The sequence below is a fragment of the Nicotiana tomentosiformis genome, chromosome 1 (assembly GCF_000390325.3).
Source record: "Nicotiana tomentosiformis chromosome 1, ASM39032v3, whole genome shotgun sequence".
In the NCBI taxonomy this organism is placed as follows: Eukaryota; Viridiplantae; Streptophyta; class Magnoliopsida; order Solanales; family Solanaceae; genus Nicotiana; species Nicotiana tomentosiformis.
Window position 1 is genome coordinate 123,566,601 of NC_090812.1, and position 63,419 is coordinate 123,630,019.

The 63,419-nt window shown below is 38.8% G+C and overlaps 1 protein-coding gene and 1 non-coding gene across 2 annotated transcripts; one reads left to right on the forward strand and one right to left on the reverse strand.

Moving 5' to 3' along the window:
* Positions 1–16,574: 16,574 nt before the first annotated feature.
* Positions 16,575–17,261, reverse strand: LOC138909128 (uncharacterized). The gene is made up of 2 exons (XM_070200284.1): positions 17,049–17,261; positions 16,575–16,835 (listed from the first exon to the last, which is right to left on the reverse strand). Exons 1-2 carry the CDS (start codon positions 17,259–17,261, stop codon positions 16,575–16,577), a joined length of 474 nt encoding a protein of 157 aa, XP_070056385.1.
* Positions 17,262–29,780: 12,519 nt separating this feature from the next.
* On the forward strand, positions 29,781–29,887 carry LOC117273261 (small nucleolar RNA R71). The gene has a single exon (XR_004503262.1). It is a non-coding gene; the product is annotated as a small nucleolar RNA R71 (small nucleolar RNA).
* The last annotated feature ends 33,532 nt before the right edge of the window (positions 29,888–63,419 follow it).

Here is a 63,419-nt window from a genome sequence, read left to right on the forward strand (position 1 = left end):
TAACCTCGAAAAAGTAGTGACGAGGGGTCGACATCGACACTTACTAGTGGTCTAATAAATTAAAGTACAATAAGATAGACATGCATGAAGTATGGCAAGTAAAAGCAGTGAAAAATAGACATATGTGCATAACACGATCCTCAATAGGAGAGTTATTATGAAGTCCTCGAATATCGGATACTACCTCTAATGGAATATATAATGATCAACACTAAATAAAATATCAAATCTTAAGTCAGGAAGACTAATAGGTACGCTGACTCCCGATCGAATATAATGCACGAGTCAGCCGAGGCGAATGACCCGGTCCCATAAGAGTATTTCATAGAACTTCTGAGGCGAATGACCCAATCTCATAAGAGTGTGTTACATAATAATACCGAGGCGAATGACCCGATCCCATAAGAGTGTGCTACACAATAATCCCGAGGCGAATGACCCTATCCCATAAGAGTGTGTTACATAATACTGCCGAAATAAATAAACCGATCCCATATGAGTGGTGAAACTTTGACGGGTCACTGGCCCCACTCACGCATATATGTGTGAGTCATGAAATTCAAGAAACTTCCGGACAATTTCGTACAATGCTGGAGAAATTCGTAAAAGGAAGTATAATTTTCCCGACTAATCAGGCATATCGTCAAGTATCTAAAATAGCAAGTTAGATGTTTTACACAAGTCTATTCTCATGCTAAAATATAACTTAAAGCTTCTAAATAAGAAAGAATAACTCAAATAATACAATTAAAATATGGTGTGAGTCTAAGTCTACCGAGACATGATCAAGAATCTAGCATACGCACGGACACTCGTCACCTCATACACGCGTAGCTCCCATAACACATAGCACGTAATAAATATGGCACCTGCAGGTAAATTCTCTCTTATATGGTTAGACAGGAGACTTACCTTGCTCCGAAATTTGATAATCGGCTCCATTACCTCTCTAGAACCTCAAATTAATTCCAAACGATCTGAAACTAGTCAAAGAACGTACAAACCAATCATATACACAAAGACTCATAATTTAATCAATTAGAAATAATTCCCAACTCCGCACGAAAAGTCAACAAAGTCATCCCCTGGGCCTATGCGCCCGAATTTCGAATATAAATATTACCCATAGTATCACAAACTTAAATATATAATTTATTCCCAATTTCATGATCAAAATCCAAAAACCATTATAGGGTTTTTCAAAAATTCCACTATTTCTACAAATTTTCATATTTAAATCCATATATAATCCATGTATTTAACTCACAATGAGTAGGAATCACTTACCTAGTGATAGATGATGAAACGTCCTCTCTGAAATCGCCCCAAAATCGGCTCCAATGAGAAAAATGAGATAAAAATGAGCTAAGCCCCGATTTGCGAATCTTATACACTGCCCGGTCCTTCTTCTTCGCGACCGTGAAAGCTCCCACGCGATCGCGAAGGCCAAACCAATCTCATCCAAAATTCCTTCTTCACGAATGCGAGGTCTACTTGCGATAGTGTTACATAACATGCCAATCTTACGCGAATGCGAGCCGAGCTCCGCGAATTATACACTGCCCGGTCCTTCTTCTTCGCGACCGTGAAAGCTCCCACGCGATCGCGAAGGCCAAACCAACCTCATCCAAAATTCCTTCTTCACGAATGCGAGGTCTACTTGCGATAGTGTTACATAACATGCCAAGCTTACGCGAATGCGAGCCGAGCTCCGCGAATGCGAAGGCCAATCTTCCAGCCTCAGCAAATTTCCTTCCGTGATCGTGAACTCCCCCATGCGATCGCGATGAGCAACCCTCCAAACCAGGTCAACCCCACTAACATATTGTGTTTGCCACCCTCACAATGCGAATGATCGCGTCCAAATGCACACCTCAATAGAGATGTGTAACGGTCATTTGTAATAATAAAATCCAACTAAGAGTCGGGATCGAATCCACAGGGAGCTAAGATGGGAGTTAGGGGTATATATTTCAATGTGCGTGATTGAATTATCTAGATTGTACTTTCATAAAAAGATTGGTTTTCTATTTCTAATTTTACTTTATTGATTGCAAAATAAAGAAAGAAGACTAGAGATAATGAATTTTGAGGTTTTTCCAAATTGATAAAAAGCCTAGGGCTATGGCCATTACCTAGGTATTCTCCTAATGGGATAAAGATTTTAATGCTTGTTCTATTGGCTGGGGTGTATTATAGCTATCAACTCTAAATTACCCACTCAATGCCTCTCGGTCGGAGAGTGGTTTTGCCCAATTTGGCTTTTTAAGACCAAATGGGCATCACACAAAACAGTTGATAAAATCTCAAGTCGGGTTATTACTATCTCTAGGTTGAACCTTTTAATTGGGTTAATCAATCTCCTTGTTAGCTAATTTATCCTAGACTAGGTCTCTCTTTCTCAAGAAAAGACTAAGTCAAATAGGCATGAACTAATGTTTGCAACCATTAATTCCATAATTAAAGTATTAACTAAGCAAAATAATAAACAAATACTAAATTAGATACTCATAAGGTTTACATACTAGGGTTGGGTCACAACCTTAGTGAAAATCTAGCTACTCATACTTGGGTTTGAAGAAAATAGAGAAGAAAGGCTAATTAAACTCATAATGAAAGCTTAAAATAATTAAATCTATTGTAAAATACACCAAAGCAAAGTAAACATCCGAAAATGGCAAAGAAAAATGGCTACAGTAATTGCAGATGTTCAAACATGACCTAATTTTGTGAAACTCGTCTATTTATACAAGGATGAAAATCTCGGACAAAAATACCTCTCGGGAGGATTTGTGGCCGCACAATTCCATGTGCGGTCCGCAGATTTCTTCATCTGGCAGGAACTGGGGTTCTGCGGCCACATATTTCTGAACTGTGGCCACAAGGCAACTGTTCTGCGGTCTGCAGATTAAGAACTGCGGCCGCAAGGCACTCTTCTGCGGTCCACAATATTAGGATTGCGGCTGCATAAATATTGTACGGTCCGCAATTCACTGAGGTCTTGGACTTGGTCCTTTTGCACACTCTCTGATTTTGACCCTTAGCCCATCTTTTGCAGCTGCACAATTCATGTGCAGTCCGCAATTTGCACAAATGTATGCAATTTTTTCCTGCTTTGTTTGCAGTCGCAAATGGAATTCTACGGTCCGCAATTTCTTCTGCGGCCGCATAATTTCTTTTGCGGACCGCACATTGTGCGCTTCTGTGTCCTTTATTGCCTTGTGCTTAGACTGCTCCTTTTTTAGCCGGATTTCATCTCGGCAGCCCAACTTCCATCATTCATGCAATTTTGCACAATTTCATTAGTTTTGAGAATATAATTTAGTGCTTTTAGATTAAAACAAAAGCTAAAAGGCGCTAATAAGTAGTCAAAATCCCCACTTATCTGCGAATGTGAAGCACAACTAGATCACGAAATGCGATTGTGAATCCCCCAACCCCAATCGCGAAGAATAAATTCTTCTCAGCTCTACACAAGACTCTCCGATCATGATTCCTTCTTCGCGATCGCGATGCACACCACTGACACCAAAAACTAGCAACTTCAAATCAAAGAGAATTGGTCCAAAATCATACTAAAACACACCCGAGGCCCCCGGGACCCCATCCAATTATACCAACAAGTCTCCATACCTTATTCAAACTTATCCAAAGGATCAAAACGCTACAGATAATATCAAAACCAAGAATCGATGATCAAAATCCTTTTCTTAATTTTCAAACCTTCAAACTTAACCGAACGCGCCCAAATCATACTTAGACATTCTGGATCACGACCAAACTTCACACACAAGTTCTAATCAACTAAATGAACCTATCAAAAGTGTAGGGACACCGTCCGGAGTCTGATAACACCAAAGTTCACTCTAAGTCAAACATAGCTAATTCATAACCTTCAAAATGCAAACTTCTGATAATAAGCGCCGAATCACTCCCGGACCACCCGATACTCAACTCGAACATACGCCCAAGTCTGAAATTACCTTACGAATCTATAGAAGTATCAAATACTGATTTCGAGGTCGTTTACTCGAAAGTCAAACCTTGGTCAACTCTTCCAACTTAAATCTTACAAATTGAGAATTATTCTTCCAAATCACCTACAAACTTCTTGAAAATCAAAACTGACTATACATGCAAGTCATACTACATATAGTGAAGCTACTTAAGGTGTCAAACCACCAAACGATATGCTAGAGTTCAAGACGACTGGTCGGGTCATTACATTCTCCCCTACTTAAACATATGTTCATCCTCAAACGTGCCATAAGTCTTCCCGAAGATGTTGAATCATCGTATAACTCCTCGTTCATATACCTGTGCCACCTTAATCCATATGAGCATGCTAGCTCAATCCTGACTGAAGATCCTTCCTACTGCCTTAGCCCACAAGCCTTAGAGCCAAATTCCAACTCCGAATTTTCCTATAAGGTTCGATTCTTGTATACATACACTGTATAGACTCAACAAGATATACCAAGGCATAATCATACACCCAAGTTGTAACCGGACAATGTACCGCATAACTCATCTGGCCATAGCAATATCTTCCAACCGCAATAGCTGTAATTTTTGAACCCGGTACCGGTGATATATCTCTTGGCACAAAAAAGCCATGTTCTAACCCCTGTAATACTGCAATGATGAAAGAGATATGCAGAAACTCATAACCACCCGACAAATCAATAAGTCACAGAGTTTTCTCGCTAGACAAGAATCATTACAAAATTCTGAGCTGATTAGTAACATTCTTCCCCCCCCCCCCAAAACATACATTATACCAATCAATTGCACCAATTCCAGTTCCAACAACCGCGTTTCACCCAGTAAAGGCTGCTTAACCGACTTGCCACATCAAATACCATCAAAATCTCATACGACGTGATCCATGCACCAAAACATCCACTACTCGAATATGACTAATAAGGAAAAAAAACTCAACTACAGAACATTCCAACACGCGTAATAGATATAACAACCAAACAAAAATACTATGAATCTATCCCACAGAGGAGAAGCAAAACACATAAAATAAATATAAGAAATCATGCACAATATCTCACCATTGTGGCACACAATTCGTTCTACATATAGTACCGTTGCGGCGTGCAATCTGATCTGAACATCATACCCGTGGCGGCGTGCCACCTGATCCTCATATAGTAATCTGCATGGGAAATTCCCATCGAGCCAAAATGTTCATACTTACTAGAAAAATGTATATCAACAACAATCATACCGAATGCATAAACATAACCCTGGTAGGTAGATAGCATAATGCGCTATGAAAAAGGCCAAGCACTACTAAAGTGCAATAAACAACACATCATCTCGAGAGCCATCTCACTAGTATAATACCACAAAGCCTATACAGGACCACACCATACATGTGAATAATCAAGCCGCCTCACAACTCACATAGCATAAAAGCATAACACATGAAATAGATAATGACAGGAATAACATCCACCACGCCCGAAGACTCATCCATAGACAAATGCCTTACTGAATAAACATATCCAAACTGGTGTAGAATATATATTCATATTAGGCCCGCCAATGGACCTCTAAACCAATTTCGAACATCGCAAAATAGGTAAGTATCCTTTCAAGATCCAAAAATGACCTTATCCATGATACATACTATCAACCGTCAAATCCTGAACAAACTTCCAAAGCTCGCAACCAAATGAATAATGCGTCTCTCAGTCATAAACTCTCCAATCTGCGACACTACCAGAATCTCCATACCTAATCGCAATCTTTACTACTTAAATAACTGACTCGTCACACCTACACAATTATCCCATGGAAGGTACTCCCACAACCTTCTGCAGCAAGTAACAAAATCAGCCAAACTGAACCGCAACCCTAACCCTTCAATCCCAATTTTCACTCAGCTCACTGCATCAATCATGCTGTTACACGAGAGTACTATAACCCCGTTATAAATTATGAACCACTAGTAGAATAAGCACTTCATTGGTTAAACCCTTCCACTTAACACATTTAGGAGAAAAATCGTAACACGCAACTAACTTCCCATAACCGCAGAAAACAAAAACCTCAAGTCTTGGCCGAAACCGTCATAACTCTTCGGGACCTGTTTGCACATAACTAAACCATTAATTTGAGTCTTCTAAATCAACTGAGTCATGCAGACTGCCAACCCACTAGAATAGCCACAAAACACCTATATAGCCTCATCACATGAAGGAACCGATCATTTTCCTTACCATGTTGATCCAAGCTACTACTAAACTGACCCAACTTCTTTAAATTTCCACTTGACTTACTTTCAAAATAACACTTTTCTTCTAAGCATGCAATGTATTTCAATCAACACTCATCCCGAGTAACCCCAAATCACAAGACCACGTCGTCTCGATACTAAAGGTGTCAAACGGGTCGGGTTAACCCGGTTCCGGACTGGCCTAGACCAATTTTAGACCGGACCGAACCGGTAGGTAGAGGGCCGAGTAGGGCTAGGTTGAGACGGGGAACGGATTGTGCCGGGTAGGATAGAGGTACTGGTTAACTAGACTGGTCAGAACCGGTACTGTCACGTCAAGTTTGAACCGGTTAACCAGACCGATTCAACGGCTATTTTAGTTTTTTTAGGGTATAGTTGACCGTTGGCAACGGTCAGCTGCCATTTTGACTGTTGCCCAACGGCTATTTTGCAAGAAAAACCCTTTTTTGGGCATTATTTTTCAAAAATAACACTTTTAGTATTTACTAATTTAGCCATTTAAAAAACTATAAATATACCCCCCCTCTTCTTCATTTCTTCACTCATCTCTCAATTCTCAAACCCAAATTCTCAATTGTCATTCTTGCATTCTTCAACTAAATTGCAATCAACTATTTGGCTCTTATTTCTTTTTGAAATTTTATTTATGGTATTATTTAAAGTTTGAAGTTTGAACTTTGAACAATTGACGTTTCTTCGTTGTAACATCAGAGTTGCTAAATTCAATTTCAAGACTTCAAAAATTATCAAGTGTTCAATTTATTGTGAAATTCGGTGCACTCGTTCCAACTCTTTCTCTTATTTAATATTTTATTTGTATATTTAATTTTTATTAGTAGTTAAATATTCACAATATGTTTAATGCTGCAAAAAGAGTTTGTAATAAGGTTGCTAATCGAGGTAATCGGGGAAATAGAAAACGAGGTACTACTTCAACTTCTAGTAGTAATTTAAATGACTTTACACATATTTCTGAAACATCACCTGATAATAATATAGATTATGAATAATTACAGAAAAATTTCGGTATAGAAGATAATGAATTAGAAATTAAAAATGAGACACCACTTACACCTAGTAGTGTTGGAGTTGGTAGCAGGGGTGGTGGTCGTGGCACTAGTAGTAGATCATCTGTGGCCCCGACTAGTAATCAGAGAAGGAGAAGTAAAGTTTGAAAATATTTTGAGGAAATAGAGAATTCTGATAGAGTTGGATGAAAAATTTGTAAAGATGATTTTAAACATAAGACTGGAGGAAGTTTAGGGGGAACTAGGATACTTAATAGACATATGAGAATTAATCATCCTATAGAATGGGGCTCTGATTTAGATGAAAATCAAGAAACTCTAAACCCTAGTACCAGAGGACTTATGAAATATGATAAAAGAAAGGATCGTGAGGTTAGCAAAAATGATTGCTTTGGATTGTCTACGTTTTTCTTTTGCTTCTTCATCATATCTTATTATATTTATTCAAAAGATTTATAATCCTTTATTTAAAGGTATCCCTAGAAGTACTTGTAGATCTGATATCTTTAGACTTCATGGACAATATCAGATATAAATACGTTATTTGTTTGACCACCTTCCTTGTAGAGTTTCTCTAACTTCTGATATTGCCCATGCTGTTAAAGGAAATGATTATTTGACAATTAATGTCATTGGATAGATGATAATTATTGTATGCAAAAACGTATTATCGCTTTTAAATATGATGAAGATCAAAGTCATACTGGTATTTTTATAAGTACTACTATTTGCAAAGTTGTTGCATTTTACAATCTTAATAAAATAGTATTGTGTATGTCTTTTGATAATGCTTCAAACAATAATGCCGCTATTTCAATATTAAGACTGTATTTGAAATCACTACTTGAGGAAATGTTTCATGTTAGGTGTGCATGTCATTTTTATAATTTATTTGTTAAAAGTGACCTTGATTTATTTCGACTGAGATTACTCATGTTAGAAGAGCAATCTAGAATTAGGAAATTTAAGACTAAGTGTACCGAACATAACCTTAACCCCAGATTCATGCCAGATGAAATTGTTACTAGATGGAATTATACATACTTATTTTTAAAATGTTGCTACAAATATAGATTGCCGATAACTGAAGTTGCTAATGCGCATTGTACTAATCCAAACTGTATGTTAACAACTAATACTTGGGAGGCCATTAATGATGTTAAATTTTTACATAAATTTTATACAACTACTGTTGAGTTTTCTGGAGCATATTACCCTATTGTTACTATGGCTTTAGTACATATAGTTGGAATTTCTTTTCCACTCTCTGAATTTAAGAAGAAAGAAAAATATAAGGATGTTGTTGAAAAAATGCAACAAAATTCAAAAAATATTTCTTTCCAATTACTCCTATTTACTTAATTAGTGCTGTTTAAATCCTTCTATTAAGATGTCTAATTGTCACCAATTAATCAATCCTTTATATACTTATATGGAGATTGGACCAATTGAAACCTCGGATATATATTGTTGTATGAACAAGCTAAATAATTATTTACAATAATTTTATAATTATTATGCAAATATAATTAATGCTGCTGCTATTAATGTAGGCAATTTTAATCCCAATATGCATTGTACTACTTCTACTGCATCTGCTACTATGGATGAAGATGAAGGCCTTGATGGTTATAATATTTGGTCTACATTTCCTTCTACTCAAACCAGTAGCAGGAACATTGATGAACTTCAATCCTACTTGCAAAAGCAAACAGAGCCTCGCACAAAGAAATTTTCACCATTGGGATGGTGGCATGAGAATGAAAAGCAATTTCCTGTTCTTTTCGCTATGGCTCGGGACGTGCTAAATGTGCCAATTTCAACTGTTGCATCAGAGAGTGCATTTAGTTAAGCAAGGCAACAACTAGGAGACACCCTTCACTCATTGGAAGGCAATGCTTTGGAAGTTTTAGTATATTTCAGAGATTTGATTAGATCGGAACGAAGAAATCAGGGATGTGAAGATGTTGATAAACCAGAAGATAAGGAACTTGGAGATATATTAACACATGGTAACCCATCTGAATTTAACACTACAGAAGATGGACAAGAAGTTCATATTGATTACGAAGGACTTAGGCAATGCAAAACCTTGGAAGTTCTTGATTTATTTTAATAATTCAAATTTGAATTTACTATTTTTTCTTTAATTTAGATGTTGTAAAATGTAAACTTTTATTTTCAAGTTTGAATTAAAAAATGAACTTGCAAATTATAAGTTAACTTTTTTCCATCTTCATTGTATTATCTTAAATTCTTAATGAAATATTCCAATATAAGGCTTTTAAAGCCTTTGAAATTTATTCAAACACACTTTTTATAAGATTGTTTTTATGTTTTACATTTTTACTTTATCTTAATATAAATTATGATAGTTATACAAAACACACAATAAATAATTAATAAAACTGGCCCAGCCCGACCCCTTAGGCCCGGAACCGTTCCGGTTCAAATTTTCACCGGCGAGGCACGGAACCGGTAAAACCGGTATTTTAAAATCGGTAATTGGCCCGGTACGAAGACTTGCCGGTCTCCTTTTCCAATAGCCCAGCCCAGCCCCTTGACACCCATACTCGATACCCATAAGCCTTTTCATACTCTCTCATGCAGTCAATATCACCTCCAAATGACACACTCGCTCTGGAGATACCTTTTGCGAATCGAAACTATTTTTTCCATATCTCTAACACCTCACCGCAAACCTGGTGATAACATAGAAATACCTCAAGTATCTTTTACACTCCGCCGCCAAACTCAATCCTTAGTCACACAACAATCCTTAGTCACCACACTTTAAGTCTTGAACCCATTAGAATCTTTGTCGAGTGCCGCCCACTCTAAGCTAGCCAGGAGTATATAGCCGAACAACTAGCACCTCTCTAGCACACGAATACTCTAAAAGAAACAACCAAATGAATCCTTTCTATTGCACATCACATTTACAAGGAGATATCAATTCTGAGTCTTTCCATAACCTTCACATATCGATAAGGTGGTATGTAGCACATATCCCTCGAATTTCTTGCTCGAATTACCCTTGATGTCCTCTTCCTCAGTCATAACTAATCAACCATTGTATTAAAATCTAGAAATTAGAAAGGCACATGATTACATGACCCAATCATCGATGGTAGGCTCCCCCCATTTGGCTTTAATCCACAATCAAATAATCCAAGGACCCACAATAACTTTTCCTCCTTTGTTACCCCGACCTCGCTCTGTTACTAAGATAAATTCCTCATAGGCTCATGTTTCTCTAAGCATAACACATCCCCAGTTATCAGGCCCAAACGCACACTCGACCTCATGACAGCCACGCCATCTTCCTCAAGCGATACGGACCCATATTGTAGTACATGCTCCCCTTAGATAGAAGGTAAAACTCTTCATAAGAACTTCATCCGAAACCACGCTACCTCTAACCTTCTCACGGAGATAGCCCACATGTGTCACCTCATATCGACATCCTCCAATGACATTGACATAGTTACATACACTATGAAATCAGTTAATTATCCTGAGTCCACATTCGTTCACCAGTTGTAGGAGTCTGTTCATTCCATTAACTTCAACTACAAGTCCAACAATACATTTAAAACTCGAAGCCATATTGCATCCCAAAACGATAATCAAGCATTCACATTCCTTTGCATCCTGAACAACTCCTTTTTTCACGATCCCTCAAACTATCAACATTAGAAATACCGATTCGACCTTGAAGTCGCAATATACCGTCATCTCCGGTAATCACTTCTTAAGCACCACTTCGCAACACTGTATCCCCGGGGACATACAAATGAATACCACCATGCTGACGAGCCTTAGTGCACTCAAATAAGGACGATGACATAACAACGCAAACTAGAATTTCACCAAGTTCGAAAGTATCTAATCTCGCAACTCCGTTAGCCAAAGCCTGAACATCTATAGTCCAATTGCCTCTCCTACACTGGAATTAAACACCAAATATTCCAACCACAAACCGAATGACCGTCCTCCTGAAGCATTCAATTCTGCAACATATAAGTAAACACCCTATCGTTCACACCAACACTGCGCGTTAATAATGTGAGAAACATCACAACACACCGTGCATAGTCCTGAACCCGTGGGCAACACCAACACTAGACTGAAATGACTGAGCACCCCTCCATAAGGTGATTATGGTAGTTCGCCCGCATACGCAGAGAAAAGCATTCCGCCCCACATCAGTAGCATATCCACAACTCGTCGATGTCCAACTGATATCAAGTGCCCCACATTGTGTTCGAATGAGTAGGAAGGAACTGAAGACATAAGATTCAACTGAAATCCAGTCGCACGATAAGGAATCAAGAAAAGGGAAGTTCTCCTAACAGTTCTGTAGCCTCTCAAAGATAAGTACATGCGTCTCCGTTCCGATCTGCAAGACTCTGCTAGACTTGCTCATGACTCGTGAGATCTAACTGAATCTAGTGTTCTAATACCAAGGTGTCACGACCCAAATTCCACCATAGGCCATGATGGTGCCCAAAACTACCGTTAGGTAAGCCAGCAATTTTAAATCCATACACCGATAGATTATTCAAAGCACATCTCGAAACAAATAATGAAATATGTAACCGGAATCGTTCATTTCATAATAAAATACTGATATTAATTTAAAGGTTCGAACATGGTCAAATATAAATCCAGATGCATAGCAAAATAGCACCAAGAACAAGAATCTAAATTCCCAAAACCCGGTGTTATAAGTGCATGAGCATCTACTAGAGTGTACAATACTACTACAACAATTGTATAGAATAGAAAATAGACAGAATATAGTAAATGACTAAGAGGGGGACTCCGTGTGCTGCGGATCATAACATGGAATGCAGCTCACAACAAAGTCTCCTTAGCAGCTTCGAATATGCGTCTAGATGACCATCGAATGTAACTGTCTCAGTACCTGCACAATTAGTGCAGAAGTGTAGTAAGAGTACGTAAATCAATGCGTACCCAGTATCTAGTCTAACCTCGAAGAAGTAGGGACGGGGGTCGATATCAATACTTACTAGTGGTCCAATAAATCAAGGTACAATAAAGGTATACATGTATGAATTATGGCAACAAAAGCAGTGAAAAATAGATATATGTGCATAACACAATTCTCAACAGGAGAGTAATTACGAAGTTCTCGAATACTGGATACTACCTCGAATGGAATATATAATGACACCAAATAAAATGTCAAAACTCAAGTCAGGAAGACTCATAGGTACGCTGACTGCCGGTCGAATATAATGCACTAGTCTGCCGAGGCGGACGACCTGATCCTATAAGAGTGGTGAAACTTTTACGGGTCATTTTCCCCCCTCATGAATTTATGTGAGTCATGCAATTCAAGAAACTTTCGGGTAATTATGTACAACACGGGAGAAATCCGTAAAAGGATGTATAATTTCCACAACTAATCAGGCAGTGTGTCAAGTATCTAAAATAGCAAATTCGATGTTCTACACAAGTCTAGACTCAGTCTAAAATATAACTTAAAGCTTTTAAACAAGCAAGAATAACTCAAATAATACGATTAAAACATTATGTGAGTCTAAGTCTACCTGGACATGATCAAGAATCTAGCATACGCATGGATACTTGTCACCTCATACGTGCGTAGTTCCCATAACATGTAGCATGTAACAAAAATAGCACCTATAGGTAAATTCCCTCTTACAAGGTTATACATGACACTTACCTCGCTCCACAATCTAATAATCGGCTCCAACGCCTCTCTAGCACCTCAAATCAATGCCAAACGATCCGAAAACTAGTCAAAGAACATGCAAACCAATCAAAATATACTCAAAGACCCGTAATTTAATCAATTAGAAATAATTCCCAACTCCACACGAAGTGTCAACAAAGTCAACCCCCGGGCTCATGCGCCCGGGTTCCAAAACTTTTCGAAGATAAATATTACTCATAGCTTCAAGAACTTAAATATATAATTTTTTTCCAATTTCATGTCCAATTTCTTGATCAAAACTCAAAAATATAGTTTCTAGGTTTTCTTCAAAAATCCCACAATTTCTACCAATCCCCATATATAACTCCATAGATAATCCATGTGTTTAACTCAAAATGAGTATGAGTCATTTACCAAGTGATAGATTATGAAAACGCCTCTCCAAAATCGTCCCAAAATCGACTCCAAAGAGAAAAATGAGTTAAAAGTGAGCTAAGTCCCGATTTTCAAATCATATACACTGCCTAGTCGTCCTTCTTCGCGATCGCGGAAGCTCCCATGCGAACACGAAGGTCAAACCAGCCTCTCCTAAAATTCCTTATTTGCGAACATGAGGTCTTCTCGCGATCGCGTTGCACAGCCTGCCAAGCCTACGTTAACGCGAGCCCCGCTCAGCAAAAGCGAAGGCCAATCTTCCAGCCTCAGCAAATTTCATTCCGCGATTGCAAACTCCCCCATGCGATCGCGATGAGTAACCCTCCAAACCAGGCCAATCCTACTAATAAATCATGTTCATGACCCTCACAGCATGAAGATGAAGCACAACGAGATCACCAAACGCGATCGCGAACCCCCCACTGCGATCGTGAAGAACAAATCCTTCTCAGCTCCACTCTACACTCCGCAATCGCGATTCCTTCTTTGCGATCACGCTGAACACCATTGACACCAGAAACCAGCAACATCAAATCAAATGGAATTGGTCTGAAACCATCCCTAAACACACCCGAGAACACCCGGGACCCTGTCCAATCATACCATCAAGTCCCCATACCTTATCCAAAGGTTCTAAACACCATGAATAACATCAAAACCAAGAATTGACGATCAAAATCCTCTTCTTAGCTTTCAAAATCTTCAAACTCTATCGAACGTGTCCGAATCACACTTAGACATTCTGGATATCGATAGAACTTCACACACAAGTTTTAATGAACTAGATTAACCTATCTAAGGTCCCAAAACACCGCTGGAAGTTTGATAACACCAAAGTTCTCTCTAAGTCAAAATTAGCTAATTTATAAACTTCAATATGCAAAATTTTAATAATAAGCATTTAATCACTCCCGGACCACCCGATACTCAAATCGGACATACACCCAAGTCCGAAATCACCTTAAGAACCTATAGGTACTTTCAAATTGCGATTTAAGGTCGTTGATCCACATCCAATCCATACTCAATAGTGAGTGAAAACAGTCGTTGGAAGAATAGTACCCAGCAAGAGTCGGGGTCGATTTCCACAGGGAGTTTAATATGAGTGTTAGGGTTATACACATGACGAAAGCAAATAGAACAGCTAGATTGCACTTCCAAACAAAGAGTTTTGATTTATAATTCTAATTTTACTCTACCAATATTAAGCTAAGAGAATAAACTAGAAAGCGAATGCTTGTTTTTAATATTTTTCCAAATAGTTAAAAAGCCTAGGGATGTGACATTAACCTAGGTGTCCGCCTAATGGGTTAAATATGTTAATACTTATTTTGTTGATTGGGGTGTATTATAGCTCTCAACTCGACGTTACCTACTCAATACCTCTTGGTCATAGAGTGATTTTGCCCAATTTGGGTATCAAGCTAAATAGTTGATATGAGCTCAAGTCGGGATCTCACTATATCTAGTTTGAACTCTTTAATTAGGATAATCAAACCCTCAATTAGCCCAATTCCTTGTTAGCCAAGTTATCCTAGACTCGGTCCCTCTTTCTCAAGTAAAGACAAAGTCAAAAAGGCATGAATCAATGTTTGCAACCATTAATTCTAAAATTAAAGCAATTACTAGGCTAAATAATCAATACCCAATCATACACAAGCATTAACTTAAATACCCATAAGGTTTACATACTAGGGTTGAGTCACAACCCTAGTAAGAATCTAGCTACTCATAGTGAAAATGAAGAAAAACAAGAAGAAATATGAATTAAACTCATAATCTAAGATTAAAATAATAAAATATGATGTTTTAATCCTAAAATAGTCACAAACTTCCTAAAATAGCAATATCCAATGGCTACAACAACTTAAACTTCGAAACTTGACCTAAAATTGTGATTCTCATCTATTTATAGTGGCCCAAAATTTGCTGAAAAAAATGCCCCTCGGGAGGTTCTGCGGCCGCACAATTCTATGTGCGGTCTGCAGATTGCTTCAGCTTGCAGGGTCTTGGATTCTGCAGCCACACAATATAGTCTGCGGGTGTGAGTCAGCTTCTGCAGCTGCACAATTCTTGTGCGGACCGCATTTTAGGCAAAGCTTCAAGTCTTGTCATCTACACACTCTCTGAACATTTGAATTTTTGTCAGTGCACACCTTGTTCTGCGGCCACACATCAGCCAAAACTCTGCTGGGTTGCTTCATTTGTTCTGCGCCCGCAGAGGGAATTCTGCGGTCCGTACTTCTTTCTGCAGACCGCACTTCTTAATTTTTGCGCCCCTTTTTTGCCTTGTGAGTCAGAACACTCCTTTTTGAGTCAGATTTCATCATGATAGCCCAAACTTCCAACATTCCTGCAATTTGCACACTTTCATTAGTTTTGGGAACATAAATCAATACTTTTGGACTAAAACAAAAGCAAAAAGGTGCCAATAAGTGGTAAAATCCACACTCATCAACTCCCCCAAACTTAAGTCTTTGCTTGTCCTCAAGCAAATAAATTTGTTCCCACTTCCTCAGAGTTAAAGGTTATTTTAGCGAGTCAATGGCGAGCCATTCATACATCAGTTGGGACCAACAATTACCTACACTACTCATGCATTATCAACAAGGTGACAAGTCAAATATTCATGCACATATAGTTCTAATGTGACATTTGAGCTTCAAGAATTGACTTTACTCATCAAGGACTCTTGTTCTATCATGTAGGTCATGGTGGACTCCAAACTCTTCCTCCTCTACTTTTCATTTTCCTAGCTCACTTAAAAAGTTACCACTCAATTTTAAGATTCATGAAAGGTTCACTCATCTCTCATAAGAGAATGTCACAAGTGCGGCTTCAAGTACCATAGGCTTGCCCCTCATGTGGATCACCACTTAATGTAAGCTCGCTTGGTTTGAAATCAAGTAGGACTTCTTTCGGGTTGTAATGAAGGATTTTGGGTTAGGGTAGGATACCATATGGGTAAGTGGTTACACCTTTACTTAAGCACTCCACATTTTCGTGTTTTGGCTCACAATTACCAATTCTTATAGGCATATGCTTTTCATTGGGGACTAGAGAGACTTAACATCACTCTTTCTTGTTCATTTCATTCTTTTTTTCTCCCTTTGATGCTCATGTTAGGGATCATTACCTCTTTTTGAGTCCATCAACCCTTCCACTCATAGAGGTGGGTCTTGGTTTCCCAATTCCCAAATTCTTGAAAACCATATGGCATCAAATTGATACTTGCCCAAAGATCACAAAGAGCTTTATCAAACTTGGCACTTCCAATTGTACAAGGGATCGTGAAAGCACTGAGATCCTCCAACTTAGGAGCCATTGAATGCACAATTGCACTCACTTGATGAGTGACTTTGATAGTCTCAAAATTCATTGACCGTATCTTTGTCACAAGATCCTTCACAAACTTTGCATAACAGGGCATTTGTTCCAAAGAATCAACTAATGGCATATTGATTTAAAGACTCTTCATCATTTGAATGAACTTTTTGAATTGATTCTCACTATTTTTCTTGACAAGTCTTTGAGGGTATGGAGGTGGAGGCTTAGGCGATGGTGCCTTAGCCTTTTGCACTACCGGCTCTGGTATGTCAATAATGTGTTTCGTAGATGGGTTCACCTCCTCTTGAGTCTCTTTCACACTATCATCAATATCAATCCGAACTTTCTCATTAGGTTGCACAACATTGTTTGGGACTTCTTCTTCTTGCATCACTTGATTATCATCAACAAGTTGCCTTTCACTTGATGTGGGTGCATTCTTGCCTCTTCCACTTCTTGTGATAACTGCCATGACATGCCCCGTATTGTTACCACCCTTTGGGTTTACCATCATGTCACTTGGTAGTGCCCCTTTAGGGCGAGAATTTAGAGCTTGAGAGATTCTCCCCACTTGAACTCTAAGTTGCAGATTGATGTATTGTGTGAGGCAAGTTGGGCATCCGAATCGGCATTCTTTTCCATCATTTGCTTGAACATACTTTCAATACGTCCCATTTCATTGTTTGAAGAACTTGAACTATGGAAAGGATAAGGAGGGGGGTTGCTTGGTTGTTGGTACATTGGGGGCCTTTGAAAACGCGACCCCAGGTTGCCTTGATTGTTGCTCTACCCACCTTGATTGTTGCCTCCCTAATTTCCTTAGTTGTTTGCACTCCAATTTCCTTGGTTGTTTCCACTCCAATTTCCTTGATTATTGTTGTTATGCCAATTCCCTTGATTGTTGTTTCCACTCCAATTTCCTTGATTGTTAGAATTCCAATTACCTTGATTATTTTGTGGTCACTGTTGTTGTTGGCTTAGGCCTTGGAAGTTGTTTCTTTGCCCTTGAAAATTATTCACATATTGTACTTCCACTTCTTGTTCATTATAGGAATCATCTTGCTCAAAACCACCATCTTCTTGCACATAGTTCTCCACTAGAGTTTGAACTTGTGGACCCTTGGTACTCCTCTTGTTCACCATCATGTTCACTCCCTCCATAACATTGACTTGCTTAGGTGCTTGCACTTGGTTTAGTTGAGCTTTTGCTAGTTGAGAAATAGTAGTTATCAATTCGGCAATGGCTTGCCCGTGGTCTTGTAATTCTTTGTAAAGGTAGATCATACTCGGGTCACCTTGTGGTACATTGACATGAGATTTCCAAGCCGACGATGTTTCCGCCATCTCATCCAAAATCTCACACGCCTCCGCATAAGGCGTAGTCATAAAGTTCCCACCGGCTAGTTGATTCACTATATATTGGTTGGTTATGTTAATCCCACGATAGAAGGTTTGTCGAATCATGTTTTCTATTATATCGTTGTTGGGACATTCCTTGACCATTATTCTATAGTGCTCCCATATCTCGTGTAGTGGTTCATTCGGATCTTGCTCGAATGCCAAAATCTCATCTCGAAGTGTAGCCATGTGCCCGGGAGATAAAAACTTAGCAATGAACATTTTCACCAACTCATCCTAAGTGTGAATTGAATGGTTCAGCAATCGTTTCAACCAATCTAAAGCCTTCCCCCGTAGAGAGAAGGGAAAAAGCCTTAGCCTCAATGCATCCTCGGATACATTAGTTTGCTTGCTCCTCTAACATCTATCCACAAAGCTCTTCAAATGTTTGTAAGTATTTTGTGTTGGAGAATCGGTAAAGAAACCTCATTGCTCAAGCAAAGTGAGCATCACATTGATGATTTGAAACTTGCCTGCCCTAATACAGGGAGGGACAATTGCACTAGCATAACCTTCATTAGGAAATATCCGGTGTGGAGCCGCTCTTGGTGGAGGTGGGGGTGGAACATGTACTTTGTCATGAGGTACTCGGCCTCTCTGATTGGCTTGTGGCTCATGAGGTACCTCCTTTACTTGCTCTTCCTTGCCTTCCAATTCCCCAAAAGGCAAATTTCTGAGCTCATTGTTCGCCTGGTTCTACCTAACATTTCTCATGGAAGGAAAAGAAGATATTCCCATAAAAACCAAAATATATAGCTAACACCATTTTAACTCCCTGACAATGGTGCCAAATATTGATCCACATCCAATCCGCACTTAATAGTGAGTGAAAATGGTCGTTGCAAGAATAGTACCCAATAAGAGTCGGGGTCGATTTTCACAGGGAGTTGAATATGGGTGTTAGGGGTATACGCTTGACGAAAGCAAATGGAACAACTAGATTGCACTTCCAAACAAAGAGTTTTGATTTCTAATTCTAATTTTACTCTACCAATATTAAGCTAAGAGAATAAACTAGAAAGAGAATGATTATTTTTGGTGTTTTTCCAAATAGTTAAAAAGCCTAGGGATGTGACATTAACCTAGGTGTTCTCCTAATTTGGCTTTCTCAAGCCCAAATGGGTATCAAGCTAAATAGTTAATTTGAGCTCAATTCGGGTTCTCACTATCTCTAGTTTGAACTCTTTAATTAGCCTAATCAAACCCTCAATTAGCCCAATTCCTTGTTAGCCAAGTTATCCTAGATTCAGTCCCTCTTTCTTAAGTAAAGACCAACTCAAAAAGGCATGAATCAATATTTGCAACCATTAATTCTAAAATACGACATAAACTAGGCTAAATAATCAACATCCAATCATAAACAAACATTAAATTAAATACCCATAAGGTTTACACACTAGGGTTGGGTCACAACCCTAGTAAGAATCTAGCTACTCCTAGTGAAAAATGAAGAAAAACAAGAAGAAATACTAATCAAACTCATAATCTAAGTTTAAAATGATAAACTATGATGTTTAAATCCTAAAATAGTCACAAACTTCCTAAAATGGAAAAATCCAACGGCTACAGCAGCTTAAACTTTAAAACTTGACCTAAAATTATAATTTTCGTCTATTTATAGTGGCCCAAAATTTGCTGACAAAAATGCCCTTCGGGAGGTTCTGCGGCCGCACAATTCTATGTGCAGTCCGCAGATTGCTTCAGCTTGCAGGGTCTTGGATTCTGCAGCCGCACAATATGGTTTGCGGCTGCGAGTCAGCTTTTGAGGCCGCACAATTCTTGTGTGGACCGCACTTCAGGAAAGGCTTCAAGTCTTGTCATTAGCACACTCTCTAAACATTTGAATTTCTGTCAGTGCACACCTTGTTCTGTGGCCGCACAAATCATGTGCGGTCCGCACATCAGCCAAAACTCTGCTGGGCAGCTTCACTTGTTCTGTGTCTATAGAGAGAATTCTGGGGTCCGCACTTTCTTCTTCGGCCGCAAAAATCCTTTTGCGGACCGTACTTCTTAAGTTCTGTGCCTCTTCTTGCCTTGTGAGTCGGAACACTCCTTTTTGAGTCGGATTTCATGATGAGAGCCCAAACTTCCAACATTCCTTCAATTTGCACACTTTCATTAGTTTTGGAAAGATAAATCAATACTTTCGGACTAAAACAAAAGCAAAAAGGTGCTAATAAGTGTCACGCCCTGAACTTGGGGAGCATGACCGGCGCTCAACCGAGTAAACCCGGTCGACCAAGCCTATGTTACATCAACCTCTCTTCATAACTCATGCATGTTTTATCAAAACATAAATAGATCTTGACTTTCATATTGAATACATTTGGCTCAATGGCCCATAATTGCTTTTCTTTTTCTCTCTCGTGATGGATACATAGCTTCATAAATGTCTGTGGACATAAATACATGACGAAACTCAAAATCTAAGTACATGACCCACAGTGTACATAGAGCTTCTATTACAATAGATACCTAAGTACGTAAAACCAACTAGACTTGAATACCCACTGGAATTGTAGCGGGCTCACCATAATCTGCTGCACAGAAGATCCCTATCAAAGATCCATATCATCCTGTAGAAGTATACATGCATCCACTAAAAGATGCAGCGCCCCCGGCAAAAGGGACGTGAGTACATGTGGAATAGTACTCGCATGTAAGGAAAACAGAACAGCATATGAAGTCATGGTAATTCAAATAAAAGGCATACAGAGTACATCAAGAACTAAGAATTATCCCATAGATTCACATTTCAACTCTCGTTATGCTTACATCATTTTAAACTTCGTTTAGGATTAACTGGACCATATGAACTATGCGTGGAATACATAATATAAAGTAATTGAAACAATATGTACAAACAAGGCCAATGAAAGTGGCACCTAATGTCTACATTAATAATGCATCTCACTAGACCGTCCATATCCCTCTCTTATCTTACACCTATACATTTCATAGACCATCCTTACTATTCACTTATCATATTATACATATATGCGTCTCATAGACCGATCATAGGATTCCATACACAATACACCTATGCATTTCATAGACCGTTCATAGGATTCCATACACAATACGTCTATGTGTTTTATAGACCGTTCATAGGATTTCATACACAATACACCTATGCATTTCATATACTGTTCATAGGATTTCATACACAATACACCTATGCATTTCACAAACCGTTCATAGGATTTCATATACAATACATCTATGTGTTTCATAGACCGTTCATAGGATTTCATAATCAATACACATATGCGTTTCATAGACCGTTCATAGGATTTCGTACAAAATACACCTATGTGTTTCATAGACCGTTCATAGGATTTCATACACCATACATTTGTGCATTTCATAGACCGTTCACAATGTTTATTTACACAATACAAATACACATGTGTGTTTCATAGACTGTTCACGGTGTTTACTTACACAATACACTTGTGCGTTTCATAGACCGTTCACAGGGTTTACTTTCAAAATACACCTGTGCATTTCATAGACCGTTCACAGGGTTTACTTACACACATCATTATTCACATGATCATATATAACCCTAAGCGACATGACTAGCGCTACTTTTAAGGTCGTAAGTTCCCGGATCATTGGAACCCTTCATGTTCCTGTTTATGCTCATCATGGAGGAACACAACTCGTTACGTTGGCACACGTATGGTAAATCAATAAGTCAATTTCAATGGCACATGGCCCAAATACGTTTTTCATAAGATTTATCGTCACTTAGCATAGGACATCCCTCTTCCACTTCATTATATACTCTCTTGTCACCTTAAGGTCATTAGCTAAGTTCATGATTCTTAGGGACTTAACATCGAAGTCATTTACATTAATTATTTTAGTAGCATGCATACTATGATTGAAACCATAGGGACATACAACACCTCATAATTCTCATTAGGGCAGACGGCCATATTTCATGTTTATACCATCACTTACTTGTACTTGCCATAGGTGACATAGGGCATCAAGAACATTTAAAATATTTAAGAACACCATAGCCTCTCCTCATGAGGGCGTAGGAGTTTATAACACATTGGAAACATAAGTCCAAATACGTTCATCTCATAACTTTTCACACCATATATCACTTCACAATTACTTTCAACTACTTATAACATCATTATTTCATTGTCTCCCTTGGCCATACATATTATTCTTCATTCATGGCACTGTGGTCGTATATCATATCCCGCACTTTCATTTCTTTACTTTCAAGGATTATCATCATAAACATCATCTCATTTCATTGGCGCCACTAGCCATAAGTATAACTTTCATTCTTGGCACTCTATATCCCCAATTCACTTATTTCACTTTCGAGCATCTTTATATATTATCGACAACAAAGAATCTCTAATCACGACTTTTAGTACACCTTGGCATAATAGCCTTCACTTGAAACACTACTTGTAGTCATAACATTTCTATACCCAACTCATGCTTTGAACACATTCTCGAAGGATAACATCATATGATAAGAGCATCCGGAACACATTTTGAACATATACCTTTCAACACAATACTTATTCGGAATAGTTAATTTATAACGGATAACTCGAGACTTACAAGAACATCATGGGATTCAATTCTAGGAGAGAAGTTTAAACAACATACCTCGATTTGAGCTTTCCTTAAATTACTACAACGCTCCGAAAATCCTAGCAATCCCAACCTATTTTGAAACATAACAAAATTTAACCCAAATTAGGAAGATATTCATGGTTTCAGCTCATTTAAGCATTTCATCAAACACTAGTGTGCTAATTTGGCTACAAGGTTCTTCGGCAAGATTTCCTTTATTCCCCAACCCAATCTTTACTTATTTGAGCTCAAAAATCTTCCCACAAACCTTATTGGTACATAATATACTCCCAATCACCCATCATTTATCCTCCAAACTCGAAATTAAAGACTAGGATTACAGTCTTGCCTTTCAGTAAAGATCTTATGAGATTTCCTTGTTGGATTTCAAAGCTTGGACAAGATCTTGATGAACAAAGCACTTGAGCTTCTTCCTCTCTCTAGAACACTCTCACTTCTCCTAAAAATATCAGATTTTTGCCTTCAAAATGAGCCCCAAAGACTATTTATCAAATTGGGGTCGGGTTATAAAAATAGGAAAATGGACCCTCCAAACTCAAATCTGCGGTCGCAGAATAGGTATGCGGTCCGAAAAATGGACTGAGAAACTGCTGCCCAGAACTGGGCTAAACTGGTCAAGTCTGCGACCATTCTGCGGTCCGCAGACCACTTATGCGGTTTGCGGAATGATTCTGCGATCGCGAAATTGACCGCAGCATCACATTCTGCTAGCCTTTGGAAATTTGGTCATAACTTCTTGTAGGAGTGTCCAAATGATGAACGGTTTGATGCGTTGGTAACTAGACTCAAAGGGTTTTAATGTGACAGGTATATAACCTCCTAAGTCCTTATAGTTTGGTAGCAACATACATTTTAAGTAGGATCTTGTGCGAATTAAGACATCCTTTCCACTTAATGTATCCAACTTGTTCCACCCAAATTCTTGCCATTTACAAAACTCCTTAGTATGTTCCAACACACCTTAAACATATATTTTTCATTTCAAAATAATGTGGTTCTATCGCATGGGTCTCCTTTAATACTCGAACACGTTATTCCCAAATACCGTTGGCGCACTTTAAAATCATAAATCATTAGGAAATTTTAACGGGGCCTTACAATAAGTGGTCAAAATCTACACTCATCAGTCATTTACTCAAAAGTCAAATCTTGGTCAACTCTTCCAACTTAACACTTTCGAATTGAGAATTATTCTTCCAAATTTAATTGACTTGAACGTGTAGTGTTTAATTGGGATCCACCCCTCTAGAGTCGCTCTCCCATATTTCTTTCTTAGTGGCATACACACAGTTTTTAGTGGAAGCTTTATTTTGTTTAAAAGATCATCTATGTCTATTGATGTATTTAACCTGCTGAATTAATATGTATCATCTACATATGCTATTTGATGTATTTTATATATGTATCAGACTTATTAACATGTTGTTGGATACTTTGAGGTATCAGATTGATGTAAAGTTTGAGTCTTTGTCGTGCATAAACATTCTAAACTTTTGTAGAAGCATTCAAATAAATGATAGTTGATGCATTCACCTTTATATACAGATTTCATGTACTGGTAAATGCTTTTGATCATGTTATGAGAGAAAGCATGCTTATTGTCTATTACTCTAACTATGTACCTTATTATTTATATCTGCTATTTTCTTAGTTGTTTCTGTGTTATTATATATATTTATTAATTGTACAAATTATGAGAAGTGAGTATTTTTTATCAAAACCTCGACGCTTCTTTGTTGGGATTAGACTTGATAATTATTGAGTGTAAGTTGATTATCGTACTTGTTCCTCCCAAATGCACATGTAAGTATACGTGGTCAACAAGTAATATAATGATAAGTAGAGTATCGAACCCGCATATACTTGTGCTAACTACCTACTAGTTTCACTGAAATTGTTATTCAGCCGAGTCAATCAGAGCTGAATGTGTGATTATAACTAAGCAATGACTGTAAAACTTAACTAATTAAACACGCAGAAAACGGTTGTTGAGAATTCAGTAGAGATAAACATTCCAGAGTTGTGATCAATTCACCAATCCTATTATATTCTCATTAACTCTCATTTTCATACAATTCGCTTATGGTTGCTAATTAATCGAGTAATTTCTCTCGTAGTATTCTCCCGAATTACTACTCGCCTATTCAAAATACATTAACGCCTATGTTCCTATAGAGTTAATCTATTAATAATGAATTAAGATTACGATATTCAATTGAGTATGGTGATTAGGTATATTTCTATCCTAGCCATAAATCTGCACCCCACTTAGAGTTAAGATCATGCCCTCTTCAATCCTTCTCTAATCTAGACGTATCTTTCCCAAGCATAGCATATATAGTAAATAGAACCTAACTATTGGCCAGACAATCAAGCAATTAATCACAGAATTGAAGAAACAATCATATATTAGCGAATTTTAATCAAGGTAAAGTCAACTTCGAACAATAATATTCAATGACTAAACCACAACCCCAAAAACTAGAGTGCTTAGCCACTCATGTTCGTATTAGAAAATATCTGTATTTTGCATCAACAAATTACAAAGAAAAGTTGAAGGAATGAAGAACTCGATGATTTTCTACTCCAAAAGGTTTTCCACGTGATGTTCTCGCTTCCAAATAATGTCCATCTCCCCCCCCCCCCCCCCACACACACACAAATAGGTTTAGAACCCTTTTATACTTGTTGGGCACGTGTAAGGTTAAAATCACCAAGTCCCAGCCAAATTAGGACAAAATCTGCCCTTGGGTATCACGCTACACGAAGTTGGACACTGAACTTTTTAGCTTGCTGTCAACGGTATTTTGGATGGTTCCTGGTGTGAACCTGGGCACCAAACATTTTCCACTTTTGTGCTCTGACGCCCTTAGCGTTTTGGTTGGTGCCTGGCATGAATCTGGGCACCAAAGTCGTACTTCCTCGAAATTCTTTTGTTTTTACTTCAATTTGTATGCAGACTATCCAAATCACTTCTAATTGACTCCTACACATATAAATGCCATTAAGCTCGAGTCACAAATATTCACACTAAAGTTAACAAGATCGAGGTATGCAAGGCAAACTACATACAAAAATATGGATTTTTATCCAAACATCACCACCCCCACACTTAATCTCTTGCTCGTCCTCGAGCAACCTAAAACCTTGCTAACCAAACAATGCAACGCAAGACATCATACAATGCAGGAACACTTAGCAATTCAACATACTACACCTATGACCATGGTTGATACCAACAATTTAGCCATTGCATACACATTCATACCTTTCCCAACTTTCAGATGACTGAATATTAGTGAACAATTTAAAACACTCAAACAACCGGCCCATAACCACCCAACCTCATAGACCGGCTCGTCGCCAATAAGCACTCTCAACTTGTGTATTCACCTAACAAGAGATGTTTAATAACTTTACCTATTCCTCATGGAATCATGTGCCTCACCAAAGAATAAGAGAGTATTTCGTCCACACATTCAAATATGCTTTCGAATATAATTTAATGACATCACATACATCAACAAAGAAGCACTCACTCTAATAAAAAAATTCATGTGCATCCCGCAGTCGTACCATAGGCTTGCTCATAATGTATATCTCTACTAATCTAAGCTCCCGAAGTCTAGGATCAATTAGATCTTTACGGGTTGTAATGAAGGGTGAGGGACAGGTAGGATATGTTTTGGTATAGTGACTAACCCTCCTAAGCACTTTAACACACTACATTTAACATTCAAGTACACACTCTTCATGACCAACTCGAGCCATGCCATGAAACCATATACATTTTAGCCCTTTCTCTTTAAACACATCTATACATTTACTAGCCCAGATCAATATGAATAGGAGATATATTTTCTGTTTTTATTTTTTCTCTATTTGTATTTTATTTGCTTTTATCTTTTCTTATTTTCTCTTTTTCAACACTCTCCATAAATTTAAATGTGCCTGGCTAATGATCTTTCAACAAGTATGTGCATTCTTTGACCTTTCTATGATTCCACTCAAAAAGTACCCCAACTCTCACCTTATTCTTCTAGCAATTTAAGTGCTTTCGGTGGCAAATATTCAACTAAGAACAAAATGATATTCGGCTTATAATGTGGGTGCCAAAGATAAGATTTATAGATGCAACTGGGCTATCTAAGGATAATTTCATTTATTGTGGCATAATAGCTCAATGAACGATCAAAGAAACTCCTACATTATCTCCTAGACTTACAAAACTTAATTATTTCGCTTCGACTAACACACGAGGCAAGTTCTAGACTAACATAGGATAGCACAAAATACAATCAAGACCTCACATCACACAATGCACATGACCCATTCAAGACGGTTGCATTCCAACTCTCAAGTCAAAGTAAGTCATCACATAGTCTAGAAGTATTAAGCAATAAAATAGTACATGATTTACGAGTCAAGAAAATGAGAGAACTCGTCATAAACAGGTTGTTCAATTCATCTATGGGATTAATTTTTGTCAAAACATATTAGGAAGGTAATTTGCATGCTAAGGCCTAACTATAATAGCATCAAATAAGTCAAAAGGCACATAAGAGCAATCAAATCTTCTTCCTATTATTTCCTAAAAAAAAAAGAAAAGAAAATATCCGGTTCAAGCTACACACTTGGAAACGAACCGGTGCCTAAAGAAAAACCAAGAGAATTACTACCTAACTATCCTAATAAAATCAAAAGAAAATCTTTTTGGTGTTTTCAATCGGACCTTAATCCCTCAAGAAACTTGTCCAAGAGATCCATCGTCGGAAAAAGTCCGAGCTCTTTTGATTTTTTTTGTTATTTTTTTCACCCAATATTTGTCTACTACTCTAAGCTAAAATAAAAATAATGACAATGTTTATACAATTACACTACACATAAAGTAATTTCACCACCCCACACTTATACCATGCATTGTCCTTGATGCATGGATCATAGAGAAAACTTTTAAAATAAGGATGAGAAATACTCCCTAAGACCCTCTAGGGCCTAGCTAGCAGCATGATCCTCAATATTAAGGAACATCACTATCCCACACTTAAACTCAAACATGCTCCTCATCTTCAACTCTGAGTACTCAGACTTCCCCTAATCTACAAATCAAAAACAAAACAAAATGTGACACTATAAAAATAAAATAAAAATAAAATTCAAGTTGGGTTGCCTCCCAACAAGCACTTGATTTAATGTCGCGGCACAATTCTGCTCCTCTGCTCAAGCTGGGTGCTTTCACTTCTTCCTTCTCCCATGATGTCTAGCCTTTTTACACGCTCTATGAAGATCTCCTCTTTCATTTCTGGCTCTTTTATCAATCATTTTTACACACTCAGCTTGCAACACCACCTCCTCTAATGTAGTTTTTCCATCTGGATCACTACAGTTCACATAAGGACTCTGCTTTATCCCCTTCGATTCCACCACAATAATCATGCACAAGTCCTCATAATGCTTAGGGAGCTTAAGTGACTTATACACTAAAAGTGATTTCCTCATTATCAATTCTCATCTTGAACTTTCCTTCCCTCACATCAATAATCGCTCCACCCGTAGCTAAAACGGTTGCCCCCAAAATAATGGGCACTTTCTCATATTCCTCGTAATCAAGAATAATAAAATCAGCACGAAGAATAGGCTTTCCTATTCGAACTGGAACATCTTCAATAATTCCTTCTGGTATCACTAGTGACCTATCTGCCAACCGTAAAGTGACTTTAGTAGGCCTAAGGGGCCCCAATCCTAGTTACTTGAACAAAGACGATGACATCATATTTATACTAGCCCCTAAATCACACAGGGCTCTACCAACTTCTTGTTTCCCAAGAGACAGAGAAATTGTGAAACTCCCAGGATCCTTAAACTTAGGAGGAAGTTTACTCTAACCTTTAGCACTGCACTCTTCAGTAAGTGCAACTATTTCAAACTCTATATGTCTTCGCTTGTTTGCCAAAATATCTTTGAGATACTTTGCATATTTAGGCACTTCCTGCAAAATTTCCACCAAAGGAAAATTCACACGCACTTGACTCAGAATATCTAAGAAATTCTTGTACATAGCGCCATCTTTTTGCTTCTACCGTCTTTGTGGAAACAGAGGTGGTAGCCTTGTAACAATTACTGGCTCTGGTGTTTCGCTTTCTTTCTCAGTTTCCTCAACTGGCTTAGGAACCAATTCTTCTTCAAGCCTAGTTGTATACTTCTTTTTCCTTGGACCTTCTTCTAATGCTCATCCATTTTTCAAGGTAATCGCATTGACTTGAGCTTTAGGATTAGGCTCAGTATCACTAGGAAGGGCCCTAGCTGGCCGAGTATTCTGGACACTCGCAAGTTGCCCCATTTGTGGCTCTAAATTTCGAATGGCTTCTTAGTAGGCTGCCTCTTGGGCATGTTAGTCAGCCATCAATTTCTTTAGCATCACCTCTATATGGCTCGTTGAGTTTGTTGGTTGTTTAGCCTGTGGTGGTCTATATTGTTATTGAGGGGCTTGTGGCCTGTACTGATTATGAGTACCTTGATTTCGACCCAAGAAAAGTTTAGGTAGTTCCTCTAGCTTGGATTGTAGGTGTTCCCATACTGATTTTTCTGGCCTTGATTTGCATTACCCACGAAACATACATACTCTAAATTTGCTCGGCATAGATCGCTCGTGTGACCCTCTCCGCATACTTCACAAACTACATGAACCCGCTGCACTGGCTGAGCTTGCTGCTTATTGATGACCAGGGTCATATTATTGACTTGGTTGGCCAATGTGGCAACATGCGTTGATAATGCTGAAATAACATCTAACTCAAGGACCTCTGCAGATTTTTGAACTGTGTGTCTGCCCATCTCTCCTTGCCAGTCAGGATTATTTTTGGAGAATTTGTTCAGCAATGCATATATCTAATCAAAACATTTCTCCAACACTTGACCACCTGCTCCAGCATGTACCGCAATCTAGGTCTCCGAGTGTAGCCCTTCTATGAAGGTATGAGCCAACACTTCATTAGTTTGGTTGTGAAGAGGACAGTCCCGAAGCAGCCCCTTGAACCTCTCCCAAGCTGAATAGAAGGACTCGCCCGCCTTTTGTTTAAAAGCGACTATTTTATTTCTGATCTTTGCAGTTTTGCCTAAGGGGAAGAACTGTGCCAAAACTTTATGAACGAGATCATTCCATGATGTAATAGAGTTAGATGGTTCCACCTTTAACTATCTCTTTGCTTTTCCCTACAGAGAGAACGAAAATACTGTAAGCCTCACATAGTCCCGAATGACTCCATTGGTGATATAAGTACCACTAATCTCCAAGAAGTTCTGAACGTGTTGTTGTGGATCCTCATGTAGAAGACCCATAAATTGCCGATTTGTATGTAGCAGTTGGATCATGCTCAGTTTCAGCCTAAAGTGCCCAGTGCTTCTGCGCTTCACAATGATGGAGGTGACATTAGCAATGCTAGGCCTCGCCACCTCCTAAACTGCCATATGTTACTCGTCTGCCATGTCCCCAAGTAGTTAAACAAGTGCCTGAAGATTATCCGTGTCCCTTGCTTCTCTCAACCCCTTGTGAAATGTTCTCTCAGGTTCGGGGTCAAAGCCTTGAAGTCTACCTTGGCTCCCGACCCTTCGCAACCAAATAAAGTAACTGAGAGCAGAGCAACCAATAAGAAATATTAGACTTGACGAAATAGACACAAAAGTAAAAGTTAGTAAAGTACTACCTCTATTCCAGTTTATGTGAACCTATTTCCTTTTTGGTCTGTTCCAAAAAGAATGACCTCATTCTAAATTTGTAAATAATTTTTCTTAAACTTATAATTCTACCTTTAATGAGAAGCTTTTATAACCACACAAATACTCTAGGTCCTTTTTTGAATTGTTTAGGATCATAAATTCTAAAAGTCTTCATTTTTTCTTAAACTCCGTGCCCAATCAAACAGGTTCACATAAATTGGAACGGAAGGAGTAGTCACTATTCAAGTCCCCGGCAACGATGCCAAAAACTTATTGCTCCTAAATACAAGCGCAAGTATACTTGGTCAACAAGTAATATAATGATAAGTAAAGTGTCGAACCCACAGAGACTTGTGTTAACTACCTACTAATTTTACTAAAATTGTTATTCAGTCGAGTCAATCAGAGTTGAATGTGTATTATAACTAAGAAATGACTGTAACAATTAACTAATTAAACACGTAGAAAATGGTTGTTGAGAATTCGATAGAGATAAGCATTCTAGGGTTGTGATGATTCACCAATCCTATTGTGTTCTCATTAACTCTCCTTTTCATACAATTTGCTTATGGTTGCTAATTAATCGAGTAATTTCTCTCATAGAATTCTCCCAAATTACTACTCGCCTATTCAAAATAGATTAACCCCTATATTCCTATGGAATCAATCTATTAAGAAGATATTAAGATTATGATATTCAATTTGGTGATTAGGTATATTCCTATCCTAGCCACAAATTCGCTGCCCACTTAGAGTTAAGATCATGCTCTCTCCAACCCTTCTCTAATCTAGACGTAGCTTTCCCAAGCACAATAGCATCTCCATTTAGTATACCTATTCTGAAAGACCCTCCACGAATTTGAAACTGCTTCTCCTATATTTTTCCAAAACTAGCCCGTAGACCCGATGATAACATAGAACATTCAACAAGTATTCTTCACACTCTACTGCAAAATCCCGGTCTCCATCTACATAACGAACCCCTTAGAACCAGTGTTGAGAACCACCCACTCCGACTTGGTACCAAATATAAGCCAAACTCTAGTGCGATGTCAGCACATGAACACTCCCAAGGAGAAACCGGATGAATTATTTTTCTTGTACATCATATCTACCAGAAGCATAAACTCCGAGCCTCCCCAAAATCTGCGCATGAATCGATAAGGCGAAATATAGCACACATTCATCAAATCCTTTACTGAATTACCCTTGATGTTTCCTTTTCGTAGTCATAAATAATCCACCAATGCATCTATAACTAGAAGCCGCACAAGCAGACAACCACGCGATCCAATCTTAGACGGTGGGCTCCCCCACTTAGCTTTAAGCTACCATCCCACAATGTAGAACCCACAAAGATTCCTCCTTTTCTATTACCATGATTTCGCACCATCAACTCGCCAAACTTCTCGTAGTCCCTTGTTAAACTCTTGATGAGCCCATGCTCATACACCAGCCGTACAAGTCTGTTCATTCCCCATCGACATCAAATGAAAGCTCGACAATACATTCCAAACTCGAAGACACGTTGCATCCCGAAAACGATAATCAAGTCTTCACACCCCTCTTCATTTCAAGCAAACTCCTCTCTGCCATATTCGATCTCCCTCAGTACAGTAGCCACCATCCCAAATAAAATCCATAGACCTAGTCATTGTCTACTATGATTCCCAAATAGCTCTAAACTTTCTCAAGGAATGTGGATATCCTACCACAGAATTCATATGCTACTCCGCCACTCCCACTTCGGTTAAACCATCTCCTTTAAGCAACTTCTCGACCTCTGCTTTTCATACTTGACCTGCTAGCGATTCCACCACTGCGAGACACCTCCCACCATGTACTTTATCATCCTTCGCTACCCAAAGGTTGCATCAAATCAAAATTCATCTTTGTAGCACCTAGACTTATAAATTGCTACCAACTCTAAGCCTCCTAGAAGATCATCTCTCTCTCGAGCCATAAGTATTCGAAACACCGATTCGATTCTGAAATCACTATACAATGTCATCTCTGACAATTGCTTCTTAGACACTATTTCACCACGCCCTGCCCTGAAGGAAAATCAAAGAAGACCATAACACCGACGAATCTTAATGCGTTCAAACAAGGACGATGACACCACATCACAATTGAGAATTCCACCACGCTCAAAATATCAAGTCTCGTTACTTCATCAACCAAACCTGGACATCTATAGTCTGATTGCCTTTCCTCCGCTGGAATTAAATGTTGAACCCTTAAATCATGCACTGAGAAATCCTCCCTTCAAGTCATTCAGTGTCTTAACACATAAACAAGCACCCTACCATTACAACAACATCGTGCGATAACAATGCTTGAACATCATATCAATCTGTGCATAGCCTCAAAACCATCGAAAATACAGCTACTGGACAAAAATTACAGAACATCCTTCGGCAAGGCGACGATAATAGCCCGCCCGAACACGCAGGGAAAAACATCTTGCACCATGTCTGCAGTACCACAACAACTACTCAATGCCTATTTGACAACAAACGTTGTACTTCACATAAGATTGAGTAGGAAGGAAATAAAAGCATAAGCCTCAAAGGAATCAAACAGCATGATGAGGAATCAAGAAGGGAAGTGCTCCTAATAGCCCCGTAGCCTCTCGAAGATAAGTACAGATGACTCTGTATAGATCCGCAAGACTCTACTAGACTTGCTCATGACTCGTGAGACGTAAGTGAACCTAGAGCTATGATACCAAGTTGTCATGACCCAAAATCCATTATAGGTTGTTATTGCGCCTAACGCCGCTGTCGGGCAAGCCAACGGTGATTTATCAATTTAATTACTCATTTTAATACTTTCGAAATTATAGTTTTTAATAAGGAAGGGGATTTACACTCCTAAATCACGGGGACGTACAACATATGTAGTTTATAAAAGAATTGAAAGGCGTTAATAATGTTAGAAACCCTAAGCATCAACTAGTATAACCCCAAGACCCGGTGTCATAAGTGCATTAGTATTTTCTATGAAGTACAATAATAATAAAACATCTGTCAAGAATGTAAATAAGAAAGGATAAAGTAAATAGTACGATGATGACTCAGTGGACTGCGATACGTAGCCTGGAATGCAGCTCACATAAAGTCTCCACAACAGGTACGCCCACGCGCCAAGATGATTGCCAAATGAACCTGTCAAATCCTACACATTTTGTGTAGAAGTGCAGCGTGAGTACGTAAATCAACGCGTACGTAGTAAGTATTTAGCCTAACCTCGGAGAAGTAGTGACGAGGGGTCGACATCGACACTTACTAGAGGTCCAATAAAATAATATAATAATTCATAACAGATATGAAGTGCTCAACGATAGTGGAATAAATCTGTAAATTACATAATCTTCCAAATATTTCTTTTAAAGTATGAATTTCTCGATCTTGTATTCTACCTTAACAGTTCAGAAAAATGTCAAGTGCCAATATCAAATAAATAAGGAATACTATAGAAAATGTCGGGCATCAGTGGAAGGTTTATCTCGTAAATATTCGGACAACTAGCGATAGAACGCACGATTCTGCCGAGGTGGTTCAGCCCGATCCAGAATAATGTGTACACTACTGAGGGTTGAGCGGCACGAACCATATATGCATCTGGTATACTGCCGAGGCGTTCGGCCCGCTCCACAAGAAAGGAAGGAAGTTGCCGAATTACGAGACACGTGCTTACAATACAATATATGAGCACAAAACAAATATAATCTTTACCATTTCTCAAATAACTCGCCCACAACTCAAAGTGATAAGGCTCGGTCTAGTATACATATATTTATTTCTAAATCAATTTCAGTTATAGATTTAATTTATTAAGCCAACATAACGAGTTCAAATAATTTAATTATTACATGATAAAGTCCTAAGTCTACCCGGACATAAACATGTTTTAGCTACATACGGAGTCTCGTCACCTCGTGCGTATGTAGCACCCACAAGTGATTTCACATAACAATAAATATCACCTAGGGGATAGTTTCCCCTTCACAAGGTTAGACAAGAGACTTACCTCGCTCTGAAGTCTCATAACCGGCTCCAACGCCACTCAAACCTCTCAAACTGATGCTCGTCTCTCCAAAACTAGTCAAACAATGTGCAAACCAATAAAAATGTACTCTAATCCTCATAATAAATCAATTCATAACAATTTCCAACTTCGCTCGAAAAGTTAATAAGATCCACCCTCAGGCCCACATGTCCGGATTCTGAAAATGTTTGAAGATAAACTCTACCCATAACGCTACAAACTTAAATATATGATTTATTCCCAATTCCATGTCCAATTTTGTGGTCAAAATCCAAAATTATCAATTCTAGGGTTTCTACCAAAACCCCACGATTTCTACTAGTTTTCATGCTTAAATCCTTATAGAATCTATGTATTTAACTCACAATATATGGAAATTACTTACCTTGACATAGATGATGAAAATCTTCCCTCCAAGAGCTCCAAATGGGCTAAGTCTCAGATTAAAAATACCTCACTGCCCAGCGACCTTCGAACTTGCGGACCATTAGCCGTTTCTGCGGCTACGCACCTGCGGATATTCCTATCGCAGGTGCGGTTCCCACTAAGCCCAGCCAAGTCCGCTTCTGCAGACAAAATCGGCTCATGCGCTCTCTCTTCTATGGAGCCTTGACCGCTCATGCAGTCCAGCACCAAAGGCCCAGCTCTCGCTTCTGCAGATGCGTATCTGCGCGCCCAAACTCTGCACCTGCGCCCCTTCGCCCAGCTGGCCTCTTCCGCTTCTGCGGAGCATTCGTCACATATGCGGGCTCGCAGATGCGGAAATATCCTCGTATCTACGGCCATCCCAACTCAGTCCAAATGCCACTTCTGCGACCACAACGCCGCTTCTGCGGGCTCGCACCTGCGGCCCTTTCCACACAGGTGTGATTGCACCAGATCCAAGATGTCTCAGCACTTCTCCCAAGCCTAAACTCGATCCGTTTTCGACCCGATCCGCACCCGGGGCTCCCGGGACCCCGTCCAAACATACCAACATATCCCAAAATACGATACGGACTTAGTTGAGGCCTCAAATCACGCCAAACAACATCAAAACTATGAATCGACGATTAAAATCCTTCTTTAAACTTTCAAACTTTCAAACTTCGATGAACGCGTCCGAACCATATCAAAATATTCTGGAATGACGCCAAACTTTGCGCACAAGTCATAAGTCACAATACGAACCTATTCCAAGGTTCGAAATCCCCAACGGGCTTCGATAACACCAAAATCCACTTCAATTCAAACTTAAGAAATTCTTAAAACTTTTAAAATACCAACTTCCACAATAAGCGCCGAAATGCTCCCGAGTGGTCCGATACTCAACCCGAATATATGCCCAAGTCTGAAATCATTATACGAACCTATTGGAACTTTCAAATCCCGATTCAGAGGTCTTTCGCTCAAAAGTCAAACCTTAGTCAATTCTTCCAACTTAAAGCTTCTGAAATTTGAATTTTCTTTCCAATCAACTCTGAACTTCCCGATATTCAATTCCAACCACGCGTACAAGTCATAATACCTGAAGTGAAGCTACTCACGGCCTCCAACCATCGGACGACGTACTAGAGCTTAAAACGATTAGTCATGTCGTTACATATCAAGTCATGTCCCTTATTTCTCATATTGTTTACAAACCATTTTAGTTCAACTCTCATTCTCTGTGATCAGGTCTAATTATTATTATTCTTAATTTAGTAGTTAATTATTGTAGTAATCACGCTAACTCAAGTGTTGATCATCCTGAATAGCGAAAAACCATAAGTTATTTGAATATTGTTTAAATTCAATCCCTGTGGAGACGATAATTTTACTATACTATCTTTGGCTAGCGAGCATTAATTTTGTGTTGTGTTTTGCGCTCGTCAACACTTTCCAAATCACTTTCAATTAACTCCTACACATATAAATACCGTTATTAAGCTCGAGTCACAAATATTCGCGCTAAAGTTAACAAGATCGAGGCATAATGCAATGCAAATTACATACAAAAATATGAATTTTTAGCTGTATATTAGTACTCATAATATGCTTTTGCATATTTTTGTGCACCGAACACAACATTAATGGACTTTGGGAGCCTTCTGGAACTTGGACCGGAAACTCGAGGGTGAGGTGCCTTGCTAGACTCAGCAGTTCATTGGAGCCACCATCTCTTATCTAGTTATTACTATTACTGGTTTTTTCAAACAGTAAGGGGTCGTTTGGTATGAGGTATAAGAAAGTATAGTGCTAGTATAAAAATTTAATACTACCTTAATACTTTATTTGGTTAGCAAATCTGGTATAAGTTATCCCGGGATTAAAATTAGTATCAGGATAACTTATACCTTGTAGAGGGTGGGGTAATTAGTACTGGGATAACTTATACCTTTTTCTTAGAAATTATGCAATTGTTATTTTTAATACAACATATCAAACAGTGGATAAAAAATACTATCAGGATAACTAAACCAAGCATAACTTATTCCGGCATAAGTCGTATTCACACCAATCGGCCCCTAATAGTATTATATCAGTGACGGTTTGTCTTTTTATTCATTTGTTGTTGTTCGTGATGTCGTACTATCAGTTCCTAGATCATTTATTAGTTTCACACTTTTATTGAATCCTTCATGAAATTTTATGAAACTTGTTATATTTTATCTTGTTTCGTGGGTCAGTATGATGGTTGGATCACCTAATAAGTTGGATTTCTTTGTGAGATTATGGGTCATGACAATAACTCACGCACATTGCATAAGATTCTCTTTTAATAATTTTCGAAGTGATTTTGTAGTTTTTTTCAGGAGCATTATGCTTTACTCTATAATCACTAACGGTATATCAACTAATTGTTTCGGTTCTTCGATATTGCTGCATCGAACACAGATTAAGATAAATTAAAACTAGAATTAGGGCGGCTCTCTAGAAATTAAAAGAAATAGTTCAACGCGTGATGGATCTTGACTTTTGTTAAACCAATTATTTTTATTTCTCGTAATTGTATTTTAAAGAAATTTGAAAGGTTACTACACGAACAAGACTTTAGAAATTATTTAATGTAATAAATAGAACAAAAATGAATAAAATAATAAAGGTGATGTAAAACTATAAATTGTCATCTAGAATGAATCTCTAGTACTATATTGCTTATTTACTCTCCCACCACATATGAGAAAAACCCCACAAAACAATTTGAGGAGGAAAACAACAGTTTCTAGCTGACGTAAATTGGTGAATTTATATGATCAATCGAGTACCTTTAGTATTAGAGACATTCAAAATTTTAAGAAGACTGATGCACTGTGTGCTATTGTGAAATGGTGAATTCAACATTTAAATTAAATAAGTTTAATCCTCAGGTCCTTACCATGAATTTATTACACCCCGAGCTCAATTCTAGAAAAAGAAAGGAAAAATAACAAGATAAACAAAAAATTTGAGACCCCAATTTCATTTGTAAAGGAGTAATAATCATTGTATCATAAGACTATTTGAGCTTGGCTGCACACATATATATGAGAGCATGAGTTCATGTGAATCTAGAAACCGCCCCTCCTCAACACCAATCCTTCATATATATATATATATATATATATATATATAATATGTATCACATTTTGTGTGCTCGAAGAGGTACTTTCGATTCTTCATACAAAACAAAAAATTTAATCATTTGGTACGCTTCAAGCCTAAATGAAATAATGCAATCACGAAGGAAAAGGGGAATGAATACTCTGCACTCAGTTTGGTTAGGTTCGGTTTGATATATTGGGTTAAAATTCTCCAGTCACCCTTCAGTGTGAGATAGCCTATCAATCGAGGAAACATAGACGTTTTCTTAGCAAAGACATAGTAATACATGAAAAAGAAAAAAATAAACTGCTTAAAAATAATTAAGACTATAATAATTTAATGGATATTATATAATACTTATTAGGTGTTTGACCTGATTTTTTATTAATATTTGATTTTTCTTTCTTTTGAAGGAACGTAAATATATTTTCTATAATTGAATTTTTCTTTTCCTAAATTTTTTTTATAAATATCACATATTTGGCTAGTCTCTTTTTTTTGGATGAAAAGATTTTGGACTTCTACAAATTTAGGAGGCCTCCTTCTTATTTAGTAGCATCCACAATGTAGTCATAAAGGGTTTGAAAGTCTAATTTAGGAGGAAAGCTTTTGGACAACTACTATCCTGCCACTTGTCTGTTCCTCTTCGCGAGGTTATTCTCTAAATATATTTTACTCTCTTTTATATAGTGGATTGCCCATCCCCGCCAATAAATGCAGGTTAATTAATCGAACCACATTAAATGTTTGTGTCTCTTTGGGTATGTTTCTCTTTTATTATTTTATTTATTGTCGTTGAATTTATGCATTGTTAGCTTCCGAATGATACTTGATTATTTTGATCCAAACAAGTGGTATCAGAACGAGGTTGAAGACAGGTTCAAGGAGAATTCAGTTCAAGCGGCAACCTATTTGATGGTAAGGAAGATTTTAGTTTGAGAAATTTGACGATTTAGAGACGAAGGATTTTTTATGGAGATTTGAAGATACAGCAAGTCTAAGGTTATGTGAAAAAGATGGATCAAGTTTATTTTTTATTAAAAAATTCAGGTCTAGGTGGAGAAATGTTAGGTGTTTACCCTGATTTTCTTATCATATTTAGTTTTTCTTTATTTGGGAGGAACAGAAATATATTTACCATAATTGAATTTTTCTTTTCCTAAAAGAGAATTATAAATCTCTCATATTTGGCTAGTCCTTTTCTTAGAGAAAAAGATTTTGGACTTCTATAAATTGAGGATCTTTTTTTCTTATATAACATTATAGAAAGTAAGTAGGTTGTGGGGATAAAATGATCCAAAGATACTATTAACACGGTGTGATATTGTTCGCTTCGGGCCAAGACTTTACGATTTTTTTCAAAATGCCTCACACTATTAAAATCGGGTGTCATGCGAAAGCTAATAACACATACCTTCAAAGATAACAAATAAGACAACAAATAAGAAACATACCAAAAGAAACACACATTTAACGTGGTTCAGTCAATTGACCTACATCCACATGCGGGATGAGAAATTCATTATATAAAAGAGAATACAAAATATCGAGATAACAACATCACAAAGAGGCGCACACAAGTTGTAGGATACGCTTATTACAAAAATTCTCCTCCAAAATAACACTCTCAAACCCCCATTATGACTACATTTTGGATGCTAGCTAATGACCTTAAGATGACAAGGGAGTATATAATGAAGTGGAAGCGGGATGTCCTATGCTAAGTGACGATAAATCTTATGGAAACGTATTTGGGCCATGTGCCATTGAAATTGACTTATTGATTTACCATACATGTGCTAATGTAATCAGGAGTATTTCTCCATGATGAGCATGAATATGAACATGAAGTGTTCCAATGATCCGGGAACTTGCGACTTTAAAAGTAGCGCTAGTCATGTCGCTTTGGGTTTATATATGATCATGTGCATAATGATGTGTATGTAAATCCTATGAATGGTCTATGAAACGCATAGGCCTATTATGTATGTAAATCCTATGAACGGTCTATGAAACACATAGGTGTATTGTGCAATTAAATACTGTGACCGGTCTATGAAAGGCACAGGTGTATTGTGTAAGTAAATACTGTGAACAGTCTATGAAACGCACAAGTGTATTGTATAGGTGATACTGTGAACGGTCTATGAAATACATAGGTGTATTGTGCAATTATACATTGTGAACGGTCTATGAAATGCACAGGTGTATTGTGTAAGTAAACACTGTGAACGGTCTATGAAACGCACAAGTGTATTGTATAGGTGATACTGTGAATGGTCTATGAAACACATAGGTGTATTATGTAATTAAACATTGTGAACGGTCTATTAAACACATAGGTGTATTGTGTAAGTAAACATTGTGAACGGTCTATTAAACACATAGGTGCATTGTGTAAGTAAATATTGTGAACGGTCTATGAAATGCAAAAGTGTATTGTATAGGTGATACTGTGAACGGTCTATGAAACACACAGGTATATTGTATAGATGATACTGTGAACGGTCTATGAAATGCACAGCTGTATTGAATAAGTAAATACTGTGAACGGTCTATAAAATACACAGGTATATTGAGTAAGTAAAATACTGTGAACAGTCTATGAAACATATAGGTATATAATATGATATGTGAACCTAAGGACGGTCTATGAAATGTTTAGGTGTAAGATAATAGAGGGATATGGACGGTCTAGTGAGACGCATTGTTAACGCAGACAATAGGTGCCACTTTCATTGGCCTTGTTTGTACATGTTGTCTTAATTACCTTATATTATGATTTCCACGCATAGTTCATATGGCACAGTTAATCCTAAAAGAAGTTTAAAATGATGTAAGCACAACGAGACTTGAAATGTGAATCTATGGTATGTTTCGTAGTTTTTTATGTACTTCATATGCCTCTTATTTCAGTTATCATAATTTCATTTATTGTTTTGTTTGCCTTACATGCGAGTACTATTCCAAATGTACTCACGTCCCTTTTACCGGGGGAGCTGCATCTTTTAGTGGATGCAGGTATACTTCTACAGGATGATATGGATCTTTGATCGGGATCTTCTTTCTAGCAGATTATGGTGAGCCCGCTACCGTTCCAGTGGGTATTCGAGTCTAGTTGATTATATGTACTTAGGTATCTATTGTCATAGAAGCTCCATGTACCCTGTGGGTCATGTACTTAAGTTTTGAGTTTCGTCATGTATTTATGTTCACAGATATTTATGAAGCTATGAACCCATCACGAGAGAAAAGAAAATTATAGCCATTGTGCCAAATGTATTCAATATAAAAGTCAAGATCTAATTATGTTTTGATAAATCATGCATGAGTTATGATGAGAGGTTGATGTAACGTAGGCTTGCTAGACTGGGTTCACTCGGTTGAGCGCCGGTCATGCTCCCCAAGTTCGGAGCGTGACAAACTTGGTATCAGAGAATGGTTTAGGGGTCCTAAGGTGTCATGGAGTTGTGTTAGTAGAGTCCCTCTTATCTGTTGCCGGCCACACTTATAATAGGGAGGCTACAACGACATTTAGGAAATGTTTTTCTTCTTCTATCCTCAATCGTGTGTTAAGGTTCCGAGTTAGTATCGGAAATCCCTTGTTAATATCAAGGAATGTTTGCATATCGTGCTACGAAATGAGAAAGGCCTAAGGATTAAAGGAATGATGCACATAACAGGCATAATGTGTGAGGTGCCCAATTGTCCTCGTAATGGAGGAAGGAAAAGTCAAGGATACGATTAAGGTAAGCAAGGTCATAGAGTTGGTCTCGAGAGTCATGGTTGTTATTTTCATGTATATGGTGCAATGTGGTGTTATCTATATGTTGTTTAGGATTGATTTCTGAGATTCCTTGGCAGGTGGATAGGCCCCAATTACATGGGAGACACTGGCGAAATTTCTAAATATTTGGGGAGTTAGCCAAATTTTGGAGCTTTTGGTGTGTAGATAAAGATTTATGTCACATTAGGTGTCTATGGCAGATTCTAACCCTCATTCGGGGACGAATGATCCTAAGCGAGGGAGAATGTAAGGCCCCGTTAAAATTTCCTAACGATTTAAGATTTTAAGGTGCGCCAACAGTATTTGAGAATAATGTGTTCGAGTATTAAAGGAGACCCATGATATAGAACCACATTATTTTGAAATGAAAATATATGTTTAGGGTGTGTTGGAACATATTAAGGAGTTTTGTGAATGGCAAGAACTTGTATAGAACAAGTTGGATCCAGTAAGTGCAAAAGGATGTCCCAATTCGTACAACATCCTACTTCAAATGCATGCTTCTACCAAACTATACAGACTTAGGAGGTGATATATCTATCATATTAAATCCCTTTGAGTCTAGTTTCCAACACATCAAACCGTTCATCATTTGGATATGTATACAGAAAGTTATGGCCATTTTACTGGACTCGTGTCATATGCGCGGCTAGATGCACGACTGCACATATTTGAGAGTTTCTGCCTTGTGTGCATGAACAGATGCGCGGCCACTTGCCCAGGTGCGTGGCCGCGCACGTAGGTGCCCATTAAATACCCCCAAGGCCGGGTAGAGAAAGGGGCTAAGTCATTTCTTTAAGACTAGGGCTTTCTCTCCACTACCCATCCGGCCAAGGCTTCCAATACACACCTAAGGTGAGTTTTTAAGTGTGTTTTTATGATGATTTCACTTCTCAATCACTAGTTACAACAAGGTTTTGATTGGATTCCATAGGATTTCTTCAAAATCTCAAGAACACCCCAAAAGTTATCTTTCAAGATTTGGTCTACAAGAGGTATGTCCACCATCTCTAACTAATTTATGGTGATTATTTATGTATGAAATATGTGTTAGGACTTATGGGATGGTGATTGGAGGCCACAAATGCCTAACCTAGGTTGTATTGGTATTGTAGAGATTGTAAAATGGTGATGAGATTGATGGTTTGGGATTAAATTATTGGGCATGCATGTGCTAATGGAAGTTGTGGATGGTCTAGAGGCGATTGTGAGGTGAATCATTGGTGTGGAAGGTGGTTGTTAGGTGAAGAAATTCCATTGGAAGGAGGGGGGTTTGTAGAAAGATATGCACACTATATGTTTGATAAAAAGTCTAAATGACTTAAAGTATAGAAATCTTGCTAATATTGGTGCAATTGTGTTGCATTATTGTAGATTGAAGTTGTTTAGTGTGGTGGAACATCGTAGTATTGTTAAGGGGCGAATTCCAGGTATGTTGACTAAGCTTCTCTCCTAGAATTGCATCCCATGATGTTCTTGTAAGTCCCGAGTTATTCATTATAAATTGACTATTCCGAATAAGCTTTGTGTCGAAAGGTATATGTTCAAAATATGTTCTGAACGTTCTTGTCATACTATGATATCATACGACAATGTGTTCAAGTATGAGAGGTGTGTTAAGATGTTATGACTTCAAGTAGTGTTTCGAATAAAGGCTATTATGCCAAATTATGTAAGAAGTGTCGACGTGCTTAAGACTCTTAATTGCTCGTGTGCGTAATGAAAGTCATAATTAGTGATATTTTGTTGTTGATAATCTATAAAGATGCGTGAAAGTTAAAGGAGAGAGTTAGGGATATAAAGTGTGGCCACCGTGCCAAGAATGAAAGTTATACTTCTGGACAAGGTTCCAATGAAATGAAATGATGTGAGAAAGGTTAAGAAATGAGTCTTGATTCAACTATTCCAAATTGACTTCGAAAATAGATTTGCCTAAATGCTTATGTACTCAAGTCATGTCCAAATGGGATTGTTTTAACTAATGCTATGCTTGGTAGGTATTTCCAATGTGTTATAAGCTCCTACGCCCTCATGAGGAGAGGCAATGATGTTACCAAATATTTTAAATGGTCTTGATGTCCTATTATCACCCATGGCAAGTACAAGTAAGTGATAGAATGAACATAAAATGTGATTGTTTGCCAAAATGATAATTATGAGGTGTTGTATGTCCATTGTATGTATGCTTCTAAACTAATTAATGTAAATGACTTTGATATTAAGTCCCCAAGAATCATGAACTTATCTAATGACCTTAAGATGACAAGGGAGTATATAATGAAGTGGAAGAGGGATGTCCTATGCTAAGTGACAATACATCTTATGGAAAACGTATTTGGGCCATGTGCCATTGAAATTGACTTATTGATTTACCATACATATGCTAATGTAATGAAGAGTACTTATCCGTGATGAGCATGAATATGAACATGAAGTTTTCCAATGATTCGGGAACTTACGACCTTAGAAGTAGCGCTAGTCATGTCGCTTTGGGTTTATATATGATCATGTGCATAATAATGTGTATGTAAATCCTATGAACGGTCTATGAAACGCATAGGTGTATTGTGTATGTAAATCCTATGAACGGTTTATGAAACGCATAGGTGTATTGTGTACGTAAATCCTATGAACGGTCTATAAAACGTATAGGTGTATTGTGTAATTAAACACTGTGAAAGGTCTATGAAAGGCACATGTGTATTGTGTATGTAAACACTGTGAACGGTCTATGAAACACACAAGTGTATTGTATAGGTGATACTGGGAACGGTCTATGAAACACATAGGTGTATTGTGTAATTAATCACTGTGAACGGTCTATGAAACGCACAGGTGTATTGTGTAATTAAACATTGTGAACGGTCTATGAAATGCACAGGTGTATTGTGTAAGTAAACACTGTGAACGGTCTATGAAACGCACATATGTATTGCATAGGTGATACTGTGAACGGTCTATGAAACACACAGGTGTATTGTGAAAGTAAACACTGTGAACATCTATGAAATGCACAGGTATATTGTACAGGTGATACTGTGAACGGTCTATGAAACGCACATGTGTATTGAGTAAGTAAATACTGTAAACAGTCTATTAAATGCACAGGTTTATTGAGTAAGTAAACAATGTGAACGGTCTATGAAACGCACAAGTGAATTGTATAGGTGATACTGTGAACTGTCTATGAAACGCACAGGTGTATTATGAAAGTAAACACTATGAACGGTCTATAAAACACTCAGGTGTATTGAGTAAGTAAATATTATGAACGGTCTATGAAACGCACAAGTGTATTGAGTAAGTAAAACATTGTGAACAGTCTACGAAACGTATAGGTGTATAATATGATATGTGAACCTAAGGACGGTCTATGAAATATATAGGTGTAAGATAATAGAGGAATATAGACGGTCTAGTGAGACGCATTGTTAACGCAGACAATAGGTGCCACTTTCATTGGCCTTGTTTGTACATGTTGTCCTAATTACCTTATATTATGATTTCCACGCATAGTTCATGTGGCACAGTTAATCCTAAAAGAAGTTTAAAATGATGTAAGCACACCGAGACTTGAAATGTGAATCTATGGTATGTTTCGTAGTTTTTGATGTATTTCATATGCCTCTTATTTCAGTTATCATAATTTCATATATTGTTTTATTTGCCTTACATGCGAGTACTATTCCACATGTACTCACGTCCCTTTTGCCGGGGGAGCTGCATCTTTTAATGGATGCAGGTATACTTCTACAGGATGATATGGATCTTTGATCGGAATCTTCTTTCCAGCAGATTATGGTGAGCCCGCTACCGTTCCAGTGGGTATTCCAGTCTAGATGATTTTATGTACTTAGGTATCTATTGTCATAGAAGCTCCATGTACCCTGTGGGTCATGTACTTAAGTTTTGAGTTTCGTCATGTATTTATGTTCACAGATATTTATGAAGCTATGTACCCATCACGAGAGAAAAGAAAATTATGGGCCATTGTGCCAAATGTATTCAATATGAAAGTCAAGATCTACTTATGTTTTGATAAATCATGCATGAGTTATGATGAGAGGTTGATGTAACGTAGGCTTGCTCGACTAGGTTCACTCGGTCGAGTGTCGGTCATGCTCCCCAAGTTCGAGGCGTGACACGCTTCCTCACCAAGTACATGTATATCGATAACAAACAAGGTAGGAAGCATGAATAACATCAAGGAGAGTGATTAACCGAATATTCTAAATGAGCATCAATCATAGCTTTCAAGCCAATAACAATTCAATAAACCTCAAAAGTGACCTTCAACTCAATAAACCTCAAAAGCGACCTTCAAGTATCTCAACATATCTCAAAAGCGACCTTCGACTCAATATAGAATCCAAATATCTCAAGAATAACGGTCATAGTGATGTATTTGTGATTAAATATAATGATGACTAAATCACGGTTTCTAGCATTTAACTTCATACTCATATTAATCTAGAAGTCAAGTAAAACATGAAACAAGAAGGTCACATACTCCAATAAGGCACAAATAATCGTATAATTTATCCCCAAGCGTGATTAGTCCTGACACATGCATATACGCTCGTCACCTCACATATGCATCACCTCGCATGTAACAAACAATATCAATTAGTAGAAAAAATTTCTCCAACAAAGTTTGGTAAGACACTTACCTCAAACAAGCCAAATCGATACACTAGAAAAGCCATCCCGATCAAATCGACCTCTGAATGACTAGAAACTAGTCAAAAGCAACTCAAATTCATCAAATAATCCATAGGAAGCAAACCCAAATGATAAAGGTCGAATCTTTAATCAAATACTCAAAGTCAACCAATACGTTAACATCGGGCCTGCAATTCCGGAACCAGACAAAACTCACAAATTTCGACAACCCATTTAATTACGAGTCCAACCATACTATTTCATTCAAATCTGACTCTGAATCGAGGTTCAAAACTCAAAAATTTACTTTAGGAAAGTTTAGACCAAGCCCCTTAATTTCCCTTGTTAAATCCATGTTTTGATGTTAAATCTGGTGATGGATTCATGTAAATCTCATAGATATATATGAGGATCACTTACCCCAAGCTTGAAGATGAAGGTCTAGGTTGAAACTCATCAAAACCAAGCTCCCAAGTCTCTAAAATGGTGAAGAATTAAATAAAAGTCCAAAAGTCCCGTGAATATACAAAAAACCTGATCTTGCACAGTGTTAACCGCACTTTTCCTAGTGTGGTCCACATTTCCATGTTTTGCGACCGCAATCCATATTGTGCGGTCGCAATCCAGCAATGACTGCACTTCCAGTCTTTAATTAAATGACCATAACTTTCTGTACAAATATCCAAATGACAAACACTTTGTTTTTCTGGAAACTAGACTCAAATAGATACAACTTTCATTTTGGATCATCCCCAAATTCCTCATAGATTGAGAGATACAAGCTTCCGTAGTCAGACCAACAAACCTGCAAATTTCTGCAGTCCGCACTTTGTCCATTGCCTCCGCACTTGGGGGTTTGTGGCCGCACATGAGGCTTTGCCTCAGCACTCCAAAAGTGCCCTCAGCACTCCAAATAGTGTCCTCCGCGCTTCTATAGCTCCAAGACATAATCAAAGTGCCAAAATGCCAAAACTTGTTAAAAACTCACCCGAACCACTCAGGACCCCATCCAAACATACCAATAAGTCCCAAAACCTAACTCGAAGCCTCAATCACACATACTAACATCAAAATCATGAATCGCACCTCAAATCAAGTTGAATGAACTATTTCAAACTTTCAAATTCCAAACTTACTCCAAACCATATCAAATCAACTCGGAATGACCTAAAATTTTGAACACAAGTTCCAAATGACATAACGAACCTATTCCAACTCACGGAGCAACAATCCAAACTCGATAATGTTAAAGTCAACTCTCGGTCAAACTCATGAACATTCTAAACCCTCAAATTGTCAACTTTCGCTAAATAGTACCTAAACCTTCTAAAGATATTCAAATGAAAATCTGAGCATACGCCTAAGTCCAAAATCATCATCCGGACCTAACGGAACCATCAAAACTCCAATCGGGGGTCAAATACACAAGTTAAATATGGTCAACCCTTCCAACTTAAATCTTCTAAGATGAGAATCATTCTTCCAAATCAATCCTGAATCACCCGAAAACAAAAACCAACGATGCATACAAGTCATAATACATCATACGGAGCTACTCATGCCTCGAACCATCGAATGAAAAAATTCTCAAAAACGACTGGTCGGGTCGTTACATATTCCCCCACTTAAACATACGTTTGTCCTTGAACGTGCCAAAAGTCGTTCCAAATCCATCAAATCACTACATGAGTTCACCATACACATACCCGTGGGTGATCCCATGTCACCCCAATCCATGTAAGCCTGACAACACAACTTAACTGAAGATCTTACTTCAATCTTATCCCATAAACCTTATAACCCAATTCTCAACATCTAAAACTTATCATAAGAACTGAATCTCGCATCAATACACTGTATAAGCCTGAACAAGCCGAATCAAGCCACAACCTCAACCCAAGGTATGATCACATTATATTCCATATAACTCAGATACCCTGTAGCAATAACTTCTGACCACCATAGCTGCCCGACAATAATCTCGATACTGGCAATACACTTCATATCAAATAAAACCTCGTTTTGGACCTTCGTAATGCTGCTAGTGATAACGAAAAATGTAGAAACTCATAACCATACACGACATCAACAAGTCAAGAAGCTCTCTTGTCAAACAAGGTCCATTGCCCAATTCTGAGCAAAAATATGGTATCATTCTTCCAAATATTCTTCATCCCAATACGATGGTGCAAATCTCAAGTCTAGAAACCTCACCTCAGCCAATACAAGCAGCCCAACTGAGAAGTCACACCAAAAGTGATATGGAGCCCCACACAATGCGGTATGTACACCAAACAAGTAATAATTAAGATATGACAGATAATAGTAAGAAGGTTAAATAAGAAGGCTACCAACCAAGTTAAACTGGTAGGGTAACATTAACATCTTCCTATGAACTATTTCCCACAAGGTAAAATCAAAAACACACAAAATAAGCATGAGGAATTACATCTCATCACAATGCCATTGTGGCGTGCAACCCGATCCTATACACTACCATTGCGGCGCGCAACCCGATCCAATCATATCAATCCACATAGGGGTACCCATTGAGCCATAATGTTCGGGTTCACTAATCACATGTGCGTCAACATCAAGCACGATAGAGTGCACAAATATAACTGTAGGAAGATGATTAGGCATAAAACAACACTGAGAAAGACAAGCACCACTATGGTGCAATAGGTAAGCCAACATTACGAGGGCCATCTCGCCCATAAGGCCTAAACAAAATTACAACATGTGTGCGAATAATCATGCAACCTCACATCTCATCATAGCACAAGAGAGAATCACATAACATAGACCAGGGTGCGAATAACATCCATTTCGCCCGATGATATACCTGCGGTTACAGTTGCATAAGAGCAAGCAAATCCGATCCGATATAGAATACACATTCTCATTCCAAATTTCGATCGTCCCCAAAACAGGTGAATAACCTTCCAAAAGTCCACAACAACCTATACATAACACATACCGTTAATTATCCAATCCTCAGCATTTATTCACAATCTGCAATCAAGGAATAGTCTGCCTATTAGAACATCCAGTCTCTGAACCACATGAATACTGGAATCTCCATTTCCGATCTCAACACCGCTACTCAAATAGTTGATATGCCACTCAAACTCCATCATCTTACAGAAAAATACCTACAAGTCAAAACACAATGCACCTGCCAACATGCGCACTCTCCTCCGGCGACACCAAATAGTATCAGCATTCTCTTAAATATCTGAACTCGTCCGTGTCATCAAGAACTCATATCATTCCCTTCAAAACTAAACCGCAACCTTGAACTTGCAACTTTTAGTCCCACACAGCGCACCACCACTATCATGCTAACTCGTGAAAACATGAAAATCTCATAATCAACTCTGAGCCACAAGCAAGTAGAACACCTCATCAACCGAGAACCTTTTATTTAACCCAATCCAGGAGGACATCACCACACATAATATACCTTTTATACCTGTAGAAAATATCAACCTAGGGTCGTGGCCATAACTATGGTGAATTCTTTGGAACTCATTAACACATAATTGATAAGTAGGGATTTTGACCGCTTATTTGCTCTCTTTTACTTGCTTTTTAGCTCAAAAATGCTTAAAGGTATTCCCGGAAACTAATAAAATGTGCTTTCGCACAGGAATATTGAGAGACGAGCCAAAGAAGTTAAAATTAACTCATAAAGGAGTCAAAAATGGACAAGGACCAAAACAAGGCAAAAAGATCCACAGTGCAGACCGCATAATACTGTGTGCGGCAGCAGAACAATGAAACATCACTGTCAGATGTCCTTCAGAGAATGCAGACCGCACAATTATTGTGCGGCCGCAGAAGAGGAGATTCAGTGAGTTAGTTTTTGGGCAGGCTGAAGATATGCGGACCGCACCATAATTGTGCGGCTGGAGGATGACAAGTGCGGCCACACTCATAATTGTGCGGTCCGCAGAAGAGAAGAATCAGAGAGCCATGTTCCAGTCCAAGTTCAAGTGTGCGGCCGCACTCAGAATTGTGCGGTCCGCACTATCAAATGAAGTGCGGCCGTATCCTACTTTTATGCGACCGCAGAAGGCCTAATTGACCAGTCAAGCTCAGAGTGTGGACCGCACACAGAATTGTGCGGCCGCACAACCTCTATAGGGGCATTTTTGTCAGATATTTTTAGCTTAGTATAAATAGAATATTTTATCATTTTTAGGGGAAGTTTTGTTTTGGGAGAGCACCTGAGCCGTTTTACTTTACTATTTTTAGTAATATTGTATTAGATTAGCTTCTAAACATTAGATATTTTTTTCCTAATCAATTATTATGTATTATCTTAAATTCTTCTTGTATTTTTTTATTTTTCATGAGTAGCTAAATTTCTAGCTAGGGTTATGGCCCAACTCTAGTGTGGGTAATTAATGGGCGTTTGATTTAGGACTTATTTGTGATTGGGTTAGTGATATTTAGCCTAGTTCTTGCTTGAATTCAAGAATTAATGGTAGCAAACATTGATTCATGCCTAATTGACTTAGTCTCTACTTGAGAAAGAGAGACTAAGTCTAGAAAAACTTGACTAACAAAAAATTAGGGTGAACTCAAAAAATTGATAGCCCCAATTAAAGGGTTGAATCTAGAGATAGTAAGACCCGACTTGAGCATTTATCACTTGTTTTGTGCAATACCCATTTGGACTTGAGAAAGTCAAATTGGGCAAAATCACTCAAACTACCGAGAGGTATAGAGTGGGTAATTGTGTGTGATTGCTATATTACAATCCCGACCAATCAAACTTGCCCTAGAGTTTGCAACCCATTAGGTAACCACCTAGGTAGAAGTCACGACCCTAGATCTTTTATCATTTGGAAAATAACCAAAACCAAAAATACTGTCTTCTAGTTTTATAATTGCAATCAATAGTTTAAAGTAGAAGTAGAAATAACAAACAAGAATGTGGAAGTGTAATCTAAGGCATATCGTATAATTATACTAATTATATACCTAATCCCAATTCTAACTCCCTGAGGATTCAACCCCGACTTGCGTTGGGTTTTATTATTGCTTCGACCGCCTTACTACCTATATTTGTGGTGTGAGTTTAGGCGACATCAATAATCAAGTCATCAGAACTGATCTCCTCTAACTCAACCGAGTCACGCAGACTGCCAACCCAAAAGTAACTATATCCAATATGCTCGCTCTGAAGGAACCTTCTGCGAATTCGAAGTCGTTTCTTACATCTCTCTAATATTTCCATGTAGAATCATTCTTGACATATAAATACCACAGATCTGATCACCATTCACTACCTCAAGCCCTATTCATTCACAAATTCAAGAGTCCTTAAATGCCACATATGATCTGGAACTCATCAGAACCTTCTCAATATCCTTTCGCCTTACTCGAATCTCCAATACACGGCCAACACACACCAAGCAACTCCCGCTTCACCAGCATATGAATACTCAAAGAAACAGCCAAGCAATCCGATCGTCGTTAGCAGACTCCCCCACTTAGCTCGAAGCCATTAAACACATCGTCGGTAATCCACAGTAACATATATTTATAGTTGCCGCAATCCCGCACTGTTAATCAGCTGAATACTTCAAAACTCACATAATATTGGTCATAGAACACTCTCAAGAGTCATCCAAGCGCTTACCCATCCTTGCAATAATCAAGCAAACTTTCCCAAATGCTCTGAAATGATAATATGTGCATTCTACTAAATGGAAACCTCATACGAAACAAATGATCCAAACTCATCACGCAGTAGATAACCCCTCGGTTGTACTCAAATCCACACCTTACCATGAACCTACCATAATCACAACAACTAGGCCACCGGCCAGTCTTCCCAAGTTCGTGCTTACCAACCAGATACAAGAATCCGCTTTCTCCCACAAATGAACGACTAAAAGATCTATCATTGCATCTGGTCCTAAGACTAGACAGCATATCATGACATAAACAAGCATCCATAGGCCTTCGTAATACATCCGCAACATCACAAACCGTCAACACATAGCTGATACTGAGTGCCCAATATCACATATGAGTGAATAGGAAGAAACCAAAGATATAAGCGCCAAGCTGAAACAAAGTCACACGATGAAGAAATAAAGAAGGGAAGTTTCCTAGATGCCCTCTAGCCTCTCGAAAATGGGTATGGACGTCATCATGCCGATTCACAAGACTCTACTAGACATTTGCTCATGTCTCGTAGAACATACGAACCTAGTGCTCTCACTCAACTTGTCACAACCCAAATTTCGCCTAGTCGTGATGGCACCTAACACTAATGCTAGGTTAGCCAAACATACAACAAAGTAATAAGATATGATAGATTATTCATTGCAAGAAATAAGTGACTAAATTCTATACAACCTTCCAAGGACCGATAGTACAAGTCACGAGCGACTACGAATAAGATTACAAATTCGGTTTGAGAAAAGATACATCATCTATTTGAAATTTGCACAAACAGAAATATAAATCCTAAACTACCGCGAACAAATGGTAGTCTATGTCTGGAATGTTGATACACCTCCAATGCCAGGCTCCATCCTTCATAGCTACACAACTCTGAGATTTGCATGCAAGGTGCAGAAGTGTAGTATGAGTACAACCTACCCCATGTACCCAGTAAATATCTTGACTAACTTCGGTGAAGTAGTGACAAGACTTTTTAGTTAAAAGATAATCACTGATATAACCTGTGCAGTAGAATTGCAATTGAAAGAAAACTAGGATATAACAACGAAGAGTATAAGAACAAATACGCGAATCAGTAAATGATTATTAGAAGAAATTATGATCAATATTTCTCAGTATCACAACCAATCCTTTCCTTAAAGCGATGACCATCGATCCACGGTAGTAAATCCAGAACTTTCTTAAGATATCAAATGGCATGGCAACACCTTTCGTGCATTTATCTCTTACTCGCCAAGCATACATATAGCAGTACCTACAAGGTGAAAAAATACCAATAACTGTAACGACAAAGTGGGAAGTACACTGTAGCAACAACGAACAAGGCAGTGCATATGGATAACAATAACAGACTAGGTGGGAGGCATAGAGGTAATGATAGCAATTAAGACAGGAGAACATAAATTTCACTAACTAACATGGTCAAAAAGTGTTAAAAACTCACTCGAACCTCTCAGGACCCCGTCCAAACATACCAATAAGTCCCAAAGCCTAACATGAACCTACTCGAGGCCTAAAATCATATATAATAACATCAAAATTATGAATCACACCTCAAATCAAGCTTAATGAACTATTTCAAACTTTCAAATTCCAAACTTACGCCAAACCATACCAAATCAACTCGGAATGACCTCAAATTTTTCACACAAGTTACAAATGACATAACAAACCTATTCCAACTCCCGTAACAACAATCCAAACTCGATAACATTGAAGTCAACTCCCGGTCAAGCTTATGAATATTTCAAACCTTCAAATTGCCAACTTTCGCCAAAATAGTGATGAAACCTTCTAGAGACATCCAAATGCAAATCCGGGTATATGCTCAAGTCCAAAATCGCTATCTGGACCTAAAAAAAATCATCAAAACTCCGATTCGGAGTCAAATACATAAAAGTTAAACTCAGTCTACTCTTCCAACTTAAAGATTCTAAGATGAGAATCATTCTTTCAAATCAATCCCTAATCACCCGAAAATAAAAATCAATGATACACACAAGTCATAATACATCATACGGAGCTACTCATGCCTTAAAACCATTGAATGTTATGCAAATATTCAAAAATGATTGGTCGAGTTGTTACAGCCTTAAACCTTAGTGACGAATTTTAAAGTCGTGGGGGTCTAGGTCCAAAGCGGATAATATTACTTATGGATTGGGCTATTACATATTACTCGCATAATTTATTCTTGAAGCTTGAACCTGAAAGTAATATCATATGCTATCAACTCATAAAAGATTCTTTGTAGTGGCCCCGTCGATCATTTTGACTACTTTAGCCTTATTCCCCTTACTTGTTATTTTATATATGTATATTTATTGTTATGTGACTTGCGGGGTTAATTGGTTTGGTTTCAGAGAAGTTATTAATTGAATTGGGACACTTAGTCTCAAGGTTTGATGCTTAAGTTGTAAGAGTTTATTAGAGTTTGACTTTTTGTGTAGACGGTCCCAGAATGGTATTTTGATGGTTCTAATAGGTTTGTATGGTGATTTTGGACTTAGGAGTTGGTCCGGTGGATTTGGAGTCCCGTAGGTTTATTTGATTCTATTTGGCGAAAGTTAGAAATTTGAAGGTTTTGAAGGTTCATAGGTTTGATCGGGAGTTGACTTTGACAATATCGGGTTCGAATTATGGTTTCGAGAGTTGAAATAGGTATTTTGTACTATTTAGTACTTGTGTACAAAATTTTAGGTCATTCCGAATGGTTTAGTCATGTTCGACATAAGTTTTGAATTTGGAAATTTGGATTAGTTTTAGGCTTGAATTGAGGTACGATTCATAGTTTTGTATTATTTTGTGTGATTTGAGGCCTCGGGTAGGTCTGTGTTATGTATTGGGAATAGTTTGGGTGATTGGACGGGGTCCTGGGGGGCTCGGGTGTGTTGCGAATTGATTTCAGATCATTTTGGACTATGTTGGCATTGCTGAAGAACTTATGAGTTCTGGTACTTTCGCACCTGCAATGGATGGGCCGCAGGTACGCGTCCGCAGATGTGGACCAGGGGCCACAAAAGTAGAATTTGGGCTGGAGGAGCAGGGACCACAAATGCGAAAGATTTGGCGCAAAAGTGAGGTGGCACCTACGATAAGGAACCGCAGAAGTGGGTGCGCAGGTGCGTGGGGGTGACCGCAGATGCGGTTGGTGGGGTTTTAAGTGATTCTCGCATATTCGAGATTGTGTCCGCAGATACTGCTATTTTATTCGCAAATGCGGAAATGCTGGACATAAAAATAGTTCGAAGGGTTTGGCCATTTTTTCATTATTTGGAGTGGTGGAGCTCGGTTGGAGGCAATATTTTGAGAGGATTTCACTACAATTGAAGGGCTATGTAATCCTTACTAAATTTTGGTGTTAGATATCGATTACACGTGTATTATTACACCTAGTTTATGTGAATTAAAGGTAGAATTTACTAATTTTTTACTATGATTTTGGAGAGTGAAAATTAATGATTTGAGGGTCGATCTATGGTTGATTTTGGATGAAACACACATATTTGGACTCGTATTAGAATGGGTGTTCGAAATTTATGAGTTTTGTTGGGTTTCGATGTACGGGATGGAGTTGACTTTTTGGGTTGACTTTGCATATTTAAACCAAGATCTTAGCTTTATTATTTGAGGTTGTTTCCTATGATTTTTATTGATGATATTAAGTTGCTGTGACTAGATTCAAGTCGCTCGGAGGTTGATTCGCGTGGGAAGGGATTGTTAGAGTATTGATTCATGCGCTTTGAGGTAAGTAGCATATCTAAATATGGTTTGAGGGTAATTATCCCGGTGGGCTATGATACTTGAGATGTGTTGGGAGTGACACACGTGCTAGATGACGGGCGTGTGTGCGTACACTGGGGTATTCATGATCCGGGTAGACTTTAGGCTACTATAAGACTTGTTCTTTTTCATGCCTCATTATATCTGTATTTTCCCTACTTGTATGATCATTTGAGCTATGATTCGTGTTAGAAACTGTGTCTAGGCTATGTACTTATTTGTTTGAGATATGATAGGGCTATTCTTGATGTTTTAAGCTGTTTGCCTTAATTGCAGTCAAATTATCAGTCATAATTCTTCATTCTCATGTTATATCTCAGTCTCTATACATTATTTATATGACATATCACATGATGTTTTTGCTTTCTATACGTGATGCTGGTTGGGATAAGCCTTATGTGATGTGAGCTATTGAGACTTGAGCGATTGATGACTGATGTGGTCCATAGAGCCGTATTATGATATATATTGGATTAGATTGCACGCCGTAACAGATTGAAATTTGGATCGGGTTGCACGCCGTAACGGTTATATTTATTATTGGCTTATATTGATCAGTGCTTGGGCAAGGATTTGTCCCTATGGAGTCTGGTATTCATAGTGAGTGCATGCATAGTGTTATATATATGCTTCGATGAGGGGCATTTGTGCTAGGCACCCATAAAGTGCAGAGTGTGGTTGTTTTGTAATGGTGAGGGGCACTTGTGCCAGGCACTATGACTGTACTGAGTGTGAGCATACTTGTTGACTTCACTGTGATGTTATTGCCTTGACATGTATATTTGACATGTAGTCCTAGAGGTGTATTTTCCTCATGCTAGATGGTAAATGAAATGTCTTATCTGTTGTTGAAAGTTTGAAAAATCGCAGTTTTCTTGATAAACTCATATTTTAGTCACTTTGGTGAAAGACTTGGGCTTTGACTGCTATACTTGGAAAGCATGTCTAATTTTCCGTAATTATGAACGAGCTGAACATGATATCATTTGAATTACTTACTTTTACTATCATCATTATTTCATATGTTGTTATTGATTATTGGTGTTGGACACTGACTTTCTCTTGAGCTCGTCACCACTTTCAGCCCGATGTTAGGTTTGTTACTTAATATTATTAAGTACATGGGGTCGGTTGTACTCATACTACACTCTGAAATTTATGTACAGATCTAGCTACTTCTGGGCATGGTGATTTCTAGAGTTCGCACCAGTTCCAGCTTGTGGAGTCTACTAGGTAGCTATTATGTCGTTCGCAGACCTTGAAGTTCTCTTTGTTTATCTCTGCTATTACTGTTCTATCTTTCAGACAGTTTTGTATAGAGGATTGACTCTGTGTTTTGAGATTTTGTAGTGCTCACTCATTGACACCAGATCTTTGGGATTGTTGTAGTTGCGTTACTATTGTTGTCTTCTATTTTTGTGATATTACCGTTGTTGAGATTATTAGGTTCTATTATTTGAGTTTATTGCCATTGTGAGATTGTTTGCTTGACAAGTTAGTATTAGGCATCGTCACGGCTCTGATGGAATTTGGTCGTGATAAGCTAGTATCAGAGCACTAGATTGCCTAGCTGATCAGGAGCTAGAGCCCTAGACTACAGTGGCTACTAGGGGTAGAGGCCGGGGCCGAGGTAGAGGCAGAGCTCCGCCTAGAGCAAATGCAGCGGCACCTGATGTTGAGCCACAGATTGAGTAGGAGGAGGAGATCCCTGTTCTGACTGAGCTAGCAGAACCAGTTCAGGTCCCATAGAGGTTCATCGCTACCCTAGTACTCTTGGACATCCTAGTCCGCTTGGTTGGTCTTCTAGAGAGTGTGTCCCAGGCCGGTATATTTCTTGTAGCACCAACTATTTCTCAGGCTGGGGAGGAGCCCAGACCCTCGCTACTCTCACTCTAGAGCAGATGGCTCACGGGTATCATACCCCAGCAGTTATACCAATTAGGGTAGTTCAGCATGTTGTTGGTACACAGCCCGAAGAGGGACCCACGATGTCAGCTGAGGGGTTGAAGAGGTTAGACAAGTTCACCAAGTTGTTTCCTCCTCGCTTTGGTGGTACATCTTCTGAGGACCCCCAGGATTGCTTAGACTATTGCCATGAGATATTGTGCAACATGGGTATAGTGGAGTCCAACAGAACTGACTTCAAAGTATTTTAGATGCATGGCTCTACTAATAGGTGGTGGTAGGAGTATGTTCGGGGTAGACCAGCAGGTTTACCTCCTCTCACTTGGGCCCAGTTCTCTAAGTTCTTCTTAGATAAGCTCATTCCCTTCACTTAGAGAGAGGACTTTCGCCGTTAGTTGGAATGCCTTTAGCAGGGTAGCATGACCATTACTCAGTATGAGACCAGATTTGTGGATTTATCACACCATGCAGCTACTCTTATCCATACTAAGAGGGAGAGGGTGCAGAGGTTTATAGATGCTCATACATATGGTATTAGGCTACAGATGGCCAGAGAGTCCGAGAATGATATTTCTTTTACTCGGGTTGTGGAGATCGCCAGGAGGATCGAGCGCATCAGGGGTCAGCTTAGGGATACGACCTCTAACAAGAGGCCTCGTCATTTTGGAGGGTTCGGTGGTGCCTCATTTGGAGGCCGAGGTCGTTTTGTCAGGGGCCAGTCTAGCAGACCAGTTTATCATTCGCCACCACCTAGTCAAGGAGCTTCAGTATAGTCTATGTTCAGTGCACTCCCAGCTTAGAGCTGTTATCGCAACCCAAAGTTTAGGGTTCATCAGTATCATACTCTTCCAGTGGTTAGTTTGGTTCATGGGGTCCAACTCAAGCGCCGAGGTCGTTCCCTATTTGACACTGCTACGAGTGTGGGGATTTGGGGTATATGAGAAAGTATTGTCCCTGCTTTTACAGAGGTCCGGTGCAGCAGGGGGTCAGGCTATGACGCCCGCACCAGTTGCTACATCACCCGCTCAGACAACTCGGGGTGGAGGTCATCCTAGAGGGGGGGGGTCAGTCAGGTGGTGGACATGCCCATTGCTATGCATTTCCCTGAAGGCCAGAGGCAGTTGCTTCCGACGCCGTGATCACATGTATTAGTTTTGTATTCCACATAGATGCTTCAGTGTTATTTGACCCTGATTACACTTATTCATATGTGTTATTGTAGTTTTCTCATATTTGGAAATGCCTCGTGATTTCTTAGATAAGCATGTTCATGTATCTACATGGGTGAGTAATTATATTATCGCGGACGGTGTATATCGGTCTTGTGTGATTACCATTGGGGTTTATAAGACTAGAGTTGATCTTTTATTGCTCAACATGGTGGATTTTGAGGTGATTTTGGTTATGGATTGGCTATTGCCATACCATGCTATTCTTGAATATCACGCTAAGATCGTGACGTTGGCGATGCCGGGGTTGCCTAAGGTGTAGTGGAGAAGTTCCTTGGGTCATGTTCGTAATAGAGTGGTGTCTTTCCTGAAGGCTCAACGGATGGTTGAGAAGGGGTGCTTGGCATACTTAGCCATTGTGAGGGATGTTAGTGCTGATACTCCTACCGTTGAATCAGTTCTGGTAGTGAGAGAGTTCTCAAATGTGTTTCCAGCAGACCTGCCAGGCATGCCACCCGACAGGGATATTAATTTTGGTATTAATTTGGTGTCGGAAACCCAACCCATATCTATTCCACCATATCACATGGCACTAGTGGAGTTGAAGAAATTGAAGGAATATTTACAAGAATTTCTTGGTAAGGGTTTCATCAGGCCCAGTGTGTCGCCTTTGGGTGCACTAGTGCTATTTATGAAGAAGAAAGATGGATCTATGAGGATGTGCATTGACTACAGGCAGTTGAACAAGGTTACTATCAAAAAACAAGTACCCATTACCGCGTATTTATGATTTATTTGATCAGTATTATGGTGCTAAGGTGTTCTCAAATATTGATTTAAGATCGGGGTATCATCGATTGAAGATCAGGGCTTCAAACAATCTGAAGACTGCTTTCCAGACCCGCTATGGCCATTACGAGTTATTTTTATATCTTTCGGACTGATCAATGCCCCAGCAGCTTTCATGCACTTGATGAACAATGTGTTTCAGCCCTATCTGGATTCCTTCGTTATAGTTTTCATTGATGATATATTGGTATATTCTCGTAGTCGGGAGGATCATGAGCAGCATTTGAGGATCGTGCTCCAGACTTTGAGAGAGAAGAGACTATATGCTAAATTCTCCAAGTACGAGTTTTGGTTAGACTCTGTGGAGTTCTTAGGTCATGTGGTGTCCAGTAAGGGGATTAAGGTGGATCCGAAGAATATTGTGGCAGTTCAGAGTTGGCCCATACCGTCTATTGCTATAGAGATCCGTAGCTTTCTTGGGTTGGCTGGGTACTAATGCCATTTTGTGGAGGGATAGAAGCCCCATTAACTAGATTGACGCAGAAGGGTGCCCTATTCGGGTGGTCTGATGAGTGTGAGGAGAGCTTTTAGAAGCTAAAGACTTCTTTGACTATAGCTCCAGTTATTGTTTTGCCTTCGGGATCAGATTCTTACACTCTATTGTGATGCTTCACGGATTGACATTAGGTGCGTGTTGATGTAGAATGGTAGAGCGATTGCTTAAGCTTCATGTTAGTTGAAACCCCATGAGAAAAACTACCCAGTGCACAATTTGGGGTTGGCAGCCATTGTTCACGCGCTTAAAATTTGGCGGTACTATCTTTATGGCATATCTTGTGAGATGTTCACGGATCACACGAATCTTCAGCACTTATTCAAGCAAAACAATCAGAACTTGAGGCAACAGATATGGTTAGAGCTGTTGAAGGACTATGATATTACCATTATTTATCATCTGGGGAAGGCCAATATGGTGGCCGATGCATTGAATAGGAAGGCTAAGAGCATGGGGACTCTTGCTTTTATTCCAGTTGAGGAGAGACTATTAGTGTTGGATATTCAGACTTTGGCCAACAGGTTCGTGAGGTTCGATATTTCGGAGCTTAGCAGGGTTCTTGCTTGTGTTGTATCATGATCATCCTTGTTAGAGCACATCAAGGTGCGTCAGTATGATGATCCCCACTTGTTTGTCCTAAGGGACATGGTGCAGCACGGTGATGCCAAGGCGGTTACTATTAGTGATGACGGGGTATTGAGGCTTGATTGCCGGATTTGTGTGCCTAAGGTGGATGGGTTGCGAGAGTGGATACTGGATAAGGCCCATAGTTTGCGGTATTTCATTCACCCTTGTTCCATGAAAATGTACCAGGAATTAAGGCAGCCCTACTGGTGGCGGAGGATGAAGAAGAATATTATTGAGTTTATTGCTCGGTATTTGAACTATCAGCAGGTGAAGTAAGAGCATCAGAGATCGGGTGGTTTAATTTAGAGGCAAGATATTTCGGAGTGGAAGTGGGAGAGTATCACTATGAATTTTATAGTTGGGCTTCCACGGACCTTGAGGAGATTTTATGCATTGTGGGTTATTGTGGATAGACTGATCAAGTCTACACACTTCATTCCAGTCATGTCTACCTACTCTTCGAGTAGCTGACTCGGATTTATCTTCATGAGATTGTTTGACTTGATGATGTTCCCATATCTATTATCGTGAATCGACACACGCAGTTTACATCGCATTTTTGGAGAGTAGTGCAGCGTGAGTTGGGCACACGGGTCGAGCTGAGTACAGCGTTTCATCCCAATATGGACGCACAGTCCAAGCATACTATTCAGATATTGGAAGACATGTTACGAGCATGTGTCATTAATTTCAGGGGTTCATGGGATTAGTGTTTACCGCTAGCAGATTTTGCCTACAACAACAGCTATCCGTCGAGTATCTAGATGGCTCCATATGAGGACTTATATGGGAGGCGATGTCATTCTTCAGTTGGTTGGTTTAAGCCTGGGGAAGCTAGATTGTTAGGCACTATTTGATCCGTGATGCTTTGGAGAAGGTGAAGATGATTCAAGAGAGGCTTCGTACAACACAGTCATGGCAGAAAACTTATACTGATAAGAAGGCTCATGATGTGTCATATATGGTGGGTGAAAAGGTTATACTAAGAGTTTCACCCATGAAAGGTGTGATGAGGTTCGGGAAGAAGGGCAAGTTGAACCTTAGGTATATTGGTCCTTTTGAGGTGTTAGAGAGATTTGGAGAGGTGGCCTACAGACTTGCTTTACCACCTAGTTTACCGGGGGTTCACCTAGTGTTTCATGCTTCCATGCTCCGGAAGTATTATGGAGATCTGTCACATGTATTAGACTACAGCACAGTGCAGTTGGACGAGGATTTGACTTATGATGTGGAGTCGATGGCCATTTTGGACCGATAGGTTCGAAAGTTGAGGTCAAAGAATATAGCATCAATGAAGGTTCATTAGAGAGGTCAGCAAGTCGAGGAGGCCACTTGGGAGGCCGAGAAGGAGATGCGGAGCAGATATCCTCACCTTTTTGGACCCCAAGTATGATTCTAGATCCGTTTCGAGGACGAACGTTTGTTTAAGAGAAGGAGAATGTAACAACTTGACTGGTTGTTTTGACTACTTTAGCCTCATTCCCCCTACTTGATACTTTACATATGTGTATTTGTTATTATATGACTTGCATGGTTGATTGATTTGGCTTCGGGGAAGTTTTGGATTGAATTGTAACACTTAGTCTCAAGGTTAGGTGCTTAAGTTGTAAGAGGTAACCAGAGTTTGAATTTTCTATAGACGACCCCGGAATGATATTTGGATGGTTCCAATAGGTTTTTATGGTAATTTTGGACTTGGAGGTATGTCCAGATGTGGATTTGGAGTCTCGTAGGTTGATTTTTGTTCTATTTGGCGAAAGTTGGAAAGTAGAAGGTTTAGAAGGTTCATAGGTTTGACCGAAAGTTAACTTTGATGATATCGGGTTTAGATTATAGTTTCGAGAGTTGGAATAGGTCTGTTGTGCTATTTGGGAATTGTGTGCAAAATTTGAGGTCATTCTGAGTTGTAGGCATGTTCGATGTAAGTTTTGAATTTAAAATTTTGGATTAGTTCCTTAGGCTTGAATTGAGGTGCGAATCATAATTTTAATGTTGTTTTGTGTGATTTGAGGTCTTGAGTAGCTCCGTGTTATGTTTTGTGATTGATTGGTGTGATTGGACGTGATCCCGGGGAGCCTCGGGTGTGTTTCAAATTGATTTGGAATCATTTTGGATTATGTTGGCATTCCTGAACAACTTCTGAGTTCTAGTGCTTTCGCACCTGCAATGGATGGGCCACCGGTGCTAGTCCGCATATGCGGACTAGGAGCCGCAAAAGTGGAATTTGGGCTGGAGGAGCAGGGACTGCAGATGCTGAAGAGTTGGCGCAGAAGCGAGGCCGCACCTGCGATAAGGAACCACAGAAGTGGGTGAGCAGGTGTGTGGGGGTGACCGCAAATG

Bases quoted from the DNA above. Each gene is read 5' to 3' on its own strand.
- LOC138909128 (XM_070200284.1), bottom strand. From the start codon at position 17,261: ATGGTAAACCCAAAGGGTGGTAACAATACGGGGCATGTCATGGCAGTT. The intron at 16,836-17,048 runs GTGAACCCATCT...TGTTATGCAAAG, and splicing joins TGAAAGAGACTCAAGAGGAG to TTTGTGAAGGATCTTGTGAC.